Source organism: Sceloporus occidentalis, unplaced genomic scaffold, assembly GCF_023333645.1.
Source record: "Sceloporus occidentalis isolate IW3139 unplaced genomic scaffold, rSceOcc1.0.p SCAF_97, whole genome shotgun sequence".
NCBI classification, from domain to species: domain Eukaryota; kingdom Metazoa; phylum Chordata; class Lepidosauria; order Squamata; family Phrynosomatidae; genus Sceloporus; species Sceloporus occidentalis.
The window spans coordinates 483,622-555,140 of NW_028317077.1; the positions used below are offsets into that span (position 1 = coordinate 483,622).

Consider the following 71,519-nt stretch of genomic DNA (forward strand, 5'->3'; position numbering starts at 1 on the left):
GGGCCCCTTAAGTGACTGCTGGCTCTGAGGGTCTCTTTAAGGTGGCTATCAGCTCTGGGGAGCCCCTTAAAGTGACTGCCAGCTCTCTGGTGCCCTTAAAGTGACTGTCGGTCCTGGGGGGCTCCTAAAGAAGTGGGGTGAAGACATCAGCCAATACCCTGATCTCTGTTAACCCTACAGCTGCTGGGAGATATCAGCACATAGCACAGCACAGCGCATACTGGAGTCTCTCCAGTGTTTCTGGCGGCCACAGAGGATAATCCCAGTACACCTGCAGGGAAACCCAGTAACTGCAGCAGGGACACCAGTGACAATTACATGGAAACCAGTAGCTGGAGCAGAGACACCAGTATAAACAACACGGAAACCAGCAACACCGAACTGCCCCAGTGACACGGCACCAGTACAAGGGACAAGGGGGGGGGGGGGGGCACCAGTACAAGGGACAAGGGGGGGGGGGCACCAGTACAAGGGACAAGGGGGGGGGCACCAGTACAAGGGACAAGGGGGGGGGCACCAGTACAAGGGACAAGGGGGGGGGGCACCAGTACAAGGGACAAGGGGGGGGGCACCAGTACAAGGGACAAGGGGGGGGGGCATCAGTACAAGGGACAAGGGGGGGGGACAGTACACGGGACGGGGGGGGGGCAGGAGACCAGTGGATACTTAGTACTGCTGTACAGAAGGGAGGCGGCGACCGCAGGGATCGGAGTAATAAGGGGACCAGTAACCGGAGACCAGAACACAAAACCAGTAACTGCTGCAGGAACCCCGTAAAGGCGCAACAACAAAACGCATGTGGAGCCCGCACTCGGACTCACATACTCAGCGGAGCCCGCACTCAGTGGACCCCGCGGCCGGTGATCTGCCCCCCGCTCACACTCACCCGGGAGTAGAGTTCACACACAGACATGCCGCCGGTGCCCGGGCTTCCTCCGCAGCCGGAGACCTTTCCTGGGATCCTCCTCTCCCGGTGCCGGCGGCGCCCACAGCTCGCTCCGCCTCACACCGCTCCCTGCACAGGTGTGGGAGGAGTGCGCCGGGCCCACTGACAGTGCGCTCCGACTGTACAGCGATCGTGGGGCAGCGCCGCACTCTCGGCGATCATCCACACAGGGGCTGCTCTCATCTAAAGATTTAGGGCAATACCCTACACCCCATGTACCTGCCCCGTACACCCCTTCCCCCTACCATACCCTTTACCCCTACCCCCCATTCTCTTTACCCCATACCCTTTACCCCTATCCCCATACCAATTAACACCCCTACCACCCATACACTTTACCCCCTCACACCCCTACCCCCATATCCCTTAACCCACCTACCCCATATCCATTACCCCACTCCTACCCCCATATCCTTTAGCCCACCCCCATATCCCTTACCCCCCACACACCCATATCCCTTACCCCCCACACACCCATATCCCTTACCCCCCACACACCCATACCCTTTATCAGGCCCCTAGTTCTTACCCCCTGGCCTGGCCTGCCCTCTCCTGCACCAACTACTATTGCACTGCAGCCAGTGTTGCGATACATAAAGAGCAATTATAGCACTAGGGGGTAAAACATGCAGCAATGGTAGGACCATTCCCTTGGTTACCATGGTGATTCAGGCTTTCGTTTCCTTTACTGTAAATGGTCTTGGCGTTCCTACATTTAGGAACAGCCGCCCAGCAGAAGTGGTAGAGGGTAATACAGCGAGGGGATTTAAACATGCATGGGATAGACATCCGGCTCCTGATGTGCCGGCAGGGTCTGTTGATATAAACGGTGCACGCGGGACATCTGCTGGATGGATGAGGCATACTGCCGGTAAAGCTTCAGTTCCATTTAGCTTTCTGCCCATGAATGCTAATGAAGACTTTCATTGGTCACAGTGTGGAAATGGGTAATTAAGACTGAGCCATTCTATAGTTCCCCACAGGCAGTATGAGAAGGAGTCAGGGTGAGACCTCCCTTTGTGGCTTTTATGGCGGGAATCCTTTTCCACAGGTGGTTTAGAGGTATTCTTTAGCTCCACAGTCAGGGCTATGAGGTTGAGATTTGGGGCTTCAGCCCCAGTAGTCCCCCCCTCCCAAGCAATGCCCCGGTCAGTGTGGGTTTTTGGGCACTGTCCCACATAAATGCCCCACTGTACTGTACTGGGGACCACGGGCCAGGCGGGGAGGACTTCCACTTGCTCTGAAGACAAGTTGCGCAAGGTGGCTCTTTGAGGTGGGCAGGTGGCCTCGGACCCCACTCACCCCTGAAATGCTGGGGGGTATTCCTACACCCATCTTTGCCCAGAGGCGGTACATTGAATGGCGCGAGACCCCCCCCCCCCCGGGAGACATTGCCGGGGAAATGAAATTTAAGAAACTCATTAAGGTTTCATTCCATTAACAGAAACGTCTCTTCTTTTTTGTGTTTGCAGCTTGAATGCTGACTTGGCCGTGGCAGGAGGTCGCCCGTGGGGTGTTCTCTGCTCAGCGTTTACGTTGGATCTAAGAGAGTGAAGCTTGGGCTCCGTTCTGCATTATTTAGGTGGGTTTCGTGTTGAAGGGTCCGCTGATGCAGGCTTGGCTTTTGGGGATTGGATCTACGGCTGTAGCATTAATGACATGACTGTCTCTTTTCTCCGTTAAAGGGACGCTCCGGCCATCATGTGCACTCTAATGGTTCAGCAGAACCTCCCCATGCATCTTTTCCCTATTTCCTCCCCAGCTCCCTGGTTTGGATGACGTGTGTTTGCTCGAGCTCCCCTCCCGCTTGTCGCTGCGCATGTCCTCAATGCTTGCCATCAGCCAGGACACACAGGAGTTCCAGGGAGCCTACAGAGATGCCCCCCATGCATGCGCAGATAGTGCTCCAACTGGTTTCAATGGGGACTCTTTCCTGCCACCGACTGGATGAACAGGTCTTCTATCCCGACCCTGTCTAGGGGAGATGCAGTCAAGCATTGAAGGGCACAGCCTCGCCCCATCCATCTCCGGAGTTTCCTCAAGCAAGCCTGACCCCTTTTTAGAGTTGATAGTACATGTGAGGGTGGGGAGATGGGGCATTTAAAGGGCCGCGAACCCTGTGATGTTACGCCGCTGCCCATACGACCAGGAATCATGGTGGGGATGTTCCGTGATGATCGCTAGGAGGCCACAGAGAACGTGGACTGTAGAGTCTGAAGCCTACTGGAGATAGACTAGAAGGTCCTTGAACATGTGCAGAGCGGCACCGAATCTTAAAGGGGTCAACGGGAAGCAAATTATGAGCAGTGGGAAGAAACAGAAAAGATTCTGTAGAAGAAAAGAAAAGCGGGATAATTATTAGCCTTTACCGTTAAAATATTCACCAGGTCTCAATCTTGGTGGCCCAGAGAAGTCGAATGTCTAACAGCGGCCACCAAAGCGCGTCAAAAAGATAGAAGACGACGCTTACGCAGCCTGATTTGGATAAAATGAGAGACAAGAGCTGAATGTCTCTGTGTGAGAGATTCTAGAACGAGTCTATGGCAATGGGCTGGCGGAGATGGCCGAAGGGTAGAGAAGCACGGAGGGCTCTTGGGAACAGGTTGAGTCCTGGTAAATATGAAATGACAGCCGGTGACTTTTAAATTAGGAGATGAAACATTAATCTGTTCGCCGCCAGGACCGGGGAGATGCCCAAGTCCACAGATTAATGAATGGAAAACCAGCAGGAGAGCGCAGGATTTCAGGACGATTTCCAGAAAATTCAATAAAAAAACTAAACCAAAACGCATCAGGTTTCTGCTGATTCGGAGCTCCTGTCCAGCTGCACCGTACGCCACGGTCTAGTTCTAAGATCTTGTAAATGTTCAATTTGCCCTTTTAGGTAGACCCATTATTTTTAACCCTTGTATTGCTTACTGACGAATTAGAGCCCATTAGACAGGAAAGTCTCATAGGGGGAAAAAATTCCTCCTTGAGCATAAAACTCACTGCTGGTTTTATGTCCTTTTGCCCCAATAAACTCCTTTATCGGCAGACATTGTTGTCGGTCATGTGATATTTACTGCTTAAACACCACACTGAGCTGATGCTTTATGGCAATGCTAATGAAGTCCGTTCCTCCATATACTTTCATTAGTATATCAGTATGATAAGGAGTCGGGGGGTTTAGTAGATCGAGGTTCAGATAACAAAGCGATAATCATACAAATGGCTGATATGCAGCTGCCTGAAAACATTATATTATGGGGCAAAAACTACAACTGTTTTTAAAAAGAAAACGGCAAAATATTTTTGTAGACTTTTTTTTTTTTTATCAGATAATGAAGTAATAAAGAGCTCCCCTTTAAGCATGGGTTCTTACCCTAGGCCTTATACGCGTATATATACACCACTGGCCCCTGGGTACTAACCCCCCCCCCCCCTTGCCGGCCATCCCCTGCACATAACCTGTATGCGCTGCAATATGTACTTATTTGACTGGTTTAGACTTTACAGGTCCTGAGCCACACAAACCCAAAATATACTAGATTTCAGTTTTCCATGAAAATTATTTTTTTGGTTGGCTTTGATTACCCGTTCTGTGCCGTGAAGACCACCGTGCAAAGCGTTGTCATCGACGGAATAGAATACAGTGGCAGATATTTGCAAATATTGCATGTTTCTTCTTTAATAACACATACAGAGAATAAAAAAAAAAATGTTTCTCACCCCCAAAACAAGCGTTTTATTGAGAACTGCTGCCACTTTAGGGTTTAACCTATGAGATGCCAAAACAGTCCTGGGAGCCTTCTAAGAGTCAGACGGGGTAAAAATGCTATATTGGAGTTATAAATTTGTCGGGAAATTTCAGGGTTAAAGGGAAATTAAAAATGAATTGGGCACGCGAAAGGTTAATTTGTTAGCCAATCTTTTGGGCTGGAAATGCGGGTCTTTCTCAGGGGGTGAATATGTTCCTGACTGACGTAGGGACGGGAAAGGATGTCGCGCAGTTTCTGCTGGTAGGCGATTTCGGCCTGCTGCCCATCCTCGTATTCCCGCAGTTCCTCTTCTTTCTGTGCGTCCCGCTGCTGCTGCAGGAAAGCCACCTGGCCAAGAAGCTGCTGCTTATACTGCGCCGCTTGCTTCAGTTTCCTACAGAGGAAAAACACATGACGTTGTGACATCACCGTACATACCTCCCATGTGTCCCTGTTTCAGAGGGACAGTCACTCTCTGGGACCAAACCCCTTTATCCTTTCCCCACTGATGCCCCTCTTTTCCAGGGGCCCAGAATGTTTTGCTGGGTATGAGGGTATCCCAGGGTTCTACAGCCCTAAAAGCCCCGATAATGCGTATATCATTTTTTTTTATGAAACTGTGTAAATAAAACACATTATTCATCTTCTAAATACTGAACTCATAAAGGTAACAGTGAATTTGTGAAGCTGTGGGTACAATGTTCAGCATGATTTGTCCTTCATGGCTATAGCAGAGCCCTGCTTCATGTCTCATGGCCACGTGCCCAGGGCCACCATCAGGCATTAGAACCAGTATCCTTGTAAGGGGCCTGGGCAAGCACGAGGGCCATTTCTCCCTGATCTGTCACAGGCCCCACTGTCCCCTTTCCAGGGACTGCGTCGTGGTGGCCCTTTCTTGGGACTAGGTCCTGGTGGCACCTTTCCGGACACTTTTGGCCTGTGGTGGGCCAATGCGAGACCATAAGGTAGGATAGGGCCAAGGAGCCCTGACCACAGGTTTGTAGCGAGCACCAAGACGGCTCGGCATTTGGTGATGTCCACCGTAACGCTGTCATAATCAGCTTCATACAAACCAGTTCCTGAACACTGCTTTAGAAAAATAATTACCTTGCGTTTCTTTCCACTTCCAGCTGTTTGTGCTCTTCAATGGCCTTTTCCAGGAGCTCTTTGTCATGCGCAAGCTCTTCCTGTTCTATAGCATTTCTTTCCACTACCGAAAGAGAACAAAAATAAAAATTACACAAATTCATCAACCACCTTCACAAAACCTGTCCTGTGATCATAAGCAGAATGACCCAATCGTCACCCAAAAACTAGACGAACAAAAGGAGATGGATGAGACGTCCATTAAGCAAAGCCCAACAGACACCTGGATGTTTCATTGTTTTACCCAGTTTAGAAGGTGCTAGATAAGTGAATCAGCCTCCCAACAGAAGTGGTAGAGGTTAGCATAGTAAGGGAAGTTAAACATGCATGGAGTAGACATATGGCTCTCCTGAATCAAAGACAAGCCAAAGGGCTGGATACAGAGAGATCACATAATATATCCTTTTAAATACATGGATTTTGTATCCGCTTAGAGATATTTTTGTTATATCTGCTACCCATTTTTGAGACGGACCCTCGGAGGGACAGACAATCCCCGCTCTGTATTTTTCCATGAGTTTTATGCCCGGCGCATATGAGTTATGAGTGGCGGCGGGGGGGGGGGTTGGGACCAAAGTGGGAGACTGTAAGCTATGATGGTGAAATAAACATGTAGCATTTTAAAACGCCGGCAAAAGTTTTCTTACGCTTCTCTTTAATCTGAAGTCTGCGCGTGTCCATGACATCCTTCATCAGGCGGCCCCTGGCCTCCTTCTCCAGCCTCAGCTGCGTGGCCCGCTTAGACCAGGACTTCTCCAGCTCCACCTCAATCAGCTTGTCCAGGTCCTTCTCCTGACGCCTCTCTTCTTCCAGCTGCTGGGCCAGGTACTCCCGGTACGTTTGCTGCTCTTTCCGCAGCTCAAGCTAGAAAGCAAACCAGGCTCCATGTTAATAAGAAGCTAATAACGGGGAATAATGAAAGAATCTATCATTTAAATAACATTATGGAGAAGGGCGTGAGGGTAGAGAGCATATTCCTTGGTGAATTAAGGCCTGATGCGTTATAGAGAATTCATTCTGAGTTAAACAACTTAAAATCAAGTGGAAATATAGTGATCGCTCATTGAGATCTCTCTTTTGCGATGTAAGAAGCTCCCCGGTGGTGAAAGAAGACCTTGTGTGAGCTGTAGTTTCATTTAACACTATATTTCGGTGAAATAAAACGGTTTAACAAATAGGCGCAAATCTGTTAGAAGCAGGGTGACATTTTGACTCATTGAAAAAACTGTGATGTCATCAAAAAGTGCGGTCGCAGACAGGTTCTACGGCGCTGCCACCTAAAAAACTGCCCTGATTTAAATCAATTAAATGAAAACGAAGCCAATAAAGAACATTTAAGGTAATTTACAATATATAACATTTTTTACTTTTTTTTATATTTTTTGTGTAAAAAAATGTAAAAACTGAACTGTAAGTATCTGTCTATTTCATTAAAATCTTCTTTACAGCAGGGGGTTAATACAATGGCACGTGCATAAGGCTACCCTGAATAAATGAGTTTAAGGGCCAAGTAAGGTTTAAAGTCTTACAGCAGCTAGAACAATGGATCATACAGAGGGACCGAATGGCTGTTAGCCACCAAAATGTCTCACTTGTCTTTGAAGTTTATCCTTTGAGTCGTCATGTGTGTCCTTCATTATCTGCTCCATGATCTTCATGTCAAGGGCCAGTTCCTCCTGTTGTTCCCGAGCCAGGCGCTTCATCTTTAGACGAATGGATTTGTCCAACATGTTCCGGACTTCTGACTGCTTCTGGTGTTTGTCCATCACAGCTCGTTCATCCTCCATCTTCATTAGTTGTCGCTGCTCTTCCTGCACCAAAAACATTATATCTACCATGACAAGTGGATTCGGAAGAGACAACCAGGCAGACTTTATTGTCTCAGAAAGCCATTAGGAATTAACATTAACAGCTGCCGAAGTAAGGTTCTAGGTATTGCTATACAGAATGACGTATTGGCTGATCATTTGTGTTCTAGAACATACAAAATGACTGTTCAGTTAATTTACATAAACCTATTTGATGAAAAAAAGAAATAATTTTAGTTTGCATGCAAACACAGCCAGGTATGAGTAGATGAGCACTGCTTGTCCCTTGTAAGTACGATCTAACCCAGAGCTCGCCACGTGAGGCCACCAGCCAGGTCACCAGTGAGTCCACATGTCTCTCTCCAGAAGGTTTACGCAGTAATTCAGTAATTACCCTAAATATTTTATGGCTATATCATGGATTATACCTACTGTTTAACCGTTTCTTTGTGAAAGTATACCAATACAAGGATGGCCAAAAACACTAACAACCTATCCAGCTAGAATGGTGGAGAACGTTACCAGTAAACGGGCTTCTTCTTCTTTTAGCCGCTTCCCCTCCATTTTCTGGGCTTTTGCTGCGGCTCTCTGGGCTTGAAGAACATCTAACATTTCCCGGTTGAGTTCTTTTTGTCGTTGGGTGTCTTTCTCTTCACGTTCCACTTTGGCCATCCGGTCCTTTTCCCACAGCTGGGCAAAGAGGTTGTCTTCTTCTTTGCGCTGCCTATTCAGCTCCTCTTTAAGTACGAGCTGTGCTTTCCTCTCTGTGCACACCTCGTTCTGGTGAATTTGAGACCTCAGGGAACGCAGATCTTCACATTGTTCCCTGAAAAGGTATTGGAGAACTTACAGTATTCCAAGAGAGGTCTACACATAGAAAGGGCAACCACCACGGCAACCAATGGAAGGTTCCAGCAGACCATTGTTAACCAGAACTTGCTACTCTACTAAGGAAATTGTCCTCATGTCTCCTCCAGGGTCTGCAAACACAACTCACCATATTTAATGTTTAATCCCAGAAACACCATTACAATACAGTAGGTTTACTTCATACACTTAGCGTTTTTTGGGGGTTTTTTTTTGGAGAGTTCAGCTTTAGAAGGCATCTCGCAATGGATTTCTGGCCAAGGAACGCCAAAGAAATCAGCAGAAGAAGTCGAAACCAAGTCAACTTTGGTGATGTGTCAACAAAGAATTAAATTGGCATATCTTGCATGTGCTTGGGATAGCTATTTGTATTTAATGAATATAAATAACGCATGAAGAACATGCCGAGAATAAAAAGTTGGGTGGCATCTCACAAACATTAAAACGTAACATGTACCTGAACTGTTGCTCACGCTTCTCAGCGACTATGGCCAACCTTTCCTGCTCTCTCCTCTCTCTCAGGCTCTTGGCGCGTTCTCTCATTTTCGCCTGTCTCTCCAGGGTGGTTTCCTCCATGGACTCCATTTCCCGGATGTGCTCCATCTCCTCGGCCTCCAGTAAGGCCTTAAGTCTTGAGTCCAGAAACAGAAATCAGTAAAAGGCATCCTAGTTCTCTTTGTAGAACATGTAACAATTTAGGGCATGTACCAAGTAAATATGTATTTGTTACCTAACTCAAAAACACGTGGTGGTTACTGGTGGATGGAAGAGAATTACGTTTAAGACTATGGGGTTTATTCAAGAGTGGGATTAAAAAAGTTGGGTTGCTGTTTCAGCCTCTTCTTATCTTTGGATCTTGAGCCCGGTGGAATTCTCCTGGGTCATTACCAGGAGGAAAGTAAGTCGGAAGTCAAGCTGCCAAAAAGTTCCTCCTTGCAGAAGGATGCTTACAAGGACCCTGTTATCTGGAAGGCGATTCATTGACCTGGGCAGAGGACCGACTCAGTTCCTCAAAACCTTACTGGTCCTTCGTGATCCTTTTCATGGAATGAGCTTAAGGTGAGGAAAAGCATTTTCACGGTATGGGCGCTGCTTTCTATAATGGTAACTCTGACTTTCAAACCAACTTCTCCCTCCCTCCCCAAAAAATTACATTTCCAAGAGTAAATGATGCACAGCAAGTGGAAGAACATCTAAAACACTCATATTGCAGATTCTAGAATATGTTTAATAAATCATATTCCAGCCGACACGGCTGTGAGAGGGACAGGAGAAGGAATGAGAAGGAAAGTAAAACATCAAAAACTAGCATTTGAAACAATTCATATAAATGAAGGAAACTCTATATTTAAAGCAGCCGGTTAAGATCAGCACCATAGAGCTATACATTTAGTTGCAGAAGATTTCAAGACCCCTGAGGACCCCTCTTTAGACGGAACCTGAAGAAGGAAGCTTGTTTAAAGGTTGTACAAACATATGAGACTCTGCGGCTAAGTCTCAAACTTTCGTGGACAAAAAATCTTCGGGAAATAAATGATAAAAACAAGGTTTTGCGATAACCTACGGGAGGTTCTACTAGAACAGGTTCCGGACTCAAGGACACACAATCCATGATGGATCGGGATGTTGGGCTTTCCCGATTGCTTGCTGTATCCATGAATCTAGACCAGTGATAAGACACGTGGCAATTTACAGAACTGTGGTTAAGACACAAAAACCCCAGTTGCTCACCTCTCTCTCCTCTCCTCCACGTGCATCCTATAGTCCTCCATTGTCGCGTAGACCTTTCTCTGCACTGTGTTGTGGATGATTTTGTAGTCGGTGAGCCTCTCCCATTTGCTCTTCATGAATCCCAATCGTTCATCTTTGGTGAAGGCCAACAGTTTGTCCCGAGCCTCTTCCTGGCGTCTTGATTCAATAATCAAGAAATCGACCGGCCGTCGCGAGGGAAACTTGGCTTTCTATAGAAAACGGGGGGCAAATAATGCAGAAATTTAGGAAAACCTCCTACTGGCATTCCTTTCCCTGTCTATCAATTATTACTGTTAACATCTGTTTATTTAATCAATTAAGTAAGTCTCTCTACTTTACACGAGGGACGTTAACTGGCCACATGCGTACCAGGGAAGTTTCTAAACGAGCTGGCCCTATTAACCCTTTAATGGCCCATTGTGAAGATCCTATGTAGCGACTCTTCAAATCAGTTACCCAAATGGCTCTAATACCGGTCATCAAGGAAACCTTGACTTGTCCTTATTTAAAGATACACTTAATTGAGTCACCTGCATTCAAGCAGGGATATCAACCACAAACTACTGGCAGCAAAATCAGCAATCGGGAGTCTTATATACAGGAGGCAGGCAGGCAGGCAGACAGGAGGCAGGTAGTAGAAGTTTAAAAGATCCTACAAATAAAGCGAATGCTATTTTTGACATGTTTTTGGAACAAGTGGTGGAATAAACGCAGCAGAAAAATGTACGGCCGTCAAAAGGCTGAGGCGTTTTTCGAGTGCGAGCCTTTCTTATTATATTTCCTATTTGTGTTTTACTTATAACTATATTTACAAATGCAGCTGCAAAATACGCAATGAAAGGCCAAGCAATGAGACGGCCATTGGCCCCCTGGACCTGTCTTTGCCCACAATCTGCCCTCGTCCTATACAGGTATTTTCCTGCTCACTTCTATATTCTATCCAACAAGTTCTGTACATAACTCTCAGGGTTTGACCCCGAGACTCATGGTAAAGGTGGCAGATTCTCAGGGTCACATGATCTGAATCTGACTCTTTCCTATTATACACTGATGATGTCGTATCTAAGACTCTCGATTGGTGCTTTTGCTACCAGTATGTTATTATTATTATTATTTTTTTATTTATAAAGCGCCGACAGATTCCGCAGCGCTGTACTTACATCTACAATGTTATGGTTGATACCCCTGCTTGAATGCAGGTGACATAATTACGTGTCGAGGTTTCCTAAAGGACCGTTATTAGAGCCATTTGGGTAACAGATTTGGTGAGTCACTACCATGGGCTATGAAAGGGTTACTGTTTTAAGAGTCTCAGTTCCTTTAGAACGTTCCCAGGTATGGTTATGTATTGTATGTAATTTTTATAGTACAAGAAAGGAAATGCTGCCCAACTGTCCTGCTTTGCGTGGGACAGTCATGATTTTGCCACTCTATCCCGTGGTCCACAGACCTTTTGATTGGGGGTACAATTAGGTATGCAGAGATTACAGTTCAAGTCTAAGTCATATCTTCTGCCGGGGCAAAGGAACTACTAGATATCATTAAGTGTCCTATCACGCAGGGAGTATCACAGAGCAAGCCTCCCAACTGTCCCACTATGTGAGGAACAGTCCCGCTTCTACCACTCTATGCTGCTGAGCTGTACGTCTGTCCCAGATCGTACCCCAGGAGGTGGCTACCGCAGGACACCTAACTAAGGTGGGGTTCAGATTAATACAAAATCCACTCAAAAACATCTTTTTCTTCTTTTCCAGAAATGGCAAGAAGCAGGACTCCTAAATCTCACAAACAGAGAAGAGGCGAGAAAATACATTTTCCTGGCGACTTACCACGGCCACATTGTGTGGGGCTGGTCCGGTGACCTCCCTGCAGCGGGGTCGGCTCCTCTGACCCACCAGCATGGTTTATTTCTGTGCCGTGAAGACAATACGATCCTGAAAGGAAGATTTTTGGGGTCATAAATAAATATTATACATATATTGGACCTTACAGATCTACACATCAGAGCCTGTCCTTTCCAGCAATCAAACCTGATACACATGGGTGTACTTTATCAAACACTTCACGGGGGCCCCCTAAGACCCTATTAAGCCTATCATATTTTATTAGACAAAGTTTGTGTGTTCATTTTCTAAAGATTAATTTAAAGTTTCTATTTTTTTATGATTTGGATAAGCATAGTACTGCTTACTACACACATTGTGCAGCGCTGTGGTACAGGATGGTGCCATATAAATAAAAAAATCAATAAATGTACAGTGTATAAACATAATAAAAAAGTACAGAGAATATGTGTATGTGGGTATATATATATATATATATATATATATATATATATAATGCTATATACCGTATAATGCTAATATATTGGATTTGAAACTGCTGGGTATATGTTAGTGAATTTAATAGAATAATATCATTTATATACAGTACGGAACAGGATGTGTGCAAATAAAATGGGAGATTACGTGGTGTGTGAGGTATGATAGCATATTGTAAGTGTGTGTATATATATATATAGATAGATAGATAGATAGATAGATATATACGGGTATATATATATTGATGTAACAGGGCTGGCATTTCGGCTCATGCACTAAGCAGCACATGCTGGCCTCTCATTACCTTCACCATTTAGGGCCCCCGGCTCTCCTGGCTCTCAGATCCCCGGGCCCAGCTTTCCACTTACTGAACCAGCATGTTTAGCGTCCAGTTGCCGGAGTAACGGTGTCTACGGATGTGACGACACTGGTATCCCAGCAACAGGAGGACACGCGTTTCCGTGAGCCGCCAGGTGGTGGCGCCCGAGTCCCTCAAATGATTAGAACAGGATGGATAGAATAAAAATACAGAATTAATGTGCAGATACAGAGCATTATATATATATATATATACATATACGTATTATACTGAGAAATATTCAATTATTATTAAGTGGTAATAAAATAAGCAAAATTTGGTAAAAGATGAGAACTTTATTGGATAACTGAACTGCATCAGATTCCAGGCCTTCTGGGCTGTATACTATACTATACTATATATAATAATAACTTTAGGTATCATCTTTACCAAATGTGATAATTTTCTTTCCGCGTTAATTCATTTATTAGTTGAGCTTACGTTATTAACCCCTTAAGGACAATGGGTGGTCCTTAAACCCATTAATGAGAATGCATTGTGTGCACCTAGTTGCCACTGAGCTGCCTCTAGGATTTGTGGGACCGGTAATTTGTTTTACTTACAGGACAACATGTGTGAAAATGCGTACATTCTATATAAATAAATACACACGAGAGTATGTGCCCCCTACCTGTCCCACACCTACCACTACAAACCAACCACATTACCCCACATGGCCGACGTAGCCACCCTAGCCGGTAGGACAGGTCCAACGCACCGCTAACACCTGCCCAGGAGAGGGCTGGCAAGGGGTAATAAATTGCACTCCCATTGATTTCAATGAGAGTTCTTTTTGCCACTGATTGGCTATTTCCATTGGCCAATCAGTGGAGACAATTGTCAGGCCATAGAGGAGGAGGGGACCTGCAGTTTCTTTTTTTATTATTTTTAAATATAAATATATTAAAGCACTCATATGTAATAATTTGTTGGTGAGTCTGACATTATACTGTCCCTTTAAATGTAACAGATCACAAATTAAACACGATTTAATTGTTTATTTATTGAATGTGTTTTTTTGTTTTTAGTTCTGTACCCTTTAATAATCGTCCCTTTTTTTATACTTTTTATATTTACGATCATTATTCCCACTTCGAACTGGCGAAGAACGTTAAGATGCGGACTTTGAACCGGCGTATCAATATACGTATCAGTATGACATAATAATCTTTCATGTGACAATAGTGCAAGGGTCACACATCACATGCCTGAGGTGTCATCCAGATCTGATATAGGAAACCATTCCTCAGAAGCAGGCATGACACCGTGCTTTTCAGGAAGTTCCCTCTGCCGCAAAACCGGGGTCAAACCGCACTTTTAAGCGGCCAAAGGTCCCCGGTTCTCCCCCCTGGCCAGAAATATATGATCACTGTCTCCCCAATAAGCACTAGCTTGAATAGGGATGTCATGGACGCTAAACTGTCCCTTTAACTTGCTTGAAAGCCCAGTTATTGTTTCTTTAAGTGGAACAGCACCTTAAATTTCTACATAGAATGAGACCAACACGCTGTGGACAACAACCTTACTCACCAATTTAGCTACAAACTGGGGTTATTGGTAGAGGCTGGCTAACAATAATAGGAGTTATATCCTGCAGTAGCTAGAAATCCAACAGCGACTTATATCATTTAATAGATTGTAAGCTCTTTCAGCACAGTGCTCCTCACCTTCTGTTCCTGTAACTCCAAATAGTTATGGTATGTACTACCTGGTTAGCCATTGTACGCCGCTATAAATAAATCAATTAATAATAATACTCTAGATTGTAAGCTCGTTTGAGCCGGGCCCTCCTCACCTGTTGTTTCTGTAAGTCAATTTGTTATGTTATATACTACGTGTTATGTCTGTTTGCCTATTGTACAGCGCTACGGAATATGATGGCGCTAGCAGGGCTCTCTCCACCTAATGTATCGGTTTGTCTTAGTCTGTCAATTCTTGTCTTGTCAGACCCCTTGAATATATGTATTGTATTAAGCGCTGCGTAAACTGTTGGCGCTATATAAATAAAAGATAATAATAATAATAATTATAATATAAAAAAATAATTAATAATGTTATAAACACACGAGCGCTGTGCCCCCTAGTGGCCATGAATGTGCGTCCACCCAGAGGAAATGAATCGGTAGAAAGCATGTGACTATCCAGGGAGGCTGTGATCACGCGTGAAAGCTTAGTCTGTGTACAGACACAGTCACACATCACAAGCTCCCACCCAAGTGACGCTAGAAACCCACGGCAGGAACAAAGACGCCATGGGGATAGGAGTATTTACCTCCAAAACCTTTCTCATCCTGCTCAGTTTATTTTTCCTGGTAAGTATTTATACATCTTGTTACTTTTAGCTTCGTTACATTCGTATTCATATTGTAACAGTCAAGGGTAAAGGTTTTTAAAGCAACATTATAGGACTAACCGGTGAGCTGGTATTAATGGAACAGCCTCCCAGCAGAAGTGGTAGAGGGTAATACGGGGAGGGTATTAAACATGCATGGGATAGGCATATGGCTTCTGAATCTAAGACGAGACCAACGACTGATTAAGGTTTGAGTCTTTACAGCAGGAGAAACGGGTGGACTAGACGGGGCCGGATGGGTCTCATCTGTGCATGCGCTGTCCCTTTAATTGTCATGTAACACATATGTATGTGATTGTGGGTTGTTGCTTCTGATGGAAGCCGTGCAGGCAAACACTTTATAGAGCAAAAAGCTTGATAAATGCTTGATAAAGGGTTAATAGTCTTTCTATAAGGGCAAATATATTGGCCATTTAATGTATACAGATACCCCACCCTGTTGAGCGGGATCAGTGTTTGGACTGTAGATATTATTGGATCCTGTAGAGAAAAGCGAGCAATAAAAGTCCATTTATATCATAACCCATCGATCATCTGAGTCATGGAATCCATTCATAAATGACAATCATAAGCAATGAATCATCGCAGACGGACGCCTTTATACTGCGCTACGGACTGCGTTGGTGCTGAGAGTGAGGCTCGTGAAAATTGTGTTATTTGTCAATATACATTTCTTGTAGTTATGTCAACTGCTGATCTTTACATAATGGTGATTTGTATATTCTGTTTTACATACTGTATACAGGAAGCTTTAGGAACGGTAGTAGTTAATGCATGCTAGGACTCCCAGGGGAAGCATTCTGCAGTATGGCAGAGCATAATGGGAGTTGTAACTCACAGCAGTTTTACATGTCAAATGGACAAACCGGGTTAATATGCTTTTGGTTTTTAGAAGCGAGGTTAGGTGCAACATTTTCCTATACTTGTGACATTTATCCTACAATACAACATACAAAATTATCAAGACGAACACACTGGCACGGAAGGAGAAGCCCCTGTTCTTCTGAGCTTACAATCATCTCATAGAAAAGAGGGACAGCTGGGTAGGAAAGAGGAACAGGAGGATTTGGGAGGTATGAGTTGGAGTGCCGGATCAGGATGTCCTCATTTACCCCCTTCTGTTACAATATTTTAACTTCTAACGTTTTACAGAATTTCAACCTTTAAAGTCAGAAAGTGTTTGGTTTTTTTTTTGCTTTGTCTTAGACAAAAGTAGATGTTGCGTGGCGGTTAGGCTCGTTGTATAAGGCAGGGTATCGGTGTCAGAGTCTAAAGGTCTCCTGGTCGCTCTGAGACATGCTGTCTTCTATACGGATCGGGACACCGGAGTCTCTGGGTGAAGTGCTGCTTCCCAGAGTCTCTGAGTCAGTTTCTTCACTCTCTCTGTCCAGGGGGGCAAAGTCTGGCCACACCTACTCTCAGTCCACCTTCCACATAATTCCCTGCCCACATGTGCTGTTAGCCCCACCCCTGCATACGGTTAACCCCGCCCCATCCAGAAGAGGAAGCTTTACCATGGGAATTTCCCAAGTATAGAGACCACATCTAACAGACCACAGGGGTCTCCTTTTTGACAGATGGAGCAGGGAGAGGCATAAAGCCCCCATCTTATTTGTACCGATATATAAATCAAATAATACTTTATTATTATTTATTATTTAATTATATCATACTAAATTCCAGGATACCCCAGGAGTGTTTTACCCACTCTGCAGGGAGCAGGATTTTTTTTTTTAATTCTTCTTCTTATTATTATTTTTTTATTTAAGGGCCCTCCCTCATTACTCATTTTGTATAACAAACACCATGCAGAGCTGTTGAGCCCGTTTGCTGACATTAGCACCATATTCTATGTCTGTGCTAATCCACGGCAGCCACGGGGAAATTACATTCGCATTACATTGGAAATATGCAAATATGCATGTTCATAGTGTCTGGGCAGAATATAGAGATGCCCCAGGCTCCTGACCTTCTGGGCTCATTTTATTTAGGATACAAACATATGTCCATAAGTCCATAAAAAATATTTGCCCCTGGAAAGCGTTACATACAGAGAAATGCCCCCCCCCCAACGATGGTTGCGCATGTCTGCTATTTACAAAGAGTAGCACGTTCCAACACTTTTGCTCACTTTTTGTTTAACCGTTTGAGTCCGAAACTAGAGTGCGGTATACAATTTACCAACAAACCTACAACTTTGATAGGAGGTGACGGTACTGAGCGAAGTCGTGCATGGAGAAGTTATTCATACAAGTTTAGAAAAGTTTTTATGGTGATTATTAAGTGGGGAATGTCTAATTAAAATGGAAATATACACATAGAAGGAATCCAGTATCTTAAAAAAACAGCAGAAGGGCAAAAAAAAAAAACCTGTTTGACAAAGCTCATGGAAATATTCTGAAAATTCATGTATAATTCAGAAAAAGAATCTACTTTTGCTTTCTTTGTTGGTCTGTATCCCAAAAGAAGGGCTTGAAATATCTGTACATTATAGATTTTAAAAAATATATATATATATTTTTCCATATATAAAATGTATTTTTAGATATTTTTATTAAACTCAAGAGAGCTTGGCCCTGGGAAAAAAAACAAATTTTACTTTAAAAAAAATATATATAAAAAATCTCCTGCAGTGATCATTTCATCTAAATGTGTTGTTTTTTTCATTTGGAATGGGTTTGTTGATCAATTAATTTACTACTTCTTGAAAAATCTTAAATGTGCCATTTCTATTTGGCAGACATCTCACTTTAATCCTTTTTGCATTTCTTCATATCCCAGACGCTGTCTTATTTCTTGAGTATTCTTCTGCGTATAAAATAAATAACATCTTGGCGCCTCGTTATTAAGGCCGTTCACTCACAGTGCTTTTAGCCACAACCTAAGAATCAAAAAGCTATCAGTGCCCTGGCGGGCCGCCCGGGGGAGGGGCGGCTTTTAATGCTTTATAGTGCTTTATTAGCTATTAACGTGTCTGTGATCATCCGGGGAAGGAGTCTGGGCATAATTGGGAGCTCTCCGGGTTTGCCCTGGAGTCTCTTGGCAGAGCGCTGCTTCCCAGGGTCTCCGGGTTATTCTGTTCTTCCTCTGTGAGTCCCCTTTCCCTTCCACTCCCAATTTAATGCTATATGGGCTAGCCCTGCCCATATCCATGGCTAGCCCTGCCCATATCCATGGCAAGCCCTGCCCATATTCATGGCAAGCCCTGCCCATATTCATGGCTAGCCCTGCCCATATTCATGGCTAGCCCTGCCCATATTCATGGCTAGCCCTGCCCATGTCATGACTAGCCCCACCCTTGTGTATGGTTAACCCTGCCCCCTCTTAGAAACCCACACCCTCACAAGAGGGAGAGCTCCAGGTAGCCTGCCCAGGTAAGTTCCTAGGTATGACGAGGGCTGATTATCGATGACATATAGGGGTCTTACAATAATTACAATAATTATTTACTGTCGCGGTACTTAAATTGAGGTATTTCAGTACAATCCATTCCCCAGGCAAGCATGCGGGAGGGACAGGTAGAAGTGGGCCCTTTGAAGCTGGCCCTAATGACGCCTGAAATATTTTATTGCCAAACATACACAAGCTGTTTAACAGGATGCTTAATAAAGAATGGATAATAGTAATAATAATTATAAAACAAAATATTTTTTTTTACTGTTTCTGTTCCTGGTATGTATTGGGTCCTAAACAGGGTGATTACCTCGCTGTAGATACATTTATAAAGACTCGCTAAGCGGTCCTCTGTGGGTACAGCACTATGGCTGGTGATAAAATATAACTAGTACCTTGTGTCCTGTCTAATAATAACTAACCTTCAAACCCGCGCCTTTTATCTCGGTTAATAATCGGGTTAATTAATGGGTAAACAAACCAGTCTTTGTGTCCATTCATAGGGAAGTAGCAATTATAGCGGGTTATACACACAATAGAATGGGTCAGTTTACGTGGCGCACAAAAGAATAATAGATTCTTTCAAATAATACTTTTTGAAATCGTTACATACTGCTCATCATATCACATGGCCAAAGGGAGACACTTTTTGTGGTTAGAGTTTTAAGATTTTTTAAATGAGACATTTAAAAATATATTTTATTTGCACAATTTAATCTCTAAACCCATCTCCTGATCTTTATTGGGGTTTTTAGGGCTGTAGAACCCTGCGATACCCTCATACCCAGCAAACATTCTGACCTCCTAGAAAAGAGGGGGCATCAGGGGAGGAAAAAGGACACGGAGGGGGGGGATTGGGGACAAAAGAGCCGCTGTTGATCCTGAAGTTTGGGCAGTGAATAGCTACCTTACCCGTCCCGAAGGTCTTCTCTATGATCTGGTTCATCGAACACAAACCAAAGAGTCTGAAAGAGTCAGCATTCCACGTTCCTGATGTCATTGTAGGTTTTATTAAACAATAGAAACTTTATTCAATAGAAACTGCGAGGTATTGGGGAATGTTGTGATCGTGCAGAACTATATGTAGTTCCTCTTGTTCTGTTATCTACCGGAATCCTTACGACGGCTAAAAGTACCAGCTGTCCCGGTATAGGAAGGATTCGTTTCCTGCTGAGGACTCTTTTTGTCTTTTTAAGGAAATCCTGAACTTCCCTAAAGTATTGATGGAATACCTGGGAATTTTCAAGGAGGGGGCTTACATACAGGGTGTGACATCACATGTGATATTGTGACATCACATGTGCCCCCTTACTTTAACATCTGCCACCCCCTGTCACAACACCTAAACCCAGGAGCGCACAACACACGGGTATTCACCCTGATAAACCTACCCGAGGGTAGAGCCCTGAGATAGGAGACCAAGGACTACGATGATCCCAACAGTGTGGAGGATCAGGAAGTAATAAACTGATTGTAGAGTAGCGAAGGAGATGGCGCACGTCAATATACGGAACAGGTAGTTATTTTAAAAAATTACTACATTTTAAATTATATACAAAAATTGACCTCCATCACTCTCAGCCAGAATGATGCTGAGATCTGAAAACTGGGTGGAACAAAGTTGTAAAAAGGTTGGTATAATGGAGGCAGGGTTATAATGTACGATCAATATTTTTATTATAGTATACTTATGGAAATTAACCCCTTCTTATCTGTGCCTAATCTTATCTGTGCCTAACTAGATATGCTGGAGAGCTTTTCAGAATTCTTCTAAAACGTTACATTTTGTCCATTAAAATAACATGATATTTGCCAGAAATCCAGCGCAGATGGGGTTAATGTTTAGACAAGGTTCGGGACTGGGCGTGCAAGTGGCAGATGAGGTTCAACATAGACAAATGCAAAGTTATGCATTATAGTAAAAATAATAAAAATGCAACCTATTCTTTAAATGGAATATCCTTGGGGAAAAGGACTACCGATGAGAAGGACTTAGGAATAATGGTAGACAACAGACTTGACCACAGTGCACAATCACAAGCAGCTGCGAGGGCCAATAGGGTTTTGGGATGCATAAAATGAGGTATTGATTCACGGGAGGAGGATATCATCCAACTCTTTACAGGTCATTGGTAAGACCTCACCTTGAATATGCGGTACAATTCTGGGCACCGGTCCTTAAAAAGGACATTATGGAACTAGAAAAAGTGCAAAGGAGGGCTACGAAATGAATAAGCGGATTGGGAGATACTGGTTATGAAGAGAGACTAAAAAAGTTAAAATTATACACGCTAGAAAAACGGCGTCTCAGAGGGGATATGATAACATTCTATAAATATATGCAGGGCCAATATAAAGAGCTCTTCAGTGACCGGTTCATTAACAGAAATATACAAAGAACAAGAGGTCACCCTCTGAGACTGGAAGAGCGCAGGTTTCATAGACGACAAAGGAAGGGATTCTTTACAGTGAGGACAGTAAAGGTACGGAATCCACTGCCAAGGGAGGTGGTGTCAGGGCCGGCCCTACAATGGAGCCGAGTGGGGCAATTCCCCCAGACGGCACTTTTGAAGGGGCGGCACTTTGCCGCCCCGCGCGTTTTTTTGCTGTTGTTTTTTTTTTGAGGTGGAGGAGAGAGAGGGGCACCAAGTGGTTTTCGCTTGCCCGCTCGGCGCCCCTCTCTCTCCTCTGCGAGCCCTCTAGCTCGGTCTCGGTGCCGGCTTGTAATGCTGAGCGCCGGAAGTGACGTAAATTTCCGCCGCTCAGCATTACAAGCCGGCACCGTGGCAGAGCAGGGAGACTCACCGCTGGACTGTTTAACGGTAAGTACAAAGGGGGGAGGGTAGATAATGGCGTCGGCGAAGTTTAAAATTTTAAACTTTGCCCCAGGCGGCATTAAGTCTTGGGCCGGCCCTGGGTGGTGTTATCAAATACACGAGATGCCTTCAAAAAGGGTTCTGGGTATTTTTCTTAGAAAGGCACGATATACAGGGGTATAAATAGAATTAATATTTTAGAGCTTCTTGATCCAAGGAGAAATCTGATTGCCTTTTGGAGTCAAGAAGGAATTTTTCCCCTTATGGCAGAATTTGAAGTAGCTCAATTAGGGGTTTTTGCCTTCTTTTGGATCAAGAGTAGGAAGGTTAGGTAGAAGGGTTGAACTTGATGGACTTCGGTCTTTCTTCAACCTTATGAACTGTGTAACTATGAGATGTTGTAAATGACTATTGTCAGTTGGAAACGTTGGAATCTCTTCATGGGTGTACAGAGAGGGGCCTTTTACCACTCCCATCACTCCTGTGCTCCAATGGCCTTTTACCACTCCCATCACTCCTGTGTTCCAATGGCCCTTTATCACTCCCATCACTCCTGTGTCCCAGTGGCCCTTTATCACTCCCATCACTCCTGTGTTTCAATGGCCTTTTATCACTCCCATCACTCCTGTGTTTCAATGGCCCTTTATCACTCCCATCACTCCTGTGTTTCAATGGCCTTTTATCACTCCCATCACTCCTGTGTTCCTGTGGCACGTTGTGTTCGCTGATCCAAGTTTAAGTTTAAAATGCTGATTGATCGTTAGAAACCCTTTTGTAATTATGTTACAGCCAGAAATTTCATTGTTTTCCATAAAAACAGCTGAGTGACCTAAAACTTTGGAACATTAGCATGTATGTGTGTGTGAGTATATGCGCTGTATATGTGTGTGTGTGTGTGTGTGTATATATATATATATATATATATATATATATATATATATATTATAGTATGTATACACACATATTTATGGAATGAATACAGTCATAGTAAAAAGCTCTGTCCCTTGGGCTGTACACACTCCTCCTGTACACCGTAGGTATGTGCCTACTTACTGCTCTATAGAGTGTAAGCTTTTGTGATCCCCTGTTTCATTTGGCTTGTGTCTGAAATGTATTTAAAAACCCAAAGCTCCAAACGCATTAAAGGAACCCTTATTTATTAAACTGCCTGCCAAGAGGTGTTTCCTTTGCACTCCTGTTTTGCTGAGATAAGACTTCTAGCTCATCGTTTAGCCGTTAATCATGTAGTCATTTAGCAATAAACAAAATTCCTAGCATTACATGTATGTAGAAGTAGCTGCCAAGCAAGCTGGGACCTGAATCCCCCTGTCCTCTTCTTCCTCCCCTGATGTGTCTCAGGATAGGTACGAGTGTATCACAGGGTCCTCGTGCCCTAAATATAACTATAATGTGTATAGCAATAGACATATCCCCCAACAGTCCTGGTTTTTGTGGGACAGTCACGGTTTTTGGGAAGCTTTTACGTGACAACTTTGCAATTCTCCGACTCCTTTAATAGAACAAAATAATGTACGTTTACAAATATGTTTAAAACAAAAATGGGAAGATTGTAATTTGCGGATGATGTGAGTTGTAGCCCTCAAAATTTACTAAGAAGGTGAAGGGCTTTAATTTAAAAAAAAAAAAAAAAAAAAAAAAAAAAAGCGTTCCTATTGATTTTCACTTTCATTCCACTGATTGGCTGCTTTAAACGGCTAATCAGTGGCATGAAAAAAGGACTGCGGGTGTTGTACTGCAGCTTCTCCTAAATCATTTTTCCTACAGGTTGAAGAATACATGTGAAACTTGATCAGTCCCTTTTATCTTTTGCATATAAGATTTAAAAATGAATATTTTAAATACGTGTATAGGCAGGGCCCTACTCGGTATAATGAGGTGGTCCCGGCACTTTAAGGCTGGCGGCTGCCTAATGACCACGCGCTTTCATGCTCACGTAGCACGCGGCCAGACATACTACGCCGTAGCCACGCACTGCAGCATATCGGGTGCGTATGGAGCAATGTCTGGCAGCGGCCCGTCCGCCATTTACCCGCCAGATGGCCAGTCCGGGCCTGTGTACAGGTCTTTTTATCAGGCCTCCTGATACATTCAGCTGTTCCCCTAATGGTGATTTTGTTTTTACAGAAAATGTTGACTGCCATGACTTGACCGATTTATTGGCTTTCCGGTAACCGTGGTATACGGATCTTTTTTTTCGTGTGTGTTCAGGCTGCAGCGTCGGGGCTGACCTATGTCGGAGTAAAAGTGATCACCACCTACAAACAATATGAGAACTTCCTGGGGAACACGTACATCATGCTGCCGGCCGTGATCATCCTGTGCGTAGCCGTCGCCATGTTCTTCATCGGCTTTCTGGGCTGCTGCGCTACAATGAATGAATCCGCCTTCTGCTTGGGATGTGTGAGTATGTTGCGTTAATGTAGAGATGCGTACCTTCCAACTGTCCTGTTTATCCGGGGCAGTAGCGATTTACAAACATGGCAGCATGGACCGCAGTCACATGTTCATCATGACAACCGCCCAGGGCATTTGAGCTTCACTTCTAACCATGCGCACAACAATGGTGTGGCGCTTCCGACACCGGAGATGTTGGGGGTGCGAACGTGGACTGCCGAGGCCTTTAGCCTCATTCATCAAGTAAACTGGGAGAATAGGATCTGGCGGCCTGTTGATGCTAAGGAATGCCTGCTTTACACGCTAGTAAGAAGCATGTGAAGCGCAGTGATTAGTTGAAAAGCCAGAACAGACTGCGGGTATACCACTTGCCCCTTGGGTAACAGTAATGGGACGAATTTGGCCACCAGCCATAGCCATACCCAGGAACCCTCTGGCCTTCGCCCGGAGGCTCAGGGTAAAGTGCTGCTTCTCTGGCTCTCCGGGTCTCAGGAGTGGTTTCCAGCCACGCCCACTTCTGCCGAATTCTCCACCCCTGTTAAATTTAAGGTATTTGGGGCTATATATATATGCCCATGTATGTAGATGGCCCCACCCACACATGGCATAAAACTGCCCAATTGCATCATAAGCCCCACCCTCATGAAGCCACTCCCCCGAATAGGCTTTGCCATTACACACTCAACAAGCATGTGTAGTAGATATATTTGCATACATTACAGTGTAATTAGAGTGTAAGCTCTTCTTCTTTCCTAATGTGTTCATATCTATTGTACACCGAGAGAGGGAGCCGACAGACAGATTTAGAGGAAAGAAGAGAAAGGGGATGGAGAAACATTTAAATACATAAAAAGAGTGCAGGACGGAAGAAAGGTGCAGGACGGAAGTTTCTTTCAAAAGGAGGACAATGTTACAACAAGAGGCCAGAATCTAACACTAAAGGGTCAGAATGTAAGGATGTTTTACTTTAAGAGGGTGGTTGATAAGTGGAACAGCCCTCCAGCAGAGGTGGTAGAGGTTAATACAGTGAGGGAATGCCTAGATGGATTGAAAATGAAATTGTACGTTTCTTTATCTTGCTTCCCTTGCAGCCTTTAAATGCCTTAAACAATACGGAGCACCCATATACTAAGCACGGTCTGCCAAAGGCTCATTTTCTTTGTTCTCTACCCAAATTTTTAGTTCATGTTCCTGATCACGGCCATATTTGCCGCGGGAGTGACTGCCCTCGTCCTAGGACTTGTGTACAAAGACAAGGTAAGGTCCTCATTGTGTGTTATTACCGATAATTGTTACTGAAAAGACAAAATCTGTTTCAACCGCTCTTCGGTTTTGTCATTTATTTATTTATTTGTATAAAAAATTTACATTTAAGACTAGAAAATGAATATAAAAAATCGTATCAATGCTGGTATAACATGGAATAATGACCCAGTACAAATACCCTTTGGAAGTCGTATTAACGGTATTTAAATTATCTTATTCTTTTTTAATTTTTTTAAATATTTAATTTCTTAATAAATATCTTACCATAAACCTGAAGGATACAAACAAAGTAAAGTAAAAAAAAACAAAACAAAAATACATATTACAGAAGGGGAGGAGATTAAAAAAAAAAACGTTGGCTAGAAAATGATTGGATGGTTTGGATTGGATGGCTGTAATTCTTACAATAGTTAAATTGTCCGATTTTGACCGTTTTCCAAATATCCACAACTCCACCAACATCAATCAGACGTAGTCTAGTCACTGCCGTATTTAACCACTGTGGTATAGTATCCCATTATAAGCCTATAGGCAGTGGTGTATTTTTGCCTAGGGGACTAGACCTAGGGGCCACATACGGGCTCTCAGGGTCCCAGGCGTGCTGCTTATTCTTTGGTCAGTTAGAGGATCACCAAACTCCCTTGTAACTGGTTTGTCTACACTATGTGTCCTCACTCCCCGACGCACATGCTTCAGACTGAGGTATGATGTCATATCCTGTTGGGAACTCTAGAGGAGTTCCTAAAAACAATACAGGTGGAGACCGGAAAGCAGGAAGCAGGCTGAGGAACAGGAGCCGGGTCTGGTAAACGAGGGGTTAATCTTGAACGAGCCGGGTCTGGTACACGAAGGGTCAATCTCATACAAGCCGGGTCTGGTACACAAAGGGTCAATCTCATACAAGCCGGGTCTGGTACACCAAGGGTCAATCTCATACAAGCCGGGTCTGGTACACAAAGGGTCAATCTCATACAAGCCGGGTCTGGTACACCAAGGGTCAATCTCATACAAGCCGGATCTGGTACACGAAGGGTCAATCTCATACAAGCCGGGTCTGGTGCACAAAGGGTCAATCAACTACAAGCCGGGTCTGGTACACAAAGGGTAAACTCAGGAACGAAGGGCGAGAAACACACGAACTGCACAGCACAATAACTGAGCACTGAATGAGTCTCAGTGCTCAGTTTTTGAATTGCCCACTCGTGAACGCCACGCCTACGTGCGTGACGTCACTCAGGCGCGTTCCCCGCCGTCCGCGGCAGGGAACGCATAAAGTTTTGTTGTGACGCGCGCGTGCGCGTCTAGTAGCTGGCGTGCCGCGAATGGACGAGGAGGCGGCGCCGCGAACGGCGCGGGACCTGCCGGATTGGACAGGCGGGCATCCCGGTAGGTGCCGAACCCCGGGACCCTTACATATCCTGGCAGTTAGTGGGGTAGATTGTCGGTATGGCGGTAAGTGAAAGAGGGCAGCTGGGGTTTTGCCCAACGTCAGGCCTAGGCATACCTGGGAACATCCAGGCTAAGGCTACCCGGAGCCCTTCCTTTTCAGGAAGTCCGTCCCACTGATGTCGGTGGGCGGTCCCACAGAAACATGCCCATTTTTGGAAGGGAAGTGGGCGGTGCATAGGTTGTGCAGCACCGCCTCTCCCGCAACCCTGAGTCTCTTCGTGGTGAGCTGGAGAAGCGGCGCTTTACCCGGCTTACACCTGGAGAATTGACTAGAAATATTGATAAATTGCAGAAATAAAAAAAAAAAGAGTTTTCGATCTGTGCTACAGATATATAAATGCATCATTTTTCTTATTTTAAGGAAGTAGGCATTAATCTCACAATAACTGTCTGTTTTATCTCAGATAAATCCTGAACTGGAAAAAAACATGAACAACCTTTTCCAGGAATACGATGGGAAAAACGTACAGAGCTCAGCTGTCGATTTTATTCAAGAACAGGTAATAGAATGAATTAGAGGGGATTTAAACACGCATGGGATCGGCATGCGGCTCCTGAATCTAAGATGTGAACAAAGACTGATTGAAAATATGTTAAATGTAAAGAAAATATATATTTTCCCCCTAATTTCCTAATTAATAACCAGTGCCAAGTATATTGCAGTAATATATATATATATATATATATATAATATACATTTCTTTTTATTATTTATTTATTTTTTTACAGCTTGTGTGTTGTGGAGTCAAAAATTACACATCCTGGAGGACTGGTAAATGGCATACACTGAGCGCCAACGACTCCGCGCCGCTGAGCTGCTGTAAAAAGAACTCCACAAACTGCGACGGAAGCCTGTCTCTCCCAGACCAACTAAACACGGAGGTGAGAAAACCGCTTTCCTGCCAAGTCACGCCGCAGAAAGCCGGCAGAGATATTATCTGTAGAAACATTGACTTTATTGGTAAAGTTAACAATATTTGTACAATGTCCTAGAGCCTTTTCATAGAATTTTCTTTTACCAAATTAGCATTGCGGCTGGCAGATTTGCATACAAAATATAAACATAACAGAGACAATATAAAAATAGTTTACTGATCAAGCAGAAATATATATGCAAACACTGCCCAATGTTTCGACCCAGAGCTGGTCTTCATCAGAGCCTAGTAATTTATTACTTTGTTAAATCTGTGTACTGACACTAGGTGGCGCTCTTTACAGGTAAAATCACCGCTAGGTGTTGCATACGATCCCTTTAAAACCCAAATTCATTTTAATATTATTATTATTAAATTCATTTTATATTATTTCCAATTTCCATAGCGCTTCTTACAGTCCCTACATTAAAAATTTGCTTGCAGGTGACTGCATTTGCCTCCCGGAGACTCCTGTATAGCGGGTGCAATTTACACCCCCTGGGGTAGTTTCAGCAAGTCAGGGTTCTCTCAGTACCTGATTCATTCTAGAACCTGTTGGGATTTCGTATGAATCCCTTGGCGTTGCTTGCAGCCAAAGGTAACATTAATATTAAGCGTGTTTTAATTGCTTTTGTCCCATAACAGGGTTGCGAAATCAAGCTTGAAACGTTGATTCACAAAGTCCTGAGCTATTCCCTGCTGGTCATCCTTGGATTTGTTATTGTGGAGGTAGGTTTACTGTACATCTCCTGTAATGGCATTTATTCATTCGCATATGCTTTATGAACACCGTGTTCCGTTGCATGTTCTAGATTCAGTAGATCTTTAAATCTTACCATTTAAAGGGACGTTAAACCCTGCCTTCATCATAAGGCTAATTCATCGGGGCAATTAGGAGATCTTGGTAAATATAATACTACCAAAAGTATCCTCTGCCGGATGGTCTCTGGGTCCGCATCCCTCTTTCTATGACCTCACCAAGAGAATGACGCCTAGCCTTTTTAATGACAAATAATATAAATGATGATATTAAAGCTGACTCTATTTATTGTATATCTTATTACAGACATAACATTTTTTTTTAGGATTTAATAGAAAAGGGATACCTTTTTTTGTTAAGTCACTTAATGTACCTCTGAGGTCCAAGTGTTATATCATGCAAACAGCATTATCATTGTAAGGGTTAATAAGCGGTTAGTCTGCCTTGTCCACTAAAAACGCTCTCCGCTTCCAAGATTGTTCAATTTTTTTTTAAATAAATGAAAATAATTTTAAGTGAAAAGTAAGGGTTTTTTTTGTAAATAATCCTTGAATGTTGCCTCCTGCCAACCATTTACTTTTTTCTTACAGTTATGTGGAATGATAAGCATGTGTGTCATCTTTTGCCGGGACTCCCGGGATGGATACCAACTTCTCTGAACTAAATGCAAAGATAACAACAAAAAAATAAATTAAAAAAAATCACTTTTCAAGATTTGATGATAAATAGAATTGTATTAAGCGTTTCGTTTTTTGTTTTTTTTTGTTGTTTTTTTATTTACAAGGAAACACATTTCGGAACAGTCAAATGTCCCGCGGTATAATAAAGGGAGACTTTTCTTTTGCTGCTTTTTTCAATGTATCGGGCAACGTAATAATGTAGCATGATGATTTATTATAAGACCTTATACCTGATTGTAAAAAGAACTGTGGTTTTTGAAATAAAATATTTAAAAATTCCAATATTCTGTATATTTCAATGACAAAAATAGAAACTGGATGTTTTTTTGTTTTTGTTTTTTGATTATGATGAAATAAGGGGTTTTTATGTTCTTTATGCTTCACAAAAATTGGCAGAGCGGCACGCCTTTTTACCGTCCTTTTTTTTCCTTTCATTTTAATAATGAAATAAAATTACATTTTTTATGCTTTTGCTATGGTTTTTGTAATGGTTGATGGTAGATACTGGCAAGCAGCAGCTGGGTGAGTGAATAACCAGCATTCTTTAAATACTACTGATAGGAATAAGTTAAGGAGACCTGCTTTACTTGAAATAAAAAAAAATGTGTATGTCCTATTAAAAAGTGCTGATGAGGGACACTCCAGTCATCGTATCCACTCAACGCATATGATTGCCGAGTGGTCGTTTTTTTCCGTGGTATGCCCCTTGATAAGGTATGAATATATTCTGCAGAATCCCCTTATATGCATTTGTGCCTTTTTCCCAGCTATATGGACGTGTCTGTGGTATACATACTGCCAGTCAGTTCCAGTGCTGGCTCTTCAAGCATTCCTCGGGGGTGGGCCTAATAACCCCGGTGTACCCATTAGTTTAAATATACCTGTGTTTTGCCACTGATTGTTGCCTGAAAGGTGTGATTCCTTCTCAAGATGGGCTAAAATGGTCCTGTGCAATGTATAGTTCAATATGTGACTCATAAACATAGTGGGCTTTGCGAACTCAGGACATACTAAAATGTACTAAAACAAAAAAGAAAAAAAAACCCTAAAGAAATGATAATAATGCTATATGGAGACTAATACAAGCTCAAAGCCCCTATTTAATTTAAGAACCATCATTTTAAGTTGTCAAAGAAGTGAAGTTGTGGAGGAGCCCCCGCATGTGATGGGGTCCACATGTTCGGGCTGCGGTGTTGGTCCTGGGAAGGATTTTTGGGACAGGTCGTCAATGGGATGGCGACAGGCGGCAGTGCCCCTCATTAAGATTGTTGGTGATGGCTTCCTAGGGGCAGGATCCATTATGGATCGTAATGTTAGTTCATGCCGGTCCACTTGCTAGTGTAAGGTTACGGTAATGCCGGCATGCGTTCTGTTGGCATGATGCCGTAACTTATGAGATTTTATTAAAGTGTGTCTTATGACTTATGAGGTCATAAAATGGTTGTTATTGTTGCTGTTATAAAATGTATTAATGCTTGACAGAGTTAGTGTTAAGCTGAGTTAATCATTCTATAGATACCAACGCAAGAATGAAACGCTGCGGCCGCACACAATCCAACGAAATACTACTATCTCTGGTTTGTATTTTTGAGTGAATGAATCCTATGAGTGATGCGCTGTCATAAAAAAAAAACATGTATATAAACAGCTAAAAGTAAAATAAAATACACTATTCTCCTTTAAAGTAAATAAAAACTGACTCGGTTACATAAAGCGCTGTAAACATTGTCATATATAGGGCCAGGCTGGGGATACCCTAAGTGACCCTGATCAACAGCCACCGAACGGCGTACGTTTAAAGGGGCAAAGCTGGCACAGGCAGGCTGTTTAAGGGGCAGAGGGGGCACAGGCAGGTTGTTGAGGGGGCATAGATAGCACAGGCAGGCTGTTTAAGGGGCAGAGGTGGGACAGGAAGGGTTTTAGACGGGGCATAGATAGCACAGGCAAACTGTTTAGGGGCAGAGGTGGCAAAGGCAGGTTGTTGAGGGGGCATAGATGGCACAGGCAGACTGTTTAGGGGCCTGTGGTTTCTAGCCATGCCCCTGGGGTGACGTGTGGGCACATGAGGTCAACCACACAATGAGATATATGGGGCTGATTCATTACCAGTCCGGCCCTGCTTAAATATGATCCCAACAGGACAGAATATGAAGAACTAACCACGTGACACAGAGAATCAACACTTTTACCGTGGGATTAGGTCAAAACCCCTGAAGTTTAGGGGCAAACCCCGAGAAGTCTTAGGTATGATTATTGCCCCTGCTCTAAAAAACACCAGTGTCTCTTGACCCGACTTGGCTGCCCTTGCCCTATGATTTTGCAATTACAATTATTAACCTTTGCTCTGTAGATAACAGATAATAAAAGCTCCCCCGCTCGCTGAGCTCCAAAAGGTACCTACCAGCAGTGAGTATATTTTCTGTTTACTAGTTTACCACTAATGAGGTTTATACTTTATTTTTACCTAGAAAAATCCAAATTTTTACCATAGTTATTCTTTCTGTATGTAGGATATTCATGCTGCGTGCTCTTATTTATTAGATCATTTAGGGGTCTCAAACCTAATATATATATATATATATATATATATATATATATACTTGAGATATACTTATAATCAATCATAAATTTTAAAAGCTTTTGTAAAAACATATTGACAGATTCAGGATATATTTTAATAATATCTCAATATATTAAATATATAACATATATATACTACATAGATTATATAATATATAGTGTTATATACTGTCGGTGTTACAATGTGTCTGTTTATGGACCTCGTTGTATTATTGTACAGTGTATCTTGCTGTAGATGGGTTGTGTTGCGTCAATGTGTAGTATATGTGTATATTATTGTATATATAGGATAACTAAATGCACATGGGTCTATATGCCTTGAGATTTGTTGATTCAGGTCCACTATATAATGTAAAGTATAATGTATCTAACATGTTTGTTCTTCTAGTTGAAGGAATCTCTTTTTCTCTTATTTCATTATCCGTTCTCCTTCACCACATCTCCAGTACTTCGATCTTCTCCCTCCAACCCCCCAAATCCACCCTGAGCTCTCCTATCTGTCTATATATATAATACCGGTGTGTATGTATATATATATATATATATATATATATATATATATATATATATATATATATATATATATATATATATATAGGTACCATGTCCTTGCTTTCTCTTGGTGCTTTGCATTTCCAGAAACAGAACAAAAAAGTAAAGGAATATATCGACAGATGAGTCCCGAGGGGAAAGTCAAAGTGGTAATAAACACAAAGCCTTCTTATATGAAAAGTAAGCTTTGAAGTATTTTTATCTTAAAGGGACACTCCCTGGGAGCCCCCTAAACAATCAATGCATATGAAAGTACTTTGTAAATACGCTCTTATGCGTTGTTTAAAGTTAAATACCGTATTTGCTCGATTATAAGACAAAGTTTTTTCAGAGCAAATGCTCTGAAAAATACCTCTCGTCTTCTAATCGGGGTCCTCTTATAATCAGACCTCAAATAGAGGTCTGACTATGAGACTAAGATCCAGATCCCCTGCAGCGATGCAGGGGACCTGGATCCTTCTGTCCCCCCCCCATTTAACACTCCCCCCCACCCCACACACACTTACCGGTGCTTCCAATTTCCTGCTGTATACCAGGGCAGCGGGTTGACGTCCACGCGATCCGCGTAGACAACTTACGCTGCAGCCAGAAGGAGGTGTGGCTAGCAGCGGGGGTTGTCTGCGTCCATCGCGCAGACCTTCCCCGCCTGTCAGAGATCAGAGTTCCCCGCACCGAAGGGAACTCTGATCTCTGACAGCCGGGGAAGGTCTGCGCGATGGACGCAGACAACCCCCGCTGCTAGCCACACCTCCTTCCGGCTGCAGCGGGAGACAGAAGGAAGACTGCTGCCCCGGCAATACAGCAGGAATTTGGAAGCACCGGTAAGTGTGTGTGTGTGGGGGGGGGAGTGTTAAATGGGGGCATAGGGCATTTCTGGAGGCAGAGTGCTCTATGAAATGCCTTTTAACCCCCTGAACGCCACTCTGCCTCCTGAAATGCCTTATACCTCCCTATATGCCACTCTGCCCCATAATATGCTTTTTAACCCCCTAAATGCCAGAGTGGCATATAGGGGTATAAGGCATTTCTGGAGGCAGAGTGGCACATAGGGGGTCAAAAGGCATATCATGGGGCACAGTGGCATATAGAGGGTTCAAAGGCATATCATGGGCCACAGTGCCATATTGGAGTGGCAAGCCTGGGGGCAGATGTGCGTAACTGGGGGCAGGTTGGAAAATACAAGGAAATAAAAACAAAAAAATATTTTTCTCAATCATAGATTTTATTAAAAAATTTAATAGTTTACATGAATTAACATTTACTGGTAAAACTTTTTTCCTATAGGGTCGTCTTATATTCAGGCTTTTTCTTTTTTTCCTAAATAAATATTCAGATTTTGGGGGGTCGTCTTATAATCAGGGTCGTCTTATAATCGAGCAAATACGGTATATAAAACTATAGTCACTTAAGGAAAGATGCTTATAGGGAATTCTGCAGGACCCCTCATACATTTGTAAGGGGGACACCGTGGATTTAAAGGTGTAGGGTCCCTTTAAGAGTTTATTTAAACGACTTCTGCATGGTTGGATCCTTTCCGACAGCGCGGAGAGTATGGGGCACGCGGACCCCAGCAAACAGGAGATATATATTTGGCCAAACACATTTTGAGCTGGGTGGCAGGGAAATTTATAGCCAGACCCTGCTGAATGCATTTCCAAAAATCATCATTTATGAGAGACGTGGGTATGAAGATTGCAAGCCGAGTCTCTCCACCTAATGTATCGGTTTGTCTGTCACTTCTCATCTTGTCAGACCTCTTGAATATATGTATTGTATTAAGTGCTGCGTAGATTGTTGGCGCTATATAAATAAAAGATAATAATAATAATAATATGAGGGCTGGATCCTAAATCCTTATAGTTGTAGTTTGCATTTATGATAAACAGCGTATCAAGGCAGCAATTCCTTCTCCGCTCCACCTCTCCCAGTCGGCCTTCCCTCTCGTGCCCTCGTGTCTCTCCACCCTTTCTCTTTTCCTCCGCTCGGTGTATTTCCCGGGAGTTATGTAAGTATAACGTCTTGGCACCGTGCCTTTGCTACACGCCGCATGAATGTCAGATTTTACTAAGGCCGCTGCGAGAGAACAGTGTTGTTTGCCGTGGGCTTTAACTCAGAGGAGTGTAACACAGTTGTGCTGCCGTCGCGTAGCGCTGGATTTTTTGTATTATAATCACAAACAGGCCCAATCTTTCTACGTATTTTTAATTGAAGAGATTATTTAAAGGGGGCGGTAATGAGAAATCATGTTTTATCATCACCCTTTTGATAAAAGTCTTTTTTAAGTAGGCTTTTCATTTAATAAAAGACTCATGGCCTCCCCTGGCCGACTCACACATTAGACTGTAATAGAGTTACCAAACGGGTTGTGGCGTTGGTTCCGGAAAGGATTTTTGGGACAGGTCGTTAATTGGATGGCGACAGGCGGCGGGACGTCTCAATAAGCTTGCTGGTGATGGCTTCCTAGGGGCAGGATCCATTAGGGAACGTAATGTTACGGTAATGTTGTGGTAATGCCGGCATGCGTTCTGTTGGCATGATGATGCCATTAATGAGATTTTATTTAAGCGTGTCTTATGACTTATGAGGTCATAAGGTGGTTATTGTTGTTGTTAAATGTAAAATGTATGAATGCTCGACAGAGTTAGTGTTAAGATGAGTTAATCATTCAATAAGTTAGCGCGTTGGAATGTTGCACCAACGCAAGAATGAAATGCTGCGGGCGCACACAATCCAACCAAATCCTTCTGTCTCTGGTTTGTATTTTTGAGTGAATGAATCCTACAAGTGATAAAAAAAAAACATGTATATAAACAGCTACACATTAAATACTGTGAATAAGATACATTATTCTCCTTGTGGCCGCACTGATCCAGGAGTAAGTATGGAGCTCGAAGGAGTACGTATGGGGTGGTATCAGCCAGAGACCCACTGGGCATTTGCCCCAGAGGGCCAGCACAAGCCAGGTGATATATCCCAGTGTGCAAGAAATAGCAAATGAGAGAAACACAAACAATAAAATGCTTTAAATAAATAACAGCACCCAGCATGTCCATGTCAGCAATGCACACCCTATTTTTTAAGGAATCATTTTTGAGGTTTGGAGGCAGAGATGGCAAAGGCAAGCTGTTTAAGGGGCTGAAGTGGCACAGACAAGCTGTTTAAGGGACCAGGGTGCACAGGCAGAATGCTTACGGGGCAGATGTGGCACAGGCAGGCTGTTTAGGGGGCAGATGTAGTCTCTTCATTTAATAAAAGGGACATTGACGGTGGTACAGCATGACTCATCATTATATAGTGAGCCAGACACTGATGGTGGTACACCATAACTTACTCTCTCTATCACTGTCTCCCTAACGTTTTTGGAGAGGGTTGTGCAGAGACTCCTCTGTTCCAAAGACCTGCTTTCTATGCCCCCTCAAAGCGCCCAAGGCAAATGGATCACTCGCCTCACTGGCCCTGCACGTACCTGAGGCATAAATATGTGGCCATATCTTGCAAAGCTATTGCTTAGATGATCAACCTTCTTAACCCTGTGATATAGGCTACCCTGATGTGACCTGAGAGCCACTTGTTAGGATCTAACTAGTCCCCTTATACAAGAAGGTAGTGGGCAGAGCAAAGTCCGACATAACGAGTTAATAGTAGACCAACTTGTAGAAGATGGGGCAGGATATGGTAAACAGGAGTCTTAAGCCAACAGAACTGTTAGTGGCTCTTGGCAGTTGGCAAGGTTGGAGAGTTATGTCAGGTGGCAAGGATTATATTAAACAGGTCCACAAATGAGGTCAGAGAGCAGATTAATCTCTTAACTATAAAATAATGCGCTAGGGAAATCGTTCTTTGCAGCCATGCATTCAAACCTTCAGTTGAACCTCACTGTTAACTTAACGAGATTCATTAATAGGTTCAACTCTTTATTTCTTCACTCCTTGTGACGTGCTTCTCTTGGGTATTTACCGCCAGGTAAAGAATATAGTGTATTCACTTTGAGTGATGCCTGTATTCCTCAGACAGACCTATGTATGTGATCTATAGGATGTTTTATTATTATTTTCTGCTTATTTTATTATTTATTATTTTCTGATCATCTTGTAAAAATCCTGGTTTACGAGACAATGATTACTTTTGTTTCTTATTAGCCCCATTCTTTACTTCGGTCAGTCTGTTGGAAACATTCTCCTACTGGATCTGCAGCACCATCCTTGAAGTTCAGATATGATCGGTCTCACAGCCACACCGGAGATAGCGCTGGCAGATGAACCGGTGCGGATCCGTGCATGGGGTTTGCCACCACAACAGCTCATTACGCTAAAAGCCTGGCTGAAGGATGAGAAAGGAAAGATATTCCGTTCCCAGGCTTTTTACAAAACCGATACGGAGGGGAACGTGGATCTAGATCGTACTCCTGCCATCGGTGGAGATTTTCAAGGTGTTTGTCCCATGGGGCTTTTCTGGGCTCTGAAACCAGTCACCCCCTTCCTAAGGCTGATGAAACGAGATGTCATAGGAAGTCCATTTCACGTCCACCTAGAGCTCTATCCCAACATGGTCTTTTTCTCAGGTTCTGAAGACCCTCCTGCTGTCAAAACAGTTCTCGAGCGGTGGTATGTGGCTCCTGGGGTGCAAAGAATTCAGATCAGAGAAGGAAGGGTCAGGGGAGCTCTCTTCCTTCCTCCAGGTAAGAAACTGTCCTTCACTATATCTGTTCTGAGACCAAATGGCTTGCATGCGTGAAGAATACTATAATAATGATAATAATAATAAATAAAAATACAAACACAGCAGAACAATAGCTCAACGAGAGGGGAGCCCATAGACTCTTGAGGTACTTCTCGGTATGTGAAGAGCAGTTAAGGGAGGTAGTGTTTGCAGTCTCTGAGACTAAGTGAAGGTTCAAAGCATCTGTCTCAGGGCTCCGTTGGTCTGAGGATGATACATAGTGGTTTAGATAGGCTTTACCCCACAAAGTCTCGGCAGCGTTATCAGCTTGGGCAACAACTTCAGGGTACCAGGGTTAAAGTTCACTACCGTAAGAATAAACCTTTTCCCTGTACAGCTGGGCCTGGCCAAGGGTCCCATAATGTCTACAGCTACTCCTAGAATAATAAAGGGGTTGCCTCCATTGACAACTGCGACAAAAGATCTTGCAATTGCAAGATATTCTGGGCCAGAAAAATGGCCGGGTAAGCTGGTACTCCACGCGCCTGGCTCTCAGATGTCCACGCAAAGGAATCTCATGAGCCAGTGCCAGGACAGCGGTGCCATGCTGGTAGGAAACTACGAGCTGGGTAGGGGAACCAATATTTATCATTGCGTCGTTAATGTATTCATCGTATTCTTTAGGTGAGGGTCCCTTCCCAGGAGTCATTGACATGTTTGGGGGTGTCGGAGGATTGGTTGAGTTTCGAAGCGGTCTCCTTGCCAGTCGTGGATTTGCGTCCCTCGCTTTGGCTTACTTCGCTTATGACGACCTGCCAAAATTCCTGGGATCAATAGATTTAACATATTTCGAAGAAGCTGCTCAAATCCTTCTGAGGAACCCAAAAGTAAGTCTTTAATTCTAATACAAAATTATAAAATAAACAATTAAACAGAGCGCATTTGCCGCTATACCTGCCGGAGGGATCTGATTGGTTTATCAGTTAAGAGATGATATATTTTAACCAATTACTCTACATCATGCGTGATTTTTAAATACAGCCATGTATTCTTTGTAGATCATATGTCTACAGTAAGCCTCGGGTGTACAGAACATCAGTGATTTCAGATAGACCTAAAACATATAAGAACCGGAGCATTAAAGTGTTACCGTGTCGGAAAGCCAGGACACGATCACGCAGATTTTCTGGAAGTGGAATAGCCTCCCAGCAGAAGTGGTAGAGGTTTATACAGTGAGGGAATGTAAATATTACTGGCAATTTATAAGAATCGTTGGTGAGAATCACATCAGGGAGTTCAATGATTCCAGTCCTTTGTATTTTGTTCCAGGTGTTGAGTGACGGAGTTGGGGTTGTAGCTGTGTGTAAAGGAGCAGAAATCGCACTGGCTATGGCTTCCTATCTGCCCCAAGTGAAGGCCACCATCTGCATCAACGGAACCAACGCTATAAACGGGACCGTTCTGACCTATAAAGATCTGTGCGTCGAAGGAATTCCATATGAGGTAGAAAAAGTTCTGGTGACAGACATCGGAGCCATGGACATAAGTCACATGATGGCCGATACAAGGACAACAGAATACCAAGACTCCATACTGCCTCTGGAGAAAGCTAAAGGTCCCATCCTTTTCCTGGTAGGAGAAAAAGACCATAATTATGACAGCTTGAAATTTGCCAAAGAAGCATTAGCCAGGGCAAATAAATTCGGCAAGAGTAATGTATACGTGCGTTCGTTCCCTGGAGCGGGGCATCTGCTGGAGCCACCGGGAGCACCGTTTTGTGTGGTGTCCCAATCTCCTTTCTTCCCCCTTCCGTTGATGTGGGGAGGAGAGCTCCTGGCGCATTGTAGGGCACAAGATACATGCTGGAGAGAGACGCAGGACTTTCTCCGCACGAATATACAGAGGCCCAGGCAAAGTAAGCTATGAAAGAAGACGGCGAGACAAGTCTACGTTCAGCAGTCAACGGGAATGGCTTCTTTAAAAGAAATCCCTAGTTTCTGGGGAAATAAAAGCTCTTTTCTTTTTTAGCACGGGGGACACTTTTTCCTATAGGCAACGTTATATTATTGTGAACAAAATACCGTATTTGCTCGATTATAAGACGAGGTTTTTTTCAGAGCAAATGCTCTGAAAAATACCCCTCGTCTTCTAATCGGGGTCGTCTTCTAATCAGACCTCAAATAGAGTCTGATTAGGAGACTAAGATCCAGATCCCCCGCACCGCTGCAGGGGACCTGGATCCTCCTGTCTCACCCCCCCCCCCCATCATACACACACTTACCAGAGTGGCATATAGGGGTATAAGGCATTTCTGGAGGCAGAGTGCTCTATACAATGCCTTTTAACTCCCTTAATGCCACTCTGCCTCCTGAAATGCCTTATACCTCCCTATATGCCACTCTGCCCCATAATATGCATTTTAACCCCCTAAATGCCAGAATGGGATATAGGGGTATAAGGCATTTCTGGAGGCAGAGTGGCACATAGGGGGTCAAAAGGCATACCATGGGGCACAGTGGCATATAGAGGGTTAAAAGGCATATCATGGGCCACAGTGCCATATTGGAGTGGCAAGCCTGGGGGCAGATGTGCGTAACTGGGGGACAGGTTGGAAAATACAAGAAATAAAAACAAAAAAAATATTTTTCTCAATCATAGCTTTTATTAAAAAAAATAGTTTACATGAATTAACATTTACTGGTAAAACTTTTTTCCTTTAGGGTCGTCTTATATTCAGGCTTTTTCTTTTTTTTCCTAAGTTAATATTCAGATTTTGGGGGGTCGTCTTATAATCAGGGTCGTCTTATAATCGAGCAAATACGGTAAATGATTCATATTGTGCTCTAGATGATACAAATGATGCAATAAACCCAAGCGTGGAACACTTTGAATATTAATGGTTCTGTTATTTTCCAATCCGACGTCTGATTCTGAGGCTTATATGTAGGTGCCTCTTGATTTTCGCTTGAATTTATTCATCCGTGACTTCTGCGGGGGTTCCTAATATTTTAATTGAGCAGTCATTTTTTAAAAATTCATTAATTATTTTTTTGTAAATGTGGAAGGCGCTGGGTATGACCTTGTGGGAAGGCCTTCTAAGGATAAAAATTCTGCTTCTGAGTTCAACAAATAAGATACATAAAAACATTTAGTTCCTGATATCACTGTGGCCCGTGACATCATCACCTGGGAAAGCCCCGTTAAAGTCCGATTAATGCAAAGTATTAAAATTAACTATTTTCAAGTTCATTTAAATAAATTACTGAAAACAAATTTCCTTAAAACACAGAAATTACTTTCACAGTAGATAATAAATTTTGCAAATAAACATGTAGCTGTCCTAAAACCAGAGCATAAAAATTCAGAGGGAGGTGGGAAGTGTGTAAGCGGCACAGATGATCGGAGAGAGTGTGTGTGTGTATTATAATTGTTTTATGTATGTATTGTATGTATGTATTTGTAAGTTATGGTGTTGGAGTGGATGTTTGTTTATATATGTATGGTGTTAGAGTGGGTAGGTGTGCGTATGTATTAATTTCTAAATTATGGTGTTAGAGTGTATGTATGTGCAAGGTGTGAGAGTGAGTGTATGTGAAAGTGTGTGTATGTGTAAGGTATTAGAGTGAGTGTGTGATGTTACAGTGGGTGAGTATGTATGTATGTATGTATGTGTAAGGTGTTAGAGTGAGTGTATGTGAAAGCGTGTGTGTATGTATATGTAAGGTGTTAAGAGCGTGTGATGTTACAGTGGGTGAGTATATATATGTATGTATGTATGTATGTGTAAGGTGTTAGAGTGAGTGTATGTGAAAGCGTGTGTGTATGTAATGTAAGGTGTTAAGAGTGTGTGATGTTACAGTGGGTGAGTAGGTATGTATGTATGTTTAAGTGTAAAGCTGCGCCAGACCATCATCATACCCACCCGCATCATAATTAATTCCCTTAATGTTAAGGTATTGTATGCTGTTTGAAGCAGCCAATCAGTGGCAAGGATTGTTGGACCACAAAGGACGAGAGTAGCCCCAAAGCTGCAGCTTCCATATGAGGTAAATGTTAAATTTTTTTTGAAGGCTCAGGCAAAGTAAGCTACGAAAAATAAGCGTCAGGACCCGGCCACGTTCAGGAGTAAATGGTAATTGCTTCTTTTAAACAATAGGGTTTCTGCGTATAACTGGACTTTCATAATAAAGCACGAGACACTCCTATAGGCAATGTTATCAACAGGGAAAACAACACATATTGTGTTTTAGAGAATGCCAAGGGATGCAATTAACCCCTGCTGTAAACATCAATGATTGTTGGTTATGAAATCATGAGCGGACCTCTGAGGCAGCCGTGCCAGATGGACTGCCCTCTGCTGGTGTAACTTATATATACGTGAATATACCAAGACAGCATGCTGAAGTTCAAACCGAGCATCAGAATGGGGAAAAAAAGGGGATTTCAGTGACTTTGAACGTGGCATGGTGGTTTTTGGTGCCAGACGGGCTGGTCTGAGTGTTTCAGATTTTCACCCAAACCATCTCTAAGGTTTACAGAGAATGGTCTGAAAAAGAGAAAATATACTGCGGACATCATCCCTGTTGGGATATCCGGTCACTCTGATAAGTCACAGACGCTGCGACTCACGTCTGTGAGGACCTGCATAGAGATCACAGTGTGATCGGTGCAGGGGGATCGCGAAGAGGAGAGTGAGAAACCATGCAAAATGAAAAAGAGGAAAAAAAAAAAAAGGTTAGTGATTTAAAAAAAATAATAATAATAATTAAAAAAAACAATAAAGTGGCATTAATAGATAAATAAAGGCTCCAGGCACTCAAGAGTTACAACGTCAGGCAGATTTATTAAGATAAATCACTGGCATTAATAACAATTAAAATATAAAAAAAAATACAAAATTTTAAAATATATATAAAAAAGATAATAATAATAATAATAAAATAATAAAAAAAAAATTACATCCCATTGCCCTAACAAAACATCTACCCAATATAACCCTCCTGCCCCCGTTCACAACCCCCAAACCCGTTAAGCCATAACCATAAAAATTCTACAAATAATGTACACCTTCCAGTATGTTCCCTATATGTGCTGGGAAAGGACACCTGAATTGATAAATTTGAAGGGGATTTTCCATCACTTTACCTAATTTTGTAAGGATTCAGAGGGAAAATTTATTTAAAAAAGTTCTAATTTTCGCTAGTATTTACTAAATTTCCCATCCAGCTAATCGTCTAACTATGGTATCAAAAGAAAGCTCTATCTCTCCTTAAAATAACAATATATAGTTTACATGGGTACACTATTCACAGGAAAAGAGAATCATCGCTGAACCGACATAGCGCAAAAATGGAAACATTGCTCCAGGACGTGAGGTACCAAAACCCCCTGGGACTGAAGGGGTTAAAGAAACATAATTTTGTTTAAAAAAAATAAAAAAAATAAATAGTAATAATAATTTCAAAGCATTTTTTAAACTTTTTGTTTGACAGCCAACATCTTCATTGATCTCTGGTGACTATATTGATAATGTATTAACAAGGTCATCCGCTGCTATGCTACATTGATGAATATATATATATATAGAAATGTTTCCGATAGCGATACGTATATAGTGACGTCCCGGAGACGTATAAATATCTTTAATTGAATTTTCAATACAGACTATACAATACAGGGTTTGGGGTAACAGTAAACATCAAACATAAGCTAATGCCATGTACAAAGACAAATTGTGCAAATTAACGTGACAAATAATTTTAGCGTAAAAAATATATTGTTAAATAAATTAGAAATGATAACATAAAATAAAACATAAAAGGTTGCCAGGAACAGTCCTAACAGCTCTAAACAAAAGCTGCAGCACTACGTTCTAATCACTAAAAGTCTCTCCAGAGCACACGGTCCAGATAAGCAGCCATTTTGTCGGAGTCCTACAGAAGGTGAATTTTGCTCCGTGGTCCCCTATAATGGAGAGCTCAACCACAAACAACTACAAATAAATGCCCTTTTCTTGCCGCTGCACCATTGAGGTCATCTCTGCAGAGTCGCTTATTTTATCTTTAAAAACTTGGCGTAGACTTCGACAAAATGGCTTCCGGCGAGGGAGACGTGACTATACTTTTTACTCTATTGTGTAGAGCTCGAAGAAGCTGCTATTGGCGGCCGCTTCTGATGACGTCAGGCGGTTATTTTGAATTGCGCTGAGTAGCTGGCAGCCGGTTTGGTTCTCTGTGTTGGATGTTCTGGTTCTAATTCGGATTTAAGGAAGAGGTATTGAGATGGATTTATTGTCTTTGACAGCTGCTGCTGTTCTAGCGTTAACCTTACTGTGGGATACATTACATTTATGTATATAGCGCCAGCAGATACTGTGTGTATATATATATATATATATATATATATATATATATATAACAAAATGCATGCCGGGAGAGATTGCTTACAATCTATTAAATATGCTGATTTTCCCAAATCTTTTCACTTGTGACTGCCCCTTTTAGTAAAAATGTTCTATACTAATCCGTTATTGTTAAGGGTTGGCCAGGCATAATAGGAGTTGCAAACCGCAGAAGTGGCATGTCAGGGGTTGCCCAGGTCCGCTGCTACAGCAGTGACCCGATTGATCTCTAAAAGGGTTAATTATCTGAGGGAGGAAGCAATCATGTCTATAGATATGTCTGATCAGTTCAATCTCTATAGGTTTATGACTTACAGGGTCGCTGTAGGTTTTGGAGGCTGTGAATGGAGAGCATTATTGGGGTCTTTAACGAGTAAAGGTTAATATTTCTGTCGGCGTTTATAAGGAATCTGTGCTTCCCTTTCATCCCCTATGGAGGCTTCTACTCTGGTCTCTGGTTCGTACATCAGACCCTCCGATAGAGCACTTCTTTTGGCTACTACAGCCCCCCCATACATTATATGATTTTGTTTTTCTCTCGGCAGACGCACAAAATGGAATCGACCGATCTGGATGATTTATGTTTTCATGTTAACTCAAAGATTTCTTTAATCAAGAAGACTCTCCAACTGAGAAATATAGGTAACTATTAAACTACGTTCTATATGTGTCTGTGTATATATATATATATATATATATATATATAATATAATGGACTATGTATAGTATGTGTACAGGTACCACCAGCTGATAAGTGTTGTTGTTTTACAGGACAAGATCCCTCTCTGACCTGCGTCCTGAATAAAGTCGCGCATGAAATGAATTCTCTGCATGACCTTCTCAACAAATTGGAGACGGAGGTTCAGAAGCAGGAGAGTATTTCACGCTCCCTGAAGGTAAGAAGCGGCTCGCAGATCAGTGACGTTACTCGCGTGGAGTAACAAATACTCTCTAGTTACATGGCTTTAACCCAACTGAATATTCATGTTCGGTCCACGTTATGACTTCACCGGCGTAGTTTGTGGCAAGGAGAATGTGGTCGTCCGGTTCATGCGGATAAGAGAAGCTGCCTCGCCGTTAAATTAAAGTCCCTTACAGATTTTTATATAAAATCCCCAGGTCCGTAGGTTTACCGGTCAGGCTGTTGATCTGAGGAAGACGAGCGTTCTGTAAAAGGTACGGGTAAAGTCATCACAAATGCATAGATTAGCCAAAGGGTAGATGGGGTTGCCCGGGTCACATGACAGGCCCCCCCATCCATATTTTGTCTCTAATATTACCTGTATTTTGTCTTTTTTTTCTATTTTTTTAGCTGATTATTTCCCGCTTTAAACGGATTAATTAAATGTTAAATTTTGTACTTTTTTGTTACTTTGTCAGTGGATTTAGTTCCGGCCCCTGATTAAAGGCTAATAGCTCTTCATCAGTAGTATAAATAAAGCGCCCTCGGCCCTCAAACGCCTAATAAATGAAGGTATTGGGTGCTCAAACTTTACGGCTATATGTTGCTTAATTTGTCCTTATGCTAATGTTCTATTCCTATCACAAAGTTTAATAAGTGCTACTAGTTTTATACTCCATATTACCCCGTCTATAATATATTGCCTTCTTTTTAACAGTGGGATTTAGACAAATTCTAAAAGTATCTACATCATTTATATTCATCTAAATTTACTTTATTATTTATATACCCATAGTGCTGCGTATACCCCTGAGAGTGCTTTGGGGTGTTCATGAACACCGCTAAGTTGTGCAAATTGGGGCTTTCACTGGCGTGTCAGATACCCGTACGTCATTATTTTGTTACCGTTGGTTAAAGTAAAGTCTTTCGCCTTCCTCTGCAGGAACTACAGGCTACCTTTGCTAATAATTTTGCCGAAGCGTCTCACATGAAGGAAAACATCCCTCCGCATCTACCCAAGAAAGCTCCGAGCAGGTAAATCGATGACCGTTATTGGGTTAAACAAAGCGATTTCTGTACTCGGCTGCTGAGTCTAGTGTATTTCGTAAAGCTTATATCTCCGCTGTGATTTTGCATATTGTGCTTTTGTCCACAGTTGCACTTTGTACACATTATCAGCCATTACTAAAATAACAATAAAACAACAGTAATCCACTTCCTAGAGTTATCTGGGAATATTTAAAATCCTTAGGCGCCCCCTGCTGCATAAAGTGTGACATTACACCTGTTCCTAAATTTGTGTGTGTGTGTATATATATATATATATATATATATATATATATATATATATATATATATATATATATATATATATATATATTGTTACATTTTTGTACATTACATTTTTATGTGTATTACATTGTGTGTGTGTGTATGTATGTGTATATATATATATATATATATATATATATAATTTTTTTTTGGACACACACATATGTCTGTAATCAAGGAGGAAGCATGAGACATAGGGGCCCTTTGTGCGTCTTCCAACTGCATCTTTCATATTATGAGCAGCAAACTGTACAAATGTTTGTTTTTTTCTTTTAACTCTTTAATTTCTGCTGCTTATGCGTTGCTCTGCCGGAACAGGGTCAGTGTTTGTTCATAGCATGCGACTGCCTACAAGCGGTTACTATGGTGACATTTAATCCTGTTCTCCGTTTCAGTAATGAGGCGAAGTGGGAGCCGCCGGATGTCGGTCAGGCCCCGGCGCATGCGGAGCCGCCGAAGAAACCAACCAAGGAGAAAGCCATAAAAGAAATGGAGCTGATAACGGTGCAGGAGTTTGCAAATGTCCCGGCGTAAGTAACGTCTGCACTTCTACCTACCAAATCTATTCCCTTCACGGCCAATGCGATGGTTTAATGGCTTTATTGCGTTTTATTAGAGCGCCGGCTGATTCAGTAGCTGTCTTACAACAGCGGGGCAGCACAATTTAACAAATAAAAAGACATTTTTAAAAATAACATTTATAATATACCGTATTTGCTCGATTATAAGACGACCCGACCCCCCCCCCAAATCTGAATATTAATTTAGGAAAAAAAGAAAAAGCCTGACCCTATAGGAAAAGAGTTTTACTAGTAAATATTCATGTAAACTATTTTTTCATATTTAATGAAAGCTATGATTGAGAAAAATATTTTTTGTTTTTATTTCCTTTTATTTGCCAACCTGCCCCCCCCCCCCCAGTTATTCAAATCTGCCCCCAGGCTTGCCACTCTGCCCACTGAAATGCTTTATACCCCCCTATATGCCACTCTGCCCCATGATATGCCTTTTAACCCTCTATATGCCATTATGCCTCCAGAAATGCCTTTTACCCTCCTATATGCCACTCTGCGCCGTGATATGCCTTTTAACCCCTATACCCCCTCTATAATGGTAGGTTTATTTGAACAGTGAGAGAATAACAACAAAAAAATCCAGAATAAAGCATTTCACATAAATTGATTTGCATTTTACTAAATAAAATAAGTATTTGATCCCCTATCAATCAGCAAGATGTGTTGCTCCCAGGTGTCTTTTATACAGGTAATGCGCTGAGATTAGGGAGTCTTAAAGGGAATGCTCCTAATATCAGCTTGTTACCTGTATAAAACACACCTGTCCGCAGAAACAATCAATCAGATTCCAAACTCTCCACCATGGCCAAGAAATAGTTATACCACATCTTGGGTTAACAAGGGTTAACACACCGCCTGATTGAACCTTGATATTTGGCGTTATGAAAACAAGCACTTTTCCCATCTTGGTAGTGAATCTGTGGCTTCTTCCCCGCCAGGGGCCGGCCGCCTACTTTGGGCAGAGAGGTAAATAAATACACGTTGTCGCTATTGTTATAAATGTTTGAAAGATCATTACAAACGTATCTTTTATTTATTTTTTTGGATGACTAGTTACATGAAGAACCGCCTGACGTACGAACAGATAAACGGCGTAATCGAGGAGATCAACAAAGCCGTTGTGGGAAAATACAAGATATTTCACCAGCCGATGAAATCTCTGAACAACGCGGCCAAAAAGCAGCTGTGCCGATTCAAAGAAGAAGAAACCAAAGAGACGAAAGGTCGGTGGAATCCCGCGCCGTGCAGAAAGCCCTTTAGCAAATCACACGGATAAATACCAACGCCTCTAAAAACACAACCCGGCAACCTCCTTGCTTTTTCCGCCCCTATTTCTGATCTCTGATAGGGAACACAGCCGGGAAGTCCCTGTTGGCAGTGCATAGGAGGATTATTACCCACCCATCCGGCATTTAACCCATTAAAAACAATGCATTGTGAGCCTGTACACGTGCAGGCTTTGTCGTGAAGGGGTTAATATGCATTTGATATCGAACGCCCAGCAGAGTGCTTACAGACTCATTTAACATGCATTTTGTTTTAGTCCTCGGAAGTAATCCGACTCAAATCTTTCTCGGTAAAATATTTTACGTCCCGAGTGCGTTACTTAACATTTATCAACGTTGAACTGCATCTGCGTCCGTTCCTCTAACATAATGTAGGAGACCCCCTCGTTTTACATCTCAAGGCTGTGAGATTATACAATGGCTGCTGAGTGATGATAAAAAACCCTTCTGTAAGATCTTCGTATCCTTCAAAGCTTTCTGTGGAAATTCTTTGACACGGAATCCGCTGTTCCGTTGTTTTTAGTCTCTCACCCCGACTATTATTGATCTATACATCTGTTTGCAGACTAGCGACGTAATCCATATATCGATTTTTTTTTTTTATTATTTTTTTTGCGGTTCTCTCCATAAACGCTGCTATATGTGTGTGTGTGTGTGTGGGGGGGGGTTATAATTATATTACCTGCGGCCGGGTTAATGGATTTCATCTCTTTTAAAAACTGATTACAGCTGCTAGAGAGATAGTAAATCCATCAAAGCGAAATAAATGTAATGACCGTCACCCAAGGGGCTTCACCGGTCCCAGTTTTGGCTTAATTCATTTATTAACGCTTTCCATGGCTCGTGCGTCTTGTTGTACTTATTTTGGGTATATTTAACTCTTTGACTGCTGGGGGTAGGAATACACTTTACCCAAGGAAATAAATATATTAGGACAGGTTAAATGTTTCATAGACGCCTTTTTTAGGGCAAACCATGCATCGCATCACAAAATGTCGTGGTAAAAACCATATTTTTTTCAATGTTTTCCCCAAATATACATATTTACTCAGCGACTCGGCTTCTCCCAGCCCCCCCCCCCCCGACAGTCTCTTCTGTTGTCTTAAACCCTTCTGCCAGCACTATGGATAAGATATGAGCGATCTCTCAGAATACCCCTCGAACCGTCGCTGTGTTGGCGATACGTAGCTGAAACTTTAGCCCGATTTTAAGACAGAAAGAAATGGGGGGGGGGGGACATTTATGTACAGTAGTGCAGGGCTGGTAATACAAAATCTTGCATATGCACCTTCCTAGCAGTCAGAGATGAGCAGCACATGTTTGGAACTACATGTCCCATGATGCTCAGTCAGCTTTGAGGCAGCCGGAGAGTCATGGGAAATGATAGTCCACAAAGATTTGCCTGTTTAAACCAGAAACGCTCCTCTCCGAAACTTGTGGAGAGGGGCATAGACCGGTAGGCAGGACTGCGGGAGATTACCCAGCATGCCCTTTGTGAGCGTCGTTTCTTAGTCATGTGACCCACACCTATATATGCTATATTAGAGGGTCGGCGGCGCGTATTAACCCCGTCTGCCTTGGATTTCTCATCCATTTCATGTTATTTTAATGGACAAAATGTGGTTCTCTTTCAAAAACAAGGACATTTCTCGCTCTCTGTGTTCGTCTCGCCTCATATATATATATATATATATATATATATATATATATATATATATATATATAATATATATAATATATATATATATATATATACCCTGAGCTTCTTGCTTTTCTGTTAAATAACTTGCTTTTTTTGGTCCCTGTTTTTTTTTCCCCCCCAGGACTGTTTTTTGTCGTAGATCAAGATATAAAAGAATTTACCCAGGTGAAGGTGGACAAGCGTTTTCACGGGATGCTGAGTATATTACGCCATTGCCATCGTATACGAGAGATTCGGAGTAAAGGACTGGTGCGTTATATTATCTGCTAACACAGCGAGCTCACGAATCAGTAGTAGGTGAGGCGCACGTCCGGGACAAAGTCTTCAGTTTCTTTAATGCACTTGTACAGACTACGATAATGTATATTAAGAAAAAAATAAAATATTGCCTTGATTACTAATAGATTCTTCAAAACACGAACCCAGTTTGTCCTAAGCGTTCATGAATGTAGAGTTGATCACGCTGTTGTCTTGATCATCGCACTTTTATCTTGTAAAGCATTAACGCTCAGATCTTTATAATGACTTAAACAGTAAAAGGGTCCTATGGGTTTACGGAGGGAGCTGTACTTCATGCAGGGTGCGGGGCTGTATGGCGAGAGGCATTAGTAGCAGGTAGAAGGAGGAGGTTCTGCCGCGTTACAGATCTCTGATCAGACCTCACCTAGAGTATCGGGGGCAGTTCTGAAGACCCCCATCTCTAGGAGAATATTAACGTCCTGGAGGAAGTTCAGAGATGGGCAACTAAAATGGCGAACGGTTTGCAGACTTTTAAAATCCTGGTGCCGCAACTTGGCTTCAAGAGTCAAAGATCAGTACTAACGACCAATAGAGTCACTCGTACGGACCTTTAACTCTTGAAGCAGGGAGACCATGGTCTCCCCAGGCCAAGTTGCTCCGTCAGGAGTTGATGCCAGAGGAGGCCCCTGCAGGTGGCCAATAGTCGTTCATGCGGCTCTTTCACTCTTGACGGCGAACCTACGGATTTCCGCTCCCGTTAACCCTTGCACTGCTGCGTAAATAAGGTAGGCTAGATGGGGAAGGGACCAGGGAGAATGGTAAACGAAGACGAACACAAAGATTCTTTGTGTTGTGCGTCTACGTCTTTGTCTGCGTTTTGCCGCCGCCATGTTTGTATGTTCGGTATTCGGGCTGAACAACGAAAACGCACCCTTCGTGTTCGTTTTCATGTTCGCCCGAATACGAATGCACAAGTCTAGTGGATAGAGCCTTCTTGAAAGTGTTGTAGAAGCGCAGCGTCCTCTCGAATGTCGTTGTCCGGTGGTGTTAAGATGTGTCTCCACTTGAACAGAGAGGTCAGATCCGGTCGCACGGACCATGTTTCCTCCTCCAGCAAACTTTTCAGTCGACACTATGGTATCCCGCATGATATCCCTGAGTTCTCCTGGTGTACCTTTTACTCGGTCGTCCTTTAGACCGAGCCACGGTGAAATAATTCACTCTGGAGAACCTGAGTCCAACCACCCCACCCCACAGCTCGCGTAAATCTAGCCACGAGGAGCCAAACATGCTTTTTTACTCCGTACACTTAAGGAAATTATTCTGCAAACCTTTTAATAAAAGTAATGTTTGCTTATTTGTTAGTTTTTTGGGTTTTTTTCGTTGTGATTTGATTGACAGACAAAATCAGAAACCATATCTAATGTAGAATGATTTTATTCACGCCAAGAGCCGCGAGGGTGACGAACAACGCATCCAGCCGCGCTATTCTTCTTTAATTAATTAAATTGGGATTCTGCTGCACGGCTTTTATTGGCAGTAGGGTCTGCGATACGTTACGGAGGACCGACAATGAAAAGACTTCATTTCTCGCCTTTTAATTAACAAGAAAAATAATACGGCGCAGGAAACCCTTCATGGTTCCTATCCAAATCTGAATTGCATTTGGAATGATAATGTAATGGAATCAATAAAACTCTTAGCAGGAGGAGGAGGGGGTCCGAGAGCTCTGGCCGGGATTATATCGATGCCTCTTATTCCCGTAGCTGTTTTATAGCACATATGAAACGCGTTCCACCAACATACTAATGAGCGTTAACTCTCTCTTCCCGTCTCCTTACCCTTCGTAGCGCTCTGTACCACTACGTCGAGATCCTGGATAGGTAAAACGTCAACCTCTGAATTATAATAATTCCAGACCGGTTCAAAAGACTAAAATCGGGGTCTTCTCCTTCTGTAGCCGTATGTGTTATATGTGCTCATATTAATTATAATATTAATGTTCATTTTGAATCCCCCCTTTTCGCTTTGATTTCAATGCAGAATCTGCTGATGCGCTAAAGAATTATTGTTATTACAGATGTGCAGATTAGAAGCATCAAGAGGTCTCAAAATAATGGCGCATAACACGGATAGAATGTATGATGTTCTCAGAACTGTGTAAATTATACATGTGTGTGTATATATATATATATATAAATCTTTACAATACATGGCAATATTTTCAGTGTGTGTGTATGTATATATATCTGTATATATTATATATATTTTATTATACACATTACTGTGCTGATGTTTTGGGCAGGTGTGGGTAAAAAGCTGTAAAGGAAGAATGCTTTCATTAATAGACATGTTAATCGTTTAACAAAATGCAAAGTGAGGGAGCGGACGAAATATCTAAATATTTGGGGTGACCCCCTTTTGCATTCTAAACAGCATCAGTTCTTCTAGGAACTCGGCAGGTAGGTCCCCAACACCTTGGAGAAGTCACCGCAGTCCGCAGCCTCCTTTGCTTCTCTTTCTGGGATCCAAGACAAACTAAATGATGTTGGGATCAAGGCTCTGCACACCATCGCTTCCAGGACTCCATGTCCTTCGTTCCGATTAAGATTGTTTGCAATGATTTTGGGGTCGTTGTGATGCAACAAAATAAATCAATAATTGGGGCAATCAGAAGCCTCCCTGATGGTGCGTGATGTCTTCATCAATCTTAAAGGAAGCCAGGAGACGGCGAATTCACCGGACGCTCCCTGCGTCTGACCTAGCGAGTTACCCGCGAGCCTCGGCTACGCTCCTGGAGTAGTGGATACAGGCCATGTCCTTGGGACCAATTTACACGAGATGATAATCTTCTATGTAGTGTTACGTTTCTGCAGCACAAATCCTGGAGAGTAATTTAGTTACAAGATTATTCAGATTAAGTACATAATCCTATATACACCGCGGTATAATAGCTTTATCTGTGTTGGGTAAGAGGGGAAGTCAGAATCCTTAAAGGGGAACCCCCACCGAATTTCATTATCCAGACTTGGGGTCACAAAGGAAACAAACTTCTGTGACTCCAAAATGTGATTTCTTTTTGGATCAAGAAGCTCTGCAATATTAATGTTTATTCTATCATTTATAGCCCTTTATGTTCTGCTTTTTACCTTTTTTTTTAAAGGAACCATTATACCTGATTGGAACTACATCTTGGCAGTGAATTCCGTACCTTTACTGCCCTCACTGTAAAGAATCCCTTCCTTTGTTGTGTATGAAATCTCCGCTCTTCCAGACTGTTTGTCTTAGTCTTGTAGCCGTCCTTAGCTTTTTTTTTCTAGTTCTATAATGTCCCTTTTTTAAGGACCGGTACCCTGAATTGCACCGCATATTCACTGTGCACCATTGACTTTTATAAAGAGGCAATATATTATCCTTCTCCCGTCTTATACTTACTAATATTTTGTTGGCTGTTGCAGCTGCTGACTGATATTGTGCACTTGTTGCTAAGTCTGTTTGTCCCAATGGATACTCATAATCCAATAAAAGAGATTACGTCGCATTTATTTGTAGGGAGTCAGCCGATTACAACCCGGGGGCCATGAAAATCATCAATAACATTAAGATTGCCAATATATTAAGCCGCATGTTTTGGTTTCTGCCGTGCCGGCAGCTTTACAAAAAGTGTCTTAAATAAACGTACTGAACTTTGGTCTGTCTCTGAGGGTCTTGCACCCAGGTTAGTGACCCTGTAATTCTATATCTACTGTCATCCAGCATTTAATTCATACTTTGTTCTAGGGCTGCAACTAACGATTATTTTCATAATCGATTAGTTGGCCGATTTATTTTTTCGATTAATCGGGTAAAAAAAAAAAATGCAAATTTTTCGTTTATTTTAAATAAAAACGTATAATTTACAATGGCATTTCACGATTCGCCTTCTTATTTTACTGACATAATAATTAAAGCTATATTTTAACAAGAACTCAAAAAATACCAAAAAAAGCTTTACTAGTAAATATTCATGTAAACTATTTTTGCCCAGTTATGCACATCTCACCCCCAGCTTGCCTCTCTGTCCCAGAAATGCATATCAGGAGGGGTATAAGGCATATCAGGGGACAGAGTGGCATATAGGAGGTATAAGGGGATACCTCCTATATGCCACTCTGTCCCCTGATATGCATTATACCCCTCCTGATATGCCTTATAGCCCCCTATATGCCACTGATATGCCACTTTGTCCCCTAATATGCCACTGTGCCCTCCTGATATGCCTTATAGCCCCCTATATACCTTTACCCTTGATATGCCACCATGCCCCGATATGCCTTTTACCCCTATATGCCACTGAGATGCCACTGTGCCCCCTGATATGCCTTATAGTGCCTTCATGCCACTGTCCCCCCTGATACACCTTATAGCGCCTTCATGCCACTGTCCCCCCTGATACACCTTATAGCCCCTTTATGCCACTGTCCCCCCTGATATGCCTTATAGCCCCTTTATGCCACTGTGCCCCCTGATATGTCTTATGCCCCCCCCGATATAAGAAAAACTGACATCACTAAAATTGTTTTTTATATTTATATTTATTAAATATAGACAAAAAAAATACACAATACAATATAAATATATATAAATATATGGACAATAAATCAAATATTATAGACATAAAAAAAAACACAAATGCACATAATTAATAGATCCCGCAAAAATTCTACCTGCCCCACCAGGGGTTAATATATCAACAGAAGAAACACAGGGCAAATGAGCATAAAAATAAAGATAATACTTACCCAGTGCTGCTTACTTGTCCTGTTTTTCTTCTGTTGATATATTAACCCCTGGTGGGGCAGGTGGAAGTGGCAGTGAGATGAAGTAGCGAGGTTGCGCACATCGCCCACTTAAATCCAAATCCCCTGCAGGCGCTGCAGCGGGACCTGGATCCTCTCCGGCAGCCGGTAGGGGTCTGTGTGATGCGCGCAGACAGCCGCTTCTCCCCTCCGCTTCCGTTGGGGCTTCCATGATGGAAGCCGCACCGGAAGGTCACGTGACGCCGGGTTCAGTAATAGAAGCCCCGGCGGAAGTGGAGGGGAGAAGCGGAAGGGGAGAAGCGGAGGATGTCTGTGTGTTTTGCACAGACCCTCACCGGGTGGCAGAGAGGATCCAGGTCTCCTGCAGCTTTGCGGGGGGTCTGGATTCTACAGTTATAATCCGATCTCTGTTTGAGATCGGATTATAGAAGGACGGGAGTTTTTCAGAGCGTTTGCTCTGAAAAACATAATTTTATAAATCGATAAAAATCGATTCAACTAATCGATTATGAAAATCGTTGACAACGATTTTCATAATCGATTATTATCGATTTTATCGATTCGTTGTTGCAGCCCTACTTTGTTCACTGACTTCCCGTAGCAATCACATTCGCCATATTGAATAAGGCAGCACCCGTCTGCAGTAACGAGTTTAGGAAGCGATCACTGATCGCCTCCTAACCATTGCCGGTGTTACTGAAATGCCTTTATCGAGGAGCCACACGTTTTTATTATCATATCAACAACCAACCTCGATCACGCTGGAGATTGTTTGCATGAGTATCAACATTTTTTTTTATAGCACCATCATATTCTGTAGCTCTGTACAATGGGTAAACAGGACATAACAAGTAATATGTAACATAACAATTAAGGAAGGGGGTACGATCTCAACGGCTGCAACGCCTAATAGATTGTAAACTCAGAAGACCGGGGCCCCCTTCTACTTCTGTACCGGTAAGTGTTAACGTGACTTAATCTTATTGTCAAATTGTTATTGGTTATTTTCTCTGCCCCCCTATTATAAAAGCTCCATGTAATCGCCTGTCGCTCTATAAATGTAATAATTATTCCATATTGGGTGAAGAGTATTCTGTGCTGTGTTGAATATGAGGAGTCGCCTATAAAATTGTAAGGAATGACTTGCAGTAATGGCTTCCGACCAGTAGGTGCTGCTACAAATTATTGCAATGGCTTTCGTGGGCATCGTAGACGGTTGCTCCTGCTTTTTGCGGTCAAAGTAATTTTGGAATGTTAGCCGAACGCGTCCAAGTCTTGCGAGCTTATATTAAAAAGGGAAATTGTTTACGGGAGGAAATCCTTTTGTTTCTGACCGCGTTATACTTTTAAGTATGTTTATTAAATCGTTTATCGCCCCCATCTCGTCGTGCGTACTGAGGTTTTTCCTTTTTTTTCGATGTTGTCTTTATATGGGAAATTAATAGTCTCGAGGCCGTTCGAATATTAACCCTTTTAATAGCCCCCCCCCCAGATTCTATTGTAGTGACTCCGCTAAACGATGTCAACCACATAGTTGTAATAAAGTCGGGATAGATATTCTGAATCAAGTCACCTGTATTCAAGCAGAGATTTCAGATGCGACCTAGGCGTGAGAAAAGCACCCGCTGGGATACTCAGATATAATTAAATTGGAGTAGAATATGAAGATGATAGTGGCAGGCTATGCGACCCTGAGAATCTAATAATTCACTCTAAGATTGGGGTAGACATTCATACACACACACACACACCTTCACACACTCATACCTGGAGTGTATCTTGCACCCTCCACAAGTGCAATGTGTTATGCAACCTCGCTGCACTTCTCCCTCCCATAGCAGGCCAACCAAAGCTGGAATGGTCATATTTGAAGTATATATAATGGCCCCCAGCCAGCCGTTCCTTTGGTTAAGATCAAAAGCAAAAGACTCCACGGTCAAACAATGAGACGAGAGATTGAACCCAAATAGCTCTGCATGGCTTAGTATCTGGGTTCAAAAAAGGAAAAGCTGGGAATATAGAGGTGATTAAAGTATTTACATCCAAGCGTAGAGTGTTCTGTATTAGTACATGGTGTTTAATAGAATTCCAGCAGTGTCAGACAATGTAGCCGCTCCGCAATACGCAGTAGCCGGTGATCTCTGTATTATGTTAGACGAACGTTCCCGTTTCACCGATTAGCTTGTGTTGCAAATTCTGCAGCGCTGGATACAGAGGGATTAATGTTTCGCTGGCTCGTAGATTGCGGCTTTGATATCTTCTTTCCGTGAAAACCCCGCACTGTACGGATTCATTGGCTATTGGTGTCAAGAGAAAATTACACAACGCGGCATTTTAACCCGTTATGGCTCAGTTGGAGATCCTAGAGAAATGTATATAAAATGTAGAGACGCCGCCGGACCCTGCTGGATACCGGCTTCTGCTTTGAAGAGCGGGACGGGTGAGATTCGGCAGGTACGTTTGGGAATTTATATATATACCCGCCACTGTCCCTCATAGAAGGGTTTGGGTTTGGAAGCCAGACTAGTTGAACGGATAAGGCGATGGTTGAGTGATGGGAGGCAGAAGGTTGTAGTTAATGGGGTATATTCAGAGGAAGGACTGGTTACTAGTGGGGGACCTCAGGGATCAGTATTGGAACCCCTACTTTTTAATATTGAGTGATATGACAGAAGGTCATTTTTTTTTTGTTGGCTGTTGCAGCTGCTGACTGATATTGTGCACTTGTTGCTAAGTCTGTTTGTCCCAATGGATACTCATAATCCAATAAGAGAGCTATCTGCAGCTACTCAGCCCCATACGGAACAAACTGCGATGCTCTGCGGGTTCTGACGCCTTTCTATCAGAACCAGCAGTAACTTTTTCAGCAATTTGAGCTGCAGTACCCTATCTGTTGGATTTGACCCCACGGGCCCAGCCTTCGACCACTAAGTGCCACTGAACCCCTAAGCACTTTGTGTTACTTTCTTACAAATTATAGAATCACACAATACAATTTATATTGTCCGGTGGGCTTTTATCTGCATAGTAGTTTTATATAGTTTATTTTTTTTTCCCTTTCTATTTTTTTTTTTTTTTTCTAGGCTAACGTCGGATCCGGAAATAATGTCAGCTCTCCTGCCATCTCTCCTGAACGTCTGCCAGAAACCTTCCAGAATGAAAGGGATAAATATCTGCGCTGCTGAACATTGTGTTTAGTAAAAGGATATTTAGAAATGACATTTAGGAAAATAGGATTTGCATGCAGAGTCTCTGAATACCGGGAGTTCCTGCCATGCCTCACAATGGGGAAAATTCATTAGATGTGTCTGACCTTTAAAATCTGAGATACCTCCGCATTTAAGGACAGCGCATACTGGAGATCAGGGGGAAACCGGCCGCCCTCTGGTTCTACTTGGCCTGCAACTCTCATCACGTTCCACCAGCTAGCGATAGCCCGGAACTAACTGTGGGATTACAGGACAGGGGTGGTAATTTCGGTGCTTTGTTGGGTACAGCGAGGAAGCTCATCACATTACAAGTGGCTGTGTGAAGGAGGTGGAGCTAGCTAGGTGCAGGGGTGGGGCTAGCACCAGGAGCAGCGGAAAGAGGGCGGGGAGTAGGCGTAGGATGGGTGGGGAGTGGGCATGGCTAAACACTGCACCCCTTCTTAGAGAAGGAAGAAACTCACCCGGAGACTCTGGTGCCAACCTAGAGAGTTCCTCGGCATGGCCATAAATGCCTAGATTTTGTTACATTTACGCAGGAAACGTCATTAACCCTTTTGGAGTGATGAGGGCTCTGAATCTCATATTTAGGACTGAAATAAACTCTCATAAAATTAGATGGAGATAAGTTGAACCATGAAATGAATGAGTAAATGAAATGATAAAACAGCCGCAGACATGAGGACAGACTGCAATCATGTTTAAGATGTTCCATTTAAAATGTTTTTCATAGATTCTTTTGCCAACACGTCAAACTTTGCAGCAGAATCGCTTGGTTCCGTTCCCGGTTCTGCACTTGCTATGAAGAATACCCTGTGGTCCATTTAACCTCCCGAGGATTCGGGTCCTGACCCAGAGAGCAGAGCTTTCCCCGGCAATCTCCAGGAAAACCCAGAGAGTTCCCAGGTATGATCATAATACACAAACTGCTGTATACTCGATGAAGATGATGAAACAACCACCGCGCTGACCTCCTTGTTCCAGTCAAATCGAGCCCATAGGCAGCGGTCTCCATAGACACAGGCAGTAGAACGGGTCGTAGTTTAAAGTCACGGAGCTCTTCACATGGCGCTGTCATTGGATGCCACCTTTGCCACAGGAGGGTTCATGAAATCTCTGCCCTGCTAGATCTGCGCCGGGCCACTATAAGTGCTATTACTGTGAAGTGGAAGCTCAGCCACGAAGCAGTAGACCGCGCACACAGGGCCGGCCGAAAACTTAACGCCGCCTGGGGCGAAGTTTAAAATTATCTACCCCCCACCCCACCACCACCGGTACTTACCCTTAAACAGTCCTGCGGCGAGTCTCCCTGTGCTGCCACGGTGCCGGCTTGTAATGCTGAGCGCCGGAAATTCGCGTCACTTCCGGCGCTCTGCATTACAAGCCGGCACCGAGACCGAACAGGGACACTCGCCGCAGAGGAGAGAGAGAGGGGCGCCGAGCGGGTAAGCGAAAACCACTCGGTGCCCCTCTCTCTCTCCTCCGCTTCAAAAAAACCCCCCAAAAAAACCGCTTGGGGCGGCAAAGTGCCACCCCTTCTGAAGTGCCGCCTGGGGCAATTGCCCCAGTCGGCTCCATTGTAGGGCTGGCCCTGCGCGCACACTCACGGAGCGTGGGCGCCGAAGCCGCTAAAAATCTCCTGTCCTCTGTACCATCGGTCACTTCAGAGACTCAGACTGCCTCAGGAAGCAGCATCCGCTCAAGCGCTGTGTGCCGGGGTCTTCATGAAACGGGTCTCCACGGCCGAGCAGCTGCACACAAGCCGAAGATCACTGTGCACAATGCCAAGCGTCGGCTGGAGTGGTGTAAAGCCACCGCCACCGGACTCTGGAGTCATTCACGCTCAGGACTGGCTCCGGGGTATAATGGGAGAACACGTCGTGCATTTATCACGTTTCATCTTAACTCCAACAGGGATGGCGCGGCTACCATTAAAGCTCCTCAGCCGCAAACCAGTAGATGGTCAGAATGTCTAATCTGCAAATACCAGAGCAGATATAACGGTGGGACGGGAAGCAGAATGTGATCAGGGGGCACGCTAATAAACCATTGTAATTGGAATGCCTGCTTACCTTGTGTACTCCCCGCAGGATTATGCATTTCTCATCCCACCATTCTGTGGTTTGGGATTAAGGCGTGAACTAACGCTCACAGTAATTGCTAAAGCAATCAGGCTATATGTCATTTATGGAAGCTGAAAAGGTGGCAGAGAAGTGGAGCCGCCTCCAAGCGGAAGTGGTAGAAAGTAATACAGAGAGGGAATTTAAACATGCGTGGGATGGACATACAGCAGGACGGAATGGGTCTGATCAGCCGTCAAATTCTGTGATTCTATCTGTTTATTTTTCTTTGGGATTCATATTCACTGCATATATATATATATATAATTACCTTTTATTTATTAAGCGGCAACAAATTACACAGCGCTGTACAATTTAATTGGGGCAGTTAACACACATGTAACAAATATATATTGATACATACAGACACTTCAGGAGTTGAGAATATGTATATATATATATATATATATATATATATATATATATATACTTTTTTTAATTGAATCTATCTTTTTGGGGGTTGCATATTCACACCTGATTTTAAATTTAAAAAAAATAAAAAAAATAAGGGAAAATCATTTTATGTGAAAAATCTTGGAATCCTATTTTTCTGTCTATTTTGTACACACCATCTGATGATTTTCCCGCACATCACTCTCATAATAATAGTAATAATAATAATAATAATTAATTTCCACAAATAAATGGCAAATGTCTTTAGCCGGTGCACTAACAGACATAAAGAATTTGCACGTACAGACAAAACGTACATAAAGGTCCACTCCAGTGTCCCAGATACCCCCTGCTTGAAGCAGCCAATCAGTGGTAGGGAAGTGCTCCCCCTGAGATTAATAGGAACGCTTCCTGTGCATGTGCAGCCGGCGCCGGCAGCAAGTGCATCACGTGCCGGGGGACGGGGGCAAATGCGCATGGCGGGATTCTGCAAAGTATCCTGTGCATTAAAGTGCTTATGATGGGTGGAGTGTCCGTTTAATTATTATTCATTCGTTGTTTATCCGCATCACATGCATAATAATAAAAATAATAATAATTAGTATGTCAGCGGCGCAACTGAATAATAACTACATCACTTCTTTTGGACGGGATCATGGTGTACTTTGCCAATTCATGTGGGTAGGGGATGATGGGAGTTGGTACGCACAGCATCTGGAATGCCAGAGGTATTATGTCCGGAGTTTATTAGTGTGAATGCAATGATGATGGGCTGCATCCATGCAGTGATGATGAGGATGCTGTGCTGCATGCATGCAGTGATGATGAGGATGATGTGCTGCATCCATGCAGTGATGATGAGGATGATGCGCTGCATCCATGCAGTGATGATGAGGATGCTGTGCTGCATGCATGCAGTGATGATGAGGATGCTGTGCTGCATGCATGCAGTGATGATGAGGATGATGCGCTGCATCCATGCAGTGATGATGAGGATGCTGTGCTGCATGCATGCAGTGATGATGAGGATGATGCGCTGCATCCATGCAGTGATGATGAGGATGATGGGCTGCATGCATGCAGTGATGATGCTGATGCGGTGCTGCATCCATGCAGTGATGATGAGGATGATGCGCTGCATCCATGCAGTGATGATGAGGATGATGCGCTGCATCCATGCAGTGATGATGAGGATGCTGTGCTGCATGCATGCAGTGATGATGAGGATGCTGTGCTGCATGCATGCAGTGATGATGAGGATGCTGTGCTGCATGCATGCAGTGATGATGAGGATGATGTGCTGCATCCATGCAGTGATGATGAGGATGATGCGCTGCATCCATGCAGTGATGATGAGGATGCTGTGCTGCATGCATGCATGCAGTGATGATGAGGATGCTGTGCTGCATGCATGCAGTGATGATGAGGATGATGCGCTGCATCCATGCAGTGATGATGAGGATGATGGGCTGCATGCATGCAGTGGTGGTGCTGATGCTGCGCTGCATCCCTGCTCTGGGAGCACTGGACCCGGCAGGTGTCCGCCCAGTGACTGACAGCTGGCCGTGATGTCACAGGGTGGGCGTGTCCGGGCAGGACTTCCCTGGAAGGCACAAGGCGGGGAGGCGGCCCCGGTGTGTGTGACCTGGGAGAGCGATCAGCCGGGGCTCACGGGACGGCCGCGCCGGTGCGCTCAGTGTCAGGGCCGGGTGACGGGGGGTAGGCTGTGTCCTGCTGCACCGGGAACAAAGCATGGAAGAGGGATGGGGAGCCGCAGCGCTGTGTGACCGCGGTGAGTGCCTTCTAAAGATGCCCTCCCTACACAATCGGCTCACGATCACATACAGAAGGGGGCTGTGACTCCCTGATTACAGGGGCCATTGTAGAGGCATGGGGTCCCACAGTATTGGGGGGTCCCACAGTATTAGGGGGTCCCACAGTATTGGGGGGTCCCACATTGTCTAATTAAAGGGGTCCCATGCAGGTGTAAGAGGCACAATCCATTGTCTCCCTCCCCAATGAAGCACCTAAGCCAGAGAAGGAGGCATTTAACCCCTTTTTTTTTATTCTGCTGACATCTAAGGCATTCCACGAATGAAAGGGTTAAACGCAGCTTTGCCGACTTCTTAATAAAACTGTTGGGAGCGAGTGCCACGCGCCAGCTCTACCCACACATCCAACGGCTCCGAGTATCCCTAAAAAGAATAGAGATAAAAACCATCAGTTATAATAACAGGGTTAAAAATAATAATAATTAACCCTTTCAGTGTGCGGCTCACTAAAATATAAGTAAGTGGCCGCAGCTAGCGGCTTAAGGACAAAAAGCTGCTTTCACGTAAAAGGCTTATTAAAAGCTTGCCGGCACAGAAAGGGTTAATCCCCACAAGCCGCCACATTGTTTCAATGAACGGCATTTGCGTGTTTTGTTTGCCATGCAAGGTTTATTACGTTGACACTTTTAAAATAAGTTTATAAAAAATAGTCGTGTCGCTATGACATCATAAGCCACTGTTGTGTAAATATTGTTGTCACGTTGATGTCATTATTATCCGCAGACTATTGCCAGACTGGTGTTTTCTTGTTGTTGTAACATTTCTTCCAAAAAAAGAAATGTTAGGGTTTTTGTTTTTTCTTCACATTTTTATTTCGTTCCGTCGGCGTCTTCCAGCTCAGCCTGCGGGTCGCTCTGCGCTCCTGTAAACAGACATTGTTGCACCTGACATCCTATAGATAAACAAAAACAATCTATACAAGTCGTGTATTCCATACATATGCCCCGGCGTCAGGGTCTAAACATAACAGTGAATTATGGGGATTTAGGAGGAAAAAAAAGACCCCATTGTTTTATCATTCTAAAAAAATGATTTTAGCGATATGCTTTATGATGTCTATGACATCACAAATCAGCACTAATTGCATTGGTTATTAAGGGATATAGAATCATGTAAACAATATAGGTTATTCTATATGTGTGTACCCGGTGTGTTAGTAACAAATGGGTTAAAATATATGTAGATTTGGTTATTAACCCTATGTGTGTTAAAGTGATGTGCATAGCAAAGGGGATGTGGTAAAGCCCATTATGTATTTACTAACAAAGTACAGGAGGGAAGTTTATTTATAAGGGGGAGAAATGTTAAAACAAGAGGCCAGAATCTAAAACTAGAGGGTCAGAGGCTTAGATTTAAAGTAATGAAGGTTTGCTTTACTTTAAGGTTGGTAGATAAGTGGAACAGCCTCCCATCAGAAGTGGTAGAGGATTAAACATGCATGGGATAGGCATACGGCTCCTGAATCTAAGACGAGACCAACGACTTATTAAGGTTTGAGTCTTTACAGCAGGAGAAATGGGCAGACTAGACAGGGGCCGAATGGGGCCGATCTGCTGTTCTCTCAGTAAAGTAAAACTTCTTTCCGTTCCAGCTAAGCCTCTGACCCTGTAGTTGTAGATTACGGGCTCCCGTTCTAACGATACGTCTGCGGCGTTCTGTGAAGTGATGAATATTCTTTGTGTATCTGAAAGACCGGGGAGAGACGGGGAGAGGCGTCCGTGGCCGGGACCCACTCTAAACTCAGTTCATATAAACTGAATCTTTAACCCTCGAGGCATCAGCCTGCTCACAACTGTGGCCATTGAAGTGTTAAAAAGTACAGATGCATTGTTTAGAAATGATCATGTTTTATGCTAATTTATGCATTCTTTATTGACATATTTTGTATGATTTTAAAATTGAAGCAGAGCACTATTTTGTACTTTTATTTCTTAAATATATAACAATCGTTTTTCATTGCACTTGTCTCCCTGGCTGTGGGGTGAACAGCACCATGTTGTGTGCAGAGGAGAGGTAGGGGTGTCGGGATCATGTTGTGTGCAGAGGAGAGGTAGGGGTGTCGGGATCAGGTTGTGTGCAGAGGAGAGGTAGGGCTGTCGGGATCAGGTTGTGTGCAGAGGAGAGGTAGGGGTGTCGGGATCATGTTGTGTGCAGAGGAGAGGTAGGGGTGGTGGGATCAGGTTGTGTGCAGAGGAGAGGTAGGGGTGGTGGGATCATGTTGTGTGCAGAGGAGAGGTAGGGGTGGCGGGATCAGGTTGTGTGCAGAGGAGAGGTAGGGGTGTCGGGATCATGTTGTGTGCAGAGGAGAGGTAGGGGTGGCAGGATCAGGTTGTGTGCAGAGGAGAGGTAGGGGTGGTGGGATCATGTTGTGTGCAGAGGAGAGGTAGGGGTGGTGGGATCATGTTGTGTGCAGAGGAGAGGTAGGGGTGGTGGGATCATGTTGTGTGCAGAGGAGAGGTAGGGGTGGTGGGATCATGTTGTGTGCAGAGGAGAGGTAGGGGTGGTGGGATCATGTTGTGTGCAGAGGAGAGGTAGGGGTGTCGGGATCATGTTGTGTGCAGAGGAGAGGTAGGGGTGGTGGGATCATGTTGTGTGCAGAGGAGAGGTAGGGGTGGTGGGATCATGTTGTGTGCAGAGGAGAGGTAGGGGTGTCGGGATCATGTTGTGTGCAGAGGAGAGGTAGGGGTGTCGGGATCAGGTTGTGTGCAGAGGAGAGGTAGGGGTGGGGGGATCATGTTGTGTGCAGAGGAGAGGTAGGGGTGTCGGGATCATGTTGTGTGCAGAGGAGAGGTAGGGGTGGCAGGATCAGGTTGTGTGCAGAGGAGAGGTAGGGGTGGTGGGATCATGTTGTGTGCAGAGGAGAGGTAGGGGTGGTGGGATCATGTTGTGTGCAGAGGAGAGGTAGGGGTGGTGGGATCGTGTTGTGTGCAGAGGAGAGGTAGGGGTGGTGGGATCGTGTTGTGTGCAGAGGAGAGGTAGGGGTGGTGGGATCCTGTTGTGTGTAGAGGAGAGGTAGGGGTGGCGGGATCATGTTGTGTGCAGAGGAGAGGTAGGGGTGGCGGGATCATGTTGTGTGCAGAGGAGAGGTAGGGGTGGTGGGATCGTGTTGTGTGCAGAGGAGAGGTAGGGGTGGTGGGATCATGTTGTGTGCAGAGGAGAGGTAGGGGTGGTGGGATCAGGTTGTGTGCAGTGGAGAGGTAGGGGTGGTGGGATCAGGTTGTGTGCAGTGGAGAGGTAGGGGTGGTGGGATCATGTTGTGTGCAGTGGAGAGGTAGGGGTGGTGGGATCGTGTTGTGTGCAGAGGAGAGGTAGGGGTGGTGGGATCGTGTTGTGTGCAGAGGAGAGGTAGGGGTGGGGGGATCATGTTGTGTGCAGAGGAGAGGTAGGGGTGGTGGGATCAGGTTGTGTGCAGAGGAGAAGTAGGGGTGTCGGGATCATGTTGTGTGCAGAGGAGAGGTAGGGGTGGCGGGATCAGGTTGTGTGCAGAGGAGAGGTAGGGGTGGCGGGATCAGGTTGTGTGCAGAGGAGAGGTAGGGGTGTCGGGATCATGTTGTGTGCAGAGGAGAGGTAGGGGTGGCGGGATCATGTTGTGTGCAGAGGAGAGGTAGGGGTGGCGGGATCAGGTTGTGTGCAGAGGAGAGGTAGGGGTGGCGGGATCATGTTGTGTGCAGAGGAGAGGTAGGGGTGGTGGGATCATGTTGTGTGCAGAGGAGAGGTAGGGGTGGTGGGATCAGGTTGTGTGCAGAGGAGAGGTAGGGGTGGTGGGATCATGTTGTGTGCAGAGGAGAGGTAGGGGTGGTGGGATCAGGTTGTGTGCAGAGGAGAGGTAGGGGTGGCGGGATCGTGTTGTGTGCAGAGGAGAGGTAGGGGTGGCGGGATCAGGTTGTGTGCAGAGGAGAGGTAGGGGTGGCGGGATCAGGTTGTGTGCAGAGGAGAGGTAGGGGTGGCGGGATCATGTTGTGTGCAGAGGAGAGGTAGGGGTGGCGGGATCAGGTTGTGTGCAGAGGAGAGGTAGGGGTGGTGGGATCAGGTTGTGTGCAGAGGAGAGGTAGGGGTGGTGGGATCAGGTTGTGTGCAGAGGAGAGGTAGGGGTGGTGGGATCAGGTTGTGTGCAGAGGAGAGGTAGGGGTGGTGGGATCAGGTTGTGTGCAGAGGAGAGGTAGGGGTGGTGGGATCGTGTTGTGTGCAGAGGAGAGGTAGGGGTGGTGGGATCGTGTTGTGTGCAGAGGAGAGGTAGGGGTGGCGGGATCAGGTTGTGTGCAGAGGAGAGGTAGGGGTGGCGGGATCAGGTTGTGTGCAGAGGAGAGGTAGGGGTGGCGGGATCAGGTTGTGTGCAGAGGAGAGGTAGGGGTGGTGGGATCAGGTTGTGTGCAGGGAGGAGGGAGAGAGGCTGTCTGGTGGTGTTGTGTGCGGGGCAGGGGCTGTAAAATATTGTGTGCAGGGGGTGGTTGCCTGATAGTGTTATATGTGTGTGGGGGAGGGAGGATCAAAAAAGTGGAGAGAGAAGATAGAGAGAATAAAGGAAGAGAGAAAAGAAGAGACAGAAAAAATAGAGCAAGAGAAGAAAGAAAGGCAGGGGTGAATAAAGAAAAAAGAGGGTGAGAAGAATGAGTAGGGGAGGGGGAAGTGGCGAAAAATGGGAGATGGAGAAGTGTAAGAGGGATATAGAGAGAAGAAAAGGAGAGATAATGAAAGAGGAAAAGTGAAGAACGATAGAGAGGGAGAGAACAGAGCATTTTGATGATGGGCTGATACAGGACTTGATATAATTGAGTAACCGATGGCCTTCTTTGGATTTACGCACACAGTGCAGGACGGCAGCGCGTGAATTAGTGACCCTACGACGTGGACGCCGAATCTTTGTACCCTGGCCAAACGCCAGCACTGAAGCCACATCACTTTATTGCTTTATTGGTTTGTAGTGTTGATACGGAGCGCTTTAGTAAATGCATGTTGCAGGGTTTGTACTGCAGGTTTTTGTTGCTGTATATAGATGGTCCGAGAGGAGATCGAATTCATTCTGCAAACCATCCCTGGTAGCGCGAATACTGATCTCCCCGTCTGTACTGTTTGGGTCCGTAGCGCAATAAATCGGCGGCAGGTCTGACCTTTCCATAAAGTCCGGATCAAAGACCAGTGGAGCTTCCGCTGCGAGCATCAAAGGGCTCCCTCTATGACAAGTGGACAGCGCGACAAAGACACGATTAATGAACAGCTGCGAACACCAACGGACGACATCTCACTGTTGCTTGCAAGCTTCTAGAACGACCCTTGATGTGGATGCTGGAATCGATGGACTCCGGATCTAAATCGAAGCGCAGAATTTATTGACTTAATAAATGAATAATTTAATAATACAGAAAATATTATTATTTTTAAACTTAATGCAAACCAAATCTCCCGGCTTTAGACAAAAGTCCCTCTGGAGACCTTAATCTATTTATGGAGTGTCAGATATCGCATAAAATAGCAACTAAAATGGGACTGAGAATGCAAATGAAATTAACCCTAATGCCCTGCGAGCACTTAATACCCGAGTTAGTAGTTGCAGCCCTGCTGCAGCAGATGCCCCTCTCCTCTGTGGTCTAACAATTGTTTCCACTGATTGGCTGCTTGAAGCAGCCAATCAGTGGCAGGAAAGTGCTCCCATTTAAATCAGTTTCCTGTCCTGAGCGTCTGTCGCTTCTTCTCACCCCATCCATTCATAGGTCCACCTAAAAAACTTTCTCTTCTAATGTCAATGTATATGATGCACACCTCCCGACTATCCCATATTCCAAGGTTGAGTCCCTCCTACCCACCTCACTGTCACAACTCCCAAGCTGCCACCTCGCCAATATGACATCATATCCCAATGCTCCACTTTAATAGGTCGTGACTTGGACTGAAGCACAATGCTCCGCCCCATCACCGCCTCCAGCCACACCCCATGTCAGGCTTTGGCCACTGGTAACATCGGGAAATACGCATATTGCCGATCTGAAAGGGGAGGGAGAATATTTACCCTAAAGTGTACAAAATACAGTTTCCAAGGTCACTCCTTTGCATCCAAATGTAGATTTTCTACAAACTGCCCTAAAATGTCCTATATAACAGATACGAGGACAAATGGGCCAAAAACGATTTGGACCCATTTTTCAGTTTGTTTTGGCTCTTTCATTTTGGGGCATCAAATTTAGTTCCCTTCCCATTCGGTTCCACCGAAAATTCGGGGGCATTTTTAATTCGGGCCCACATTCACTCTCTAACACCCTCATTCTTGTACATTCTCTCTCACATCCTCTTACTGTTTCTCTACATTCTCTGCCGACCACTTCTTGTTTGGCAAAATGACCGGCGGCCTCTCTCTCCCGATTGGAGGATCAGAGAGAGGACGTCCGTTTCTGATTGGGTGTGAGGTGTATGACGATCAGATCTTGACCCTTTATGCACCTGAACATGCTGGAGTTTAGATTGTGGGAAATGATGCTGAATTCTTATTGTCTTACTTTCCGTCTTCAGAGAAATAAATGAGATCATTGTCAATTATTTACGAGTTGGAGCGGCTGCACGATCTCCATGTTGCGCTCGACGTCAACTATAATGGAGAAGAGCCGTTAAGGATATGTTTTGTATTTGACGGGAAGGCTGAAATTTGTCCTAGCTAATAATTTCGGACTACTTTTTAGATTGTCAGCTCAGAAGCAGAGCTTTTATAAGCCAGGCACTTTGTATAAAATGTCATAGGAGTAGATTGGAAGCTCTTGGGCAGGGTCCTCATCTCCTGCTGTATGTCGCGGTGCGCGCGATATAACCGGCCGTGGAAACACTGGAACAAAATGCATTTTATTAAGTGTCTGATGGTAGGAAATTGGCTTTTTCCCCCATTTTTCTCAATAATTGTATTACGTCATCTTCGTAACACCATATCAGGGGAAATGTTCAGCTCCTGGACCATCAGATGATCAAAGACTGACGTTCCGACAGGAAGGATAGTAAAACTCCAGAATGTACTGGCTGTGCACGTGGTGGCGACGGATATTAGGGACATGGGCTGATATTTACTAAGAAAAGGCATTTTCCTTTAATCATTATGTGATCATCACATGACTTCTCCTGGAGTTATGAACATTTTTGTTAACCCCCTTTCAGGCAGAAAAGCATGAGCTTGACAGTTTTGGGGTATTTTGGAAAAGACGGAGACAATAGACTTATCCCCTTTAGGGGATTTAGGGGTAATTATTTCGGAGGATTTAAAGGTAGGCAGACAATGCAGTAGAGCAGCCGGTAATGCGAGCAGAATGCTTGGTTGTATAGCGAGAGGTATTAGCAGTAGAAAGAGGGAGGTGCTCACGCCGTTGTACAGAGGACCGCTGAGACCTCACTTGGAGTATTGTGTACAGTACTGGAGACCGGATCTCCAGAAGGATATAGAAATGTTGGAGAAGGGCTACTAAAATGGTTTATGGATTACAAGATAAACCCTACCAGGACAGGTTAAAGGATCTTAACCTATATAGCCTGGAAAAAAGACGTGACAGGGGGGATATGATAGAAACATTTAAATACTTAAAGGGAATCAACAAGGTCAAGGAAGAGAGTTTATTTAAAAGGAGAAATACTACCACAACAAGAGGACACAAGCATAAACTAGAGGGGCAAAGGTTTAATGGTAACATCAGAAAATATTACTTTACGGAAAGGGTAGTGGACGCATGGAATAGCCTCCCAGCAGAAGTGGTAGATGTTAATACAGTAAAGTCATTTAAGCAAGCATGGGAAAGGCATAAGGCCAAGCTAGATATAGGATAAGGGCAGGTACTAAAGGAAAGTACTCAGAGGTTGGGCAGACTGGATGGGCCTACTGGTTCTTATCTGCCGTCATTTTCTATGTTTATCACAGAATGTGCTAAGCTCCTGACATAGAAGACTGGGGTTATGCGGGTCCTCCATCAGACCCCCAGTCCCTGTCCCATCTTCCTCCCATTGGCTCTCTCCATAGTTTCAATGAAGCCACCAGGCCCCAAAGTATCCAAAGGGGCCATCTGGTCCCAAAAGACCCATAAAGACCCAGACACCACTAGCGAGCCACTTGCTCTACCCGCCGATGGCGGCCCCGCTGTTACACGCATCGTTTGCAACAGGAAAATGTAACCTCATTTATTTATTACTTATTTAATTGGAAATAGAAGAAAATACATTTCATTTGGAATCTCGTTCATTTTCTTTGTAGACTGAGGTGCGAGATAATTGATATTCCGACGCAGCGAGAATCCATAAATATTCCCGCTCTGCTAATGGGATCTATTTTTGTGAGGTTTTTTTTAAATATATTTTTCTCTTTCTTTCATCTATTAGCATTCAAGGGAATAATCTATAAGAATTGTAACAAAATAGATGCCGAGCACAAGGCTAATGACATCATAGTTCTACTTACATCAGCCACCAAACCCCGAGAGAGCGACTCCCGGGGGGATTTCACGCGATCCAGTTCAGGAGTGTGTTCTAGAAGCAGAACGTTCAATATCTTCTCCTCGCGCTAAAAACAAAGAATACATTCCGTGCCATTCATCTGCTCTGAGACAATTATAAACTCCCACTTTAGTGAATAAGCCCCTTAGGGCGAATGAATAGGACTGATGGAGTGATCAGGGGACACAGGAGGTTGGGGGCAAAGTGAAATAATATAATATAATAACAGATTAACAGGACAGTGCCATGCAGAGTCACCATTGAAGAATAGTTACATATAGTACTATGTAATATGCATTCTTCAACCATAGAAAACACTTACCTTTAGGAGAAGCTGCAGTTCCAGAGCTGCAGTGCAACATCCCCTCTATAGTCCTTTTTTGGCACCACTTATTAGCTGCTTGAAGCAGTCAATCAATGGCAAGAAATTACTTCTATTTAAATAAGAGACAGGCGGTCTCCGTGACGTCAGCTGTGCTGAGAGTGATACAGAGGATGAGCGTGATGGGAGTGGCAGTTTATATCAGAGGGAATCTTGTGTCACTCCACAGCCTTTTGTGCTCCTCTTATTGTTTAGATGTCCATAATCCACGTCTGGGATGCGTTTATTACGGCGGCACCGACACGCGAGAGGACGGAGCGTTCCAGAGAGAGCGAGTGACAGCCGCCCCGCTCCCCATTGTCTCCGCTTTTGTCTCTTGTCCGCGATTACATCGTAGTTAGACTGAAAGCACAGAATATGTCTGATTTCTCGTCTAAGATGCCAATCAAGTGACAATGCGAGCCTAATACCTGAATCAGAGCCGGAGGAAGAGTGACTTTTATTTCCACGGTGGAAAACGATAATTCCAGGCTACTTTTAGATTGTCAGCTCACAAGCAGAGCTCCTATAGGAACTTATATAAAATGTCATAGGGGTAGATTGGAAGCTCTTGGGCAGGGTCCTCATCTCCTGCTGGAACAAAATGCATTTTATTTAGTGTCCGCGGGTATGAGAATTGGTATTTTCCACCGTTTTACCCATTTTTATCATTCTCAATACATGTATGACATCATCTTCGTAACATGTATTCTTGCAGAGAACCTGCCATTCAATCCTCACGATTCTCGGCCTGCTATTACCTTTCTAAAAGGCGGCACTGAGAATTATGGGAATTGTAGTCCGGCAACATGCCAACATCTACCTCTATGGCAATTTTGTTACCGCCGCGTTGCCAACAGAGTGAGCAACCGCCCTTTAGAGCTCACGAGGGGTTAACTCGATTACTTATGGAGAAGTAAAACAAGAAAATCCAATTTTATTTTTATTTAAAAAAAAAATGTTTAAAAAAATGTTTTATTTTGTTTCTCGGGAACATCGGTGGGTAAATGAACGAGACGTTTTATCAGAATGGTCAGGGATACCGGGTTTCAGCGGTCTAATGTAATAAACGTGCCGGGGAGGAAACCAGTGATTTCCGACCACAAAATCAACTAAAAGCCACGTTTTTTTTTTTAAAAAGAAACG

General features: G+C 43.6%; 4 protein-coding genes across 4 annotated transcripts; 3 read left to right on the plus strand and 1 right to left on the minus strand.

The window, feature by feature from the left end:
- Positions 1–4,839: 4,839 nt before the first annotated feature.
- Positions 4,840–12,160, minus strand: LOC149284204 (cilia- and flagella-associated protein 53-like). Its single transcript, XM_089496995.1, has 8 exons — positions 12,085–12,160; positions 10,239–10,464; positions 8,965–9,138; positions 8,163–8,466; positions 7,425–7,643; positions 6,480–6,696; positions 5,794–5,896; positions 4,840–5,080 (listed from the first exon to the last, which is right to left on the minus strand). The coding sequence occupies exons 1-8, from the start codon at positions 12,158–12,160 to the stop codon at positions 4,840–4,842; spliced, it is 1,560 nt and encodes a 519-aa protein (XP_089353121.1).
- Positions 12,161–15,190: 3,030 nt separating this feature from the next.
- LOC149284205 (tetraspanin-36-like) lies at positions 15,191–28,963 on the plus strand. The gene is made up of 7 exons (XM_089496996.1): positions 15,191–15,250; positions 23,730–23,921; positions 25,098–25,172; positions 27,035–27,130; positions 27,360–27,512; positions 28,190–28,273; positions 28,895–28,963. Exons 1-7 carry the CDS (start codon positions 15,191–15,193, stop codon positions 28,961–28,963), a joined length of 729 nt encoding a protein of 242 aa, XP_089353122.1.
- A 7,368-nt stretch (positions 28,964–36,331) lies between these two features.
- LOC149284206 (acyl-coenzyme A amino acid N-acyltransferase 1-like) lies at positions 36,332–38,701 on the plus strand. The gene is made up of 3 exons (XM_089497044.1): positions 36,332–36,794; positions 37,460–37,662; positions 38,105–38,701. The coding sequence occupies exons 1-3, from the start codon at positions 36,332–36,334 to the stop codon at positions 38,699–38,701; spliced, it is 1,263 nt and encodes a 420-aa protein (XP_089353170.1).
- A 5,028-nt stretch (positions 38,702–43,729) lies between these two features.
- Positions 43,730–49,241, plus strand: LOC149284207 (SKA complex subunit 1-like). The gene is made up of 6 exons (XM_089497045.1): positions 43,730–43,817; positions 43,947–44,071; positions 45,020–45,111; positions 45,804–45,938; positions 47,037–47,206; positions 49,093–49,241. The coding sequence occupies exons 1-6, from the start codon at positions 43,730–43,732 to the stop codon at positions 49,239–49,241; spliced, it is 759 nt and encodes a 252-aa protein (XP_089353171.1).
- Positions 49,242–71,519: the final 22,278 nt, after the last annotated feature.

What these genes read in the sequence shown, in the direction of transcription:
- LOC149284204 (XM_089496995.1), bottom strand. Translation starts at nt 12,160, where the DNA reads ATGCTGGTGGGTCAGAGGAGCCGACCCCGCTGCAGGGAGGTCACCGGA. An exon ending in ACACAATGTGGCCGTGGTAA is followed by an intron (nt 10,465 to 12,084) that starts GTCGCCAGGAAA and finishes TTCTATAGAAAG; the next exon opens with CCAAGTTTCCCTCGCGACGG. An exon ending in ACTTCAGATTAAAGAGAAGC is followed by an intron (nt 5,897 to 6,479) that starts GTAAGAAAACTT and finishes CTCTTTCGGTAG; the next exon opens with TGGAAAGAAATGCTATAGAA.
- LOC149284205 (XM_089496996.1), top strand. Translation starts at nt 15,191, where the DNA reads ATGGGGATAGGAGTATTTACCTCCAAAACCTTTCTCATCCTGCTCAGT. An exon ending in TCGATTTTATTCAAGAACAG is followed by an intron (nt 27,131 to 27,359) that starts GTAATAGAATGA and finishes ATTTTTTTACAG; the next exon opens with CTTGTGTGTTGTGGAGTCAA. An exon ending in CAGACCAACTAAACACGGAG is followed by an intron (nt 27,513 to 28,189) that starts GTGAGAAAACCG and finishes GTCCCATAACAG; the next exon opens with GGTTGCGAAATCAAGCTTGA.
- LOC149284206 (XM_089497044.1), top strand. Translation starts at nt 36,332, where the DNA reads ATGATCGGTCTCACAGCCACACCGGAGATAGCGCTGGCAGATGAACCG. An exon ending in AGCTCTCTTCCTTCCTCCAG is followed by an intron (nt 36,795 to 37,459) that starts GTAAGAAACTGT and finishes CGTATTCTTTAG; the next exon opens with GTGAGGGTCCCTTCCCAGGA. An exon ending in TCCTTCTGAGGAACCCAAAA is followed by an intron (nt 37,663 to 38,104) that starts GTAAGTCTTTAA and finishes ATTTTGTTCCAG; the next exon opens with GTGTTGAGTGACGGAGTTGG.
- LOC149284207 (XM_089497045.1), top strand. Translation starts at nt 43,730, where the DNA reads ATGGAATCGACCGATCTGGATGATTTATGTTTTCATGTTAACTCAAAG. An exon ending in CCCAAGAAAGCTCCGAGCAG is followed by an intron (nt 45,112 to 45,803) that starts GTAAATCGATGA and finishes TCTCCGTTTCAG; the next exon opens with TAATGAGGCGAAGTGGGAGC. An exon ending in AGAAACCAAAGAGACGAAAG is followed by an intron (nt 47,207 to 49,092) that starts GTCGGTGGAATC and finishes TTTCCCCCCCAG; the next exon opens with GACTGTTTTTTGTCGTAGAT.